This window comes from Pieris brassicae, chromosome 5 (assembly GCF_905147105.1).
Source record: "Pieris brassicae chromosome 5, ilPieBrab1.1, whole genome shotgun sequence".
In the NCBI taxonomy this organism is placed as follows: Eukaryota; Metazoa; Arthropoda; class Insecta; order Lepidoptera; family Pieridae; genus Pieris; species Pieris brassicae.
Genome location: NC_059669.1, coordinates 16,860,341 through 16,929,198, shown reverse-complemented (window position 1 = coordinate 16,929,198; position 68,858 = coordinate 16,860,341). Strand labels below are relative to the sequence as shown.

The window sequence follows — 68,858 nt, the reverse complement described above, 5'->3', positions numbered from 1 at the left end:
TTGATATGACATTTTAGAAGTCAGGCAGTTGTTGAAATGGCTTGTTTTTGGCAAAATATCTGACCTCTATACGCCTTTCAAAGTAATGTAGTACTTTTTTATGCGCATGGAGTGTCGAGACTAAATATTGACTTGTCTACTATTTTTATTTTTACAGCGACGCTGGCAAATATAGTAACTATAGCTTTTAAGAAATAATAAACTTATTCAAGTCCTCAACTCTTTAAAAATAAATCAAGCCTGAATCAAAAGCTTGCAAAATTTTAAGCCCTAGGGAGACTAAAGGGCTGAGGGCATCAACTATTATATTCACTATTTGGTTTATATCTACCACAAAAACATGTTATTGATGAGCAATTGTTTTTACTGTGTGCACTAATTAGAAATGCAAATGGCAAAAACAGCTATTTTTCACAGCGCAACGACTTTTTGACAGAAAGAGTTAATAGCCTCGACTTAATTAAGTAAACGATTGATTAGAGTAATTTAGTTTTTATAAGCATTATGTTTATAGCTTTAATAGAACAAGGGAACCCTAGTACTCTAAATCACAAAATGCCGGTAGTTATTTCTTATCTACTTTACTCTGTTTGTTTGGGGAACATAATGTTATTATTATTGATATTTCATTGAACCATTTAATTCGACAAGTAAAAGTAATTTCGTACAAATTTTTAGCGAGCAATTTCCTGGAACACTTTGGATTAATTAAATTTCCGCGAAGGATACAGGTTGTATAAAATAAGGATTGTTAAAGAACATTTTGAATTGTAATGTATATGAACTTTGCAACCTAATTCTTAATTTTACCAGTTTCTTGACGGTGTTATCTTTCAACGTACAAGCAAGTGTTACTTGTGCACATAGACAGGCAAATCTATTAGTGCACAGCCGTGTTTCTAACGCACGATCTCAAGATTGAGACGAACTAACTCAAGCCACTAGGCCAACAATGCTTGGCATTCAATTAACTTATTATGTGCAAATGGATACAGTGAAACAAACATGAATTAAAGCATCTCCATAAGAACACGCTTTACAGTCCGATACTTTATTGGGAGACAGAGAATCCTTGACCGCGTTTGTATGTTCGTTTAGAAACAATTACTTTTAGGAAAACATTGTCATGGCTTTTCATATTATTAAATCAACCTTACTTTTATAAATTTAAAAATCATCTTAATCTATTCAGAATTTTAATTATAAATAGATTAATATATATATATACAACTTTTTTATACTAAATATATTTCAATGATATTTTTACTATTTTAAATTGTATAATAGTATCTACGCTAACTTTCAAAACCAATTTAAAAGCATGAAACACCGAAAAAGTTAGATAACAATTATAAAAAATTGCGATAACTGCGATAAAATATAAACCAAATAAACATGACATACGTTTCATAGATATATATTGTATAACTTTACATAGCTAGCAAAGTAGTGTTGCTAGTATTACATACATTTTCTTAAGACAGTTTTTATATGTAGGTACATCTAACTTGCACACGCCGCTGCGTTTAAGAGCAATTTATCCCATCAGTGAGGCAATTTCCACAAACGAACCCATTACGCCACCGTTGTATATACATAGAAAAACAGTGGTAATATAAAATAATTATGTTTATATTGTGTTTAAATTCATTCAAGCTTAGCTAGGAGATTATAAAGATATTGCAATATAGGACGATCAAAACATTTTCAAGCGTGATTAGTCAAATATGTATCCAATCCGTGATACAATCTGCCTCTCTATTTAATCAATAACAATAAGACAACTCACAAGATTCTTTTCCGTCAAATATACTTCATAACACTTTTTTTGTAGTAATAAACAGAACTTGTTTGAATTCACGTTATACCGCAGTGGTTTTTGGCAAAAACTTATTTTGCGTGTCGTTAATTGAAATTTATTAAAACTGTCCTTATATTATGACAATTTCTTACGATGTCTTTTTCTCTATACAAATAATATTAATTGTTCACATATTAAATCTTCTTGTGTTCTTCTACAGTAGTCCTTAACTGGCCTCGATCCTTGGTGACGATCCCCCAGCTCTTTAACTTTCCCAAAATTCTTCTAAATCTGCTTCGACGCATTATTTCCACTTCTTAATTATTGTATAGGCCATACTTCTTACACGTGGGAAGTTTAATATAAATTATATAATTATTAAAACAAATAAATTTCACAACTATCATTTTCGTACTATGTAACAAATGAATGTTTGAAAGACCCTTTATACACAACGAAGCTATCTTTTAAAAACGACTATTGAATACTTAATAAGTGTTTGCTTCTATATTTAGAATATTATTGTAAATAAAGGGAAATCCATTTTTTGAACTACTTTTTTTCACATTATTTAAAATATTCGCCCATTGCGTGAACATCGTTAAATACTATTTCAAAGACGAAATCAACACAACTTTATTCATATAGGTAAACAAGTACACTTATGAACGTCAGAAAAGACGGTAAATTAATTCTAATTTACATTTACTTCCAGTTTGCAAGTCGTAGAGCGGGCAAGATGTATGTATGTGTGGACTCTGTTTCCGCAATTAGACGCTCAATAGGTCAATTGTGCGTAAAGTCCTGGCTAACTAAGCCAGCCTAACTCCTTCCAGAAGCACAGAAGTCTCCTGGGCACCTCGCAGGCTTCACGGAGCAACCTCACTGTTCCGAGGATTTCTACACGTTGCTTAGTCACAGCCTCGCATTCCAGGACTACGACTGATTCCTCTGCGCTGAAACAGCCTCTGCACAGGGGGCTGTCTGTCGCGCCTAGGACATAAAGATGTTTATTAAGGAGACAATGGCCCGTAATTGTCCCTATCATTGTTTTCAGATTTATTCTATTCAAGTTTAAAAGTTGTTTGGTAAGCTGTCGGTTGACTGCTGGCAGAGCCATTTTGGACTGTCTGCAGCCCGCACCTTGTGACCAACGTTGATGTTGGAGCTCTGTGGATCTCTGGCATACCCAGGCTCGCACCTGCGAGAAGGATAAGGGAAGGAGCGGATACGGACCTGCAGGCCTCATCTCCGAACCTCTTCTCGCAAGCTCATCGGCAGCATCGTTGCCAAGTGATCCACTATGTCCCGTGATCCACTGCAGGGTAACTCTGTTTGTCAGGGTTATTGCCTCCAGTGCATCGTGACACTCCAGTATCAGTCTACTGTTGGTCTTTTTGCTTACCAACGCCATCAGCACAGACGCACTGTCGGATACGAACTTAATACAAAAGTTATTAATTCCTAACCGCTGCACGGCTCTGGCTGCTTCAGTTATAGCGACACATTCGCACTGAAAGATCGAGCTGTATGTGCCCAAGGGCAGGTGTATGTTGATGTTGAGATCAAGAGAGAATATGCCAGCTCCAGAGCCACAGCCTGTTTTTGAGCCATCGGTGTATATGCGCAGCTCATTCAGGGGTGATCTATCACATTCCCTTGGCACTTCTGTTAAGTATGTTCTGATTTGCGATCCTATCACATGGAGCGGCTAATAGAGGTTGGTACTCTATCACCCTGTTAAGAATCGCTGTGTGTGTGCTGTAGTGATTTTTGCCCCATAGATCTAGCACCTTCAGCCTAATGGCAGCCAGTGCTGCCTCCTGCTGTATGTGCAGGTCCAGAGGCAAAACTTGTAGGGCTATCTCCAAAGCTGCAGTAGGCGTTGTTTTCATGCAGCCGCTTGCAGCGGACAACGCAAGCCTTTGGAAGCGTCCAAGTTTGATTACTGCCGTTTGGAGCTCTGTTCTCGGCCACCAAACCAAGGCTCCGTAAGCTAGCATTGGCCTGATTACGGCAGTGTATAGCCATAAGGTAATCTTAGGCGATAGACCCTATTTCACGCCAAGCATCTTTTTGCATTGGTAAAGCGCAATCGTTGCCTTGCTTAGCTTGTATTCCAGGTGTTTATTCCAGAGCAATTCTGTGTCGAAGAGTTTTGGTAGTCTCTGCGGTCCAAGGACTCTTCGGTTAGTAAAAAGGATCAGTTCTGTTTTTGATGGGTTGGAGCGGGCAAGAAGTTTTCCACTCTTTTTAGTCGCTAAGTTTTGAGTCATACAAATTGTTTGAATTGTGTCAACTAATCCCAAAGATTAGGATCATTTAAATAGCCATCAAATTTATAAAAAGCTTTATTGATTAATTTACGTTTGACGACCTAGTAAAATTACGAAATATATTGTAAATCTATTCCTTCGTGATGTAAAAAGCTGATACTATTGTATCGACGATACTTGAGTAATAAAAACCACATCACGACCATGAGGATCGTCCTGTCTTAAACAGATTTACTTACATAGTGCTATAGTTAATATCAAAAAGTTGAAAAGATTAATAAAATTGTGTTTTATACTTTTGTTTTATTAAGTATATATCTTTCAAAAAAAATGTCTATGTTAACTACGCTTTTAGTATTCCTTTTCAGTGTTATTTGTTTATTTATAAATAGACCACTGTAATATTCGCATTTGAGCAGCGTAAAAGGTTAGAAAAAATATTAGGTAGATAGGCTTTGTGTACAGAATTCCTTACAGACAATAAAATACCCATCCAATTTCGCTAGGACAAAGATGTCAATACATCTTCTCAATCCTATGTAAGGGACAATCCGATCAGATCCCATGACTTAAATACATGATTGGCCATTGAAGATAACTACCCTTGCACGAAACATAAATATATATTTAATGGTTTTAAAGAGTTAAAATGAATTAATAAAGCGGAATTTCTTTAAAAAGTTAGAACTAATCCATAATCGTAAAATGTATTTTTTGGTCAAATTATTTTGTGTGGAGATTCCGTGTTGTATAATTTCGTTGTTAAGACTAGCCTTGTATGCACGAAATATAGGACAAGTGTGTGCGCAGAGAAAAAAGCGTTCTTTAGTTTATAGCTTCTTATTTAAAAACGTACTAACCAAAAGGACATTTAATGGACACGTTCCTAAGCGATTCAACATCATCATCAATGGTTATACAGCCCCTTGTGGGCCTTAACTTTCTCAAGCACCTACACTTCGCCATCGCAATCTATCCAGGGCTTCCCGCTTCCAATTGCGATCCCTATTGTTTCAAGGTCTTTCACAACTCCATCCCACCAACGCAGCCTCAGTCTACCGGGTTTTCTATTACCATCGGGTTGTAAGTTCAGTAAGGACCTTAGGGTTCTGACGTTCGCCATTCGGTGCACATGTCCCAGCCACATGAGCTTGTTGCACTTTATGACTTTAACGATGTTGGCATCATCTAGGATGTTAATTAAGTTCTTCATTGTAGCGAATACGCCAAACACCGTCGTCGCAAACAGGACCAAAGATTCTTCGAAGAATCTTCCGCTCGAAAATAAGGAGATAAATCTCGTCTTTCTTGCTAAGGGGCCAGGTTTCAGAACTATAAGTGAGCACTGGTTGCAGTAGAGTTTTTGTACAGAACAAGCTTGGTATTCATTCTAAGAAGCTGTGATCGGAAATATCTACGAAGGCCAAATTAGCAACGATTTTCCATCATGATGGGTCCACTGATTTCTCGGCTGGGATTATAATCCTAAGAGATTAGTTAGGAAATCTAAGTACCAAATAGTTAACAACTGTTTCAGGCTTATATTAAGATATTAAAGAGGGTACTCCAAAATAAATTCACAATGATAATTCAAGATTATAGAACCTAAAATATTATTCAGTAAAGCTTTCAAGTCGGTAAAATCTTAAGTTTATAATATTTTCATTACTATATATATTTTGACGTTTTGGCCATAAAGTTAGGAACTATCTCGAAGCGGTAATTAATTTTCCATTTTGCAAAGTTTGAAGATGTTAAATAACAATTCGACACTTCAAATTGAATCGAAGTTTCGCACGTTTTATTGACATTTCTGAACTTAAAACATTCGGTTAACATTATGGTTATTATAGAAAAATTACTTATTTTTGGGATTACTCAATCACAAAATGCTTCATGTCTATAAATGTTAGAAAGACATATGATGGCGTCATACCCTGAAACGCGGTATTATAGTTATTCCGGCCACTAAGGATATATACAACTTTTCCACCACTTACATAAGACCAAACGATTAGACTAGTTGAACATCATCCCTATAGGATGGAGGAACGAGGAACAAGATCCTTTCTCCAGACATATTTTTGACAAAAAATAATATTATTAAAAAACCCTAAAAGCCCAAACACCCAAAACATAAAATAAGTGAAGCACAGTTTTCCGACTATTTTGTAATATTGGGATACAGATTTATTGCTGTGGGTGACTGGAATGCGAAGCATTCGCACTGGGGCTCTAGATTAATAACTACACGTGGAAGGGAGCAGAAGAACTGATTCTGAACAAAAGAAGACTGCGAAGAGTATGGCACACTAGCAGGGTTCCAGTAGATAAAAGAACTCTTAACAAAGTAGTCAAGTCAATCTTAATCTTGCCATAAAAAATGCAACGGACAAAACTATGGAATGTTATCTAGATTCCTTAACTGGAACAAATGCTACTAAATACTCTCTATGGCAAGCTTAAAGGACCTATAACGATAGATCTCAAATCGCCGTTAAGGTTGTAGAATAACACTTGGGCAAGGACAAGACAAGAAACATCTGTCGCCTTCGCTGTTCACTTAGCAAAAGTATTCACGCCCTAATGAAGCTGACCCAGACACTGATGATTCAAATTAACATTTACCCACTTTCTATATATAAATGTAAAAAAAACGGTAACTAACTGGCTGAAGACTGGGTTTTGCAGAAGATTTAACAATTTTTACTCTGGAACACACGCACACGCACACACACATGCAGAGACACGCACACGCGCGCGCGCACACACACCCACACACACATACATACACACACAAGCCCAATGATCATAGTCTAGCTGACTGATTGCAAGATAAAGACATAAAAAAACACCTAAATTAGTTCAAAGGATTTTATTTTTTAATCTTTTAAAAAACCTATAAAGGATTCATTCAATTACAATTAAATAAAACTAGCCTTGATTTAACAGAAAAAATGATCTAGAGAATTTAGGCTCCACTAGAAATATCGTTGCAATGTTTCATCGTAGGTAGACACACTTAGACAGCGAGCTATAAACACAAACAAAAACATTGCTAATAAATTATATGCGTGTATATTATTATAATTAAAAAAAAAGAAACTAGAGCAGAATGCATCTAATGCCCCGAAGTTTATTGTAGACATACAATTAAAGAATGAGAGCTAGACATATATAAAAACACATGTAAACATAACTTGTGAGAAACATAGTCTCGCAAAGCAGTTCTTCCGAGTCGGTCAATTTATTCAGACCCTACTTAAGGGATTTGCTTTCTTAAGTTATTACATAATTAACTAACCTCTTATCAACATCTTATATATACCATATTAATAAAACTCATATTATTTTACTACACGTACTATCTATACTCGTGTGTCCCTATTGGTGCCGGCCGTGTCCCTTTTTTGATCGACTTGCAGGGCGCAATGCCGTGCCTCGAGATGCACACAATGTTTTTATTAAGGACTACACACTAAACTAAACTAAACTTTAAAATATTTGTAAATACAGTTTTTGATTTCAAAAATAATTAAGATATTAAATAAATAAATAAATTAAAGTTAGAGTAGAGTAAGTTAACGTTTACAGAAATTAAAAATGCATAACGCAAAAGAGGTAAAAAAACTTAAAACGTATACAGATTTTGATGAAGCGGTAATAACATTATCTCATAAAAATCTGAATAATCTTTTACTTTGCGAGGATACAAATGTAGTCGTTGATAAATTAATAAATAAGAATAAAAAAGTTATATCAGTTTTTAAATTGTGAAAATAAAATGAATAATTATTAAAAAATTAATCAAATGTCTATCAAGGATGTTGTATCTGCGCGCTTTAATCCCTTTTACGATCCAATCAAATATTCAGTAATAAACTTAACGAGGCGTATTCATCCGTAACTAATTAGATAATTAATATAATTTGCTGAGCACACAGTAAAGGTTTTTATGATTTAAGCCATAATTGTTAATTAAAGTAAAAGTCATCAAAGGGAGTCCTAAAAGATAACGCTCAAAGTTCGTTTTAACAGTGAATCATCAGTTGAAAATCAGAAAAGAGTTTGCATAAAATAAATTCTTCATTTGATTGTGTTATTCTGTGCATAAAGTTCTTTCATTTGGACGGGTAGCAATGAGAAACAAAACGTTTAAAATTAATAAACACTTATGTAAATAAATTTGCAGACGATTCGCATGCGAGTGTTATCGCGATGTTATCTGCTGATTAAACATTTTTTTCATTTGAATGTATAAAAAATACCCTTTAAAACAAATAAAGAATTAGACTGTCTTGGAAATTGCTTTAATGGCTATAAAAATATAAGAGCGACAAAGGCGAGAAAAATGATGTCTGTGTGGGCATGGGTATCCGGAAGCTATATCCAGGATGCTCCCTCCCCTCGGTGACATAGCTGACGAACCTTTTATAATCAACTTTGTAGATAAAGTAGGCGCTTCACCCATTAAAATAAAAATTCCAACTTCGATCTATCAACCTTAGAAGTGGGTAAATAATCAGTAATACGTTTCGCGATTAAATAACTAATGGAATATTTAATATTTTTGTCAAAACGAGAGGATATAACTATATTAGTTGTCCCTATTATATCATTCGAACAGCCACCAAACCCGTTCACATACATAGGTTCGGAAAACGTATTGTAATTTAATAGTAACTTTGTACAACACTCAGTTGTTATAAAATAATCTTGAGAGCCGTTGTCTATAAAACAACGCAAAATATGTGGGTTACCATCCGTATCAAAAGTACATACGCGGGCAATACCAAGTAAAACCGTTGACGGTTGTGATATCAAAGTATTCGCTTCATTCTGCAATGAAGGTTCGTCTAAGGAGCCAGATGCGACACGCGGAGTACTATCAACTAGCAATGACTCACACTGCGACTCAATGGCTCGAGCGTTCGCAGTCTCTCGATAACAGGTTTGAACGGTTTCGCCTGTTTTTCAAATAAACTGGGATTTGACGAAAAATGCAGCAATTTATTGTGCGTATTGGAATTGCACGTTTTAGAACTTTTAACAGAATTTCAATTTGTGGTTTTATGTTTAACGCTTAAACATTTTACGCAATAATTCAGTTTTAGTGCATAGAAAACAATGGTGCCTACTTTGATTAATTAAATATTTTATATTTAAAAATATTCGACTTATATTCCCATACAAAATGCCAATTTTATATGTAAGGACCTAATATTTAGTGCGCACGCGACAGCGGTTAAAATTTAACTCTCTTGCGCCATTACACCGGGACACCACCTTCCATCTCCGGTTCGTGTGTCAAAGTCAAATCGACAATTGTTATTCTTCTTTGATTGACACCGATTTAACGCAACAATGTCCTAAGTGTTTCAAAGTTTCTCCGTAAATCACATTTTTCTAAGAAAAGTGAAATAACGTAACTCAGATATTACAATGATTATTTAAAATCAAATCAAAACTATCCAGTTGTTTGATTTTTGACATTCAACACTTTTTGTCTTCAGTCACCGTAACCACGCACGCTGTAAAGCACGTTAAACATCGGAAAATTTAAAAATTATGTAAATAATTTGAAGTTTATAATAATACAAATAGCTTTAATCCGTTTAAAAAATTGTTTCCTTCAATGTGTAAAAGCTATGTTAACCAAAGACAATACTATCCAGATGTGTTTTTTCAAAGTGTCAACCGAAGCCTTACGCAGGCTCTTAATTAATGCGCTTAAGCAATCACCTGTACAACTTAAAAATAATATGCACGTTAAAATAAAATGTGATACGATACGATATGAGCGTGTGGCCTTATTAATGACCTGTGTTCAGAGTTGGTGCAGATAATGGTGGGTTAGGTTAGGTTAGCAATCTGTCGCTTCCACTAATTATTCAAAGAATGGTGGAAGCTGACAATGACGGTCCTTAGAATGCCTTCAAGGCTTTTTGTGAGGCCGTCATGAGTCAGAAAGAGAATGCGGAGCGTCAGCGTGAAAATGATTTAGATGCTCCGCCAGTAAGGAAACGACGACCCGGGCAGCGACGCCGTGTTTTCGTACGTCTGCCCTAAGTTAAGATTTGGAAGATTTGTGTGTGAGAGGAGTCATGTGGCATTGTGGCATTCGCGTTTGGCGGGGGTAAGGATAGGGCTCAGCTGTTACCTGCCGTCGCCCTTTGGCGACCTGAAGTCATCCGTCAGGTTTTAGTGGGTAGGGTTTATTAAGTCTGAGTCCCACATAATCCCTGCTGGTGTAAAATACCGTGGGGATATGCGTAAAAGCATTTCCTGTAAAAAAAAAGATAATGGTGGGTCTACTCGTTACTTTCAGTACAACCCACCATACTAATAAAAAAAAATCAATCGCGCTACAACCTTTTTAGGTCTGGAACTCAGATTATTGTATCGGTTTCATGATGATTTGTTAATCTAATAGGCAAGTAGGTGATCAGCCTTATGTGCCTGACACACGCCCTCGACTCGACAAGGCAAGCCGGTTTCCTCACGATGTTTTCCTACACCGTTCGAGCGAATGTTAAATGCGCATATAGAAAGAAAGTACATTGGTGCACAGCCGGAAATCGAACCTACCACCTCAGGGATGAGAGACGCACGCTGAAGCCACTAGGCCAACACTGCTCGTAATAATTACCTTTTTGAATTACTCATTCAAGCTCAAGAATACACTAAAAATAGTCAGTGCGTGATATAGTAAGTAAAAAAATAGGACTTTTGCTAATCACATACAAACAATGCCTGAAAAACTGACTTAAAATGTGTAAATGTAAACCAGGCAATTTTTCGTAGCAATCAGGGGAGATGCCATATTATTTACATTTCAAAATACTGTTTAAACGACTAGGAACTTAAACAAAACAACCTGTACAATATTGCAAACTGGCAATTACCTCAAATTACCTTATGTAAGGAAATTACATGTCTCGCGCTAAATTTCATACCATTTAGTACAAATAACAAAAATTTATTATTCTAGTAAAAATATTGACATGTGCCCGCCCGACCCATTATAAGTAATTCTTAATCAATATCGAAAAATATAATGCGTGTAAAATACGTTTATCAACAAACATATTTAGAGAATATCTTCATTATGGCGCAACGTCTTAATTAAATAAAAAAATATGATTGTAAATCTACACCATTCTCGAATTCAACAAATCGATCCAGCTGTTTAAGAGTTGTACAAACACACAAAATGTATATATACTCGTATAAAGTATAAGTATTTTGAAAAAAAGTAACCAAGTACTCATAACTTAAACTATCATGGAACTATAATTATTTAAAAATTTAAATAATGTGTATAGGTAAAGACGCGACGAAAGTTATACTCTGTTCTTTTAAAATGCCTTGGCTAAAAATCGCTAAGCACATTTCTTTATACCTTCGCAGACAAAATACTCAACATGCTTACAAAGCTCGAAAATCCTTTATTAGGTCCAACAATTAAAGGTTTAAGGGCGTGGGGCATGTGGCAAGCAGAAAGAGGCATAAAACAAGTCTTCTACAATATTGTCCACATTCTTGCGACCCTTTTCGTAATTAGCCAATACGTTGAACTGTGGTTTATTCGGTCTAAATTAGATTTGGCTTTACGTAATTTATCTATATCGATGCTCAGTACCGTGTGCGTTGTTAAAGCAGGAACTTTCGTATATTGGCAGAATGATTGGAGAAATGTAATCAACTTCGTATCTTTGACGGAATTGAGTCAATCGAAAGACAAGTCAACGGAGCATATAAGCCGGGAATATAGGAAGTATTCGAGACTTGTGACGTATTTATACTGGTCTTTGGTTGCCGCTACCGTGTTTACTGTGATTTTAGCACCTTTAGTGAGCTTTCTGTCGTCTCCGATGCATAGAGAACGAATCATTAATGGAAGTGCGCCGTACCCAGAGATAATGAGCTCCTGGGCTCCATTTGATAAGTCAAGAGGACTTGGCTATGTGATAATGGTTATAGAGCACACATTGATCTGTTTCTATGGAGGCGGTATTGTGGCAACTTATGATTCTAATTCAGTTGTTTTGATGACGTTTTTTTCGGGTCAACTTGAGATTTTAAAAGTAAAATGTAGTATGTTGTTTGGAGACGGCAGTAGTGTTTTAAGCTACGAAGAAGCTGTGTCAAATATCAAGAAGTGTCATTATCATCATATCAATTTAGTCAAGTACTTATCGAATGATTTTTAATTAATTGCATATTACTTAAATGTGTATATCAAATATATTTAATACACTAAGTGAAAACTTAAATTCAAATAAATTATACTCCTAGACACCTAGTCGAGTGGTTTTTAAAAGGGGGCTATTGTTTATACTATTGACATAAACGTTGCTGCTACATTTGGTCACAGTTCTAAAATTGAACCATGGAACTATCATATTATTTATTTTAATAGTAACCTACGATTGTGTGTTACGACAGTATTAACAAATTTAAATAAAATTTTCACTGTTTTAATTGCAATTTACAGGTATTCAAAATTATTGGACTCCCTCCTATCTCCAGTAATGTTTCTATACATCATAATTTGTTCACTAATGATTTGTGCGAGTGCAGTTCAATTATCAACGGTTAGTTATTATTAAATATTATTATTATATTAATAAGCTTTCTGATTTTCAAAGGTCATGTAGGTTTTAGGAGCGGATGGAATTTACTTTGCAAGGAAGGCAAAGTACGGCAATCTAATTTTTTAATTTATTTGGATTTTTAAGTCCTAGTAACGAATTACTCTTCCTTAGGTCCCTATTAGCTAGATTAGACAATATTTATTATATTCATTTTCTCCCATATAATATTTACAACAATAAATAAGATTACAGTTGAGAAGGTATTGTGAGACTGGTTTCCAAACAAGGTAAGAAACTGTGATATGGATAACCAGGCTTCCATTCATAGCAAAGTCATATTGAGTGGTAACAAAAAGTACATAAATACGTACTAGGATTGCTCAAGATGGTGAGAAGTATTGAGCCACGAGAATTACCCAGTAATTAAGACGCAAGTAATAAATACATTTTGTTTTTCAGGAAGGCACCACAACTGTCCAAGGAATATGGATTGCGGAATATTTACTGGCATTAATTGCACAGCTGTTTCTGTATTGCTGGCATAGCAATACTGTTTTATACACGGTAAGTTCAAGAATTAAGTCGGGAGTGAAAATATTTATATATGGAAACATTTTCACATTTACAGATAAGCAATGTCCAATAAATTTTGGAAAGTTTTGAAGGCTAACTTGATTGTGGAGAGGCTGTTTTACGATCAGTTAAATCGAGAAAAAAATGTATCGTCCAAACTACGTGCTCCAATTATTTTTATAAATTGTGAGGTTGTTCACGGCATTTCTTAAAATTCAGAAGCTTAAAAGTCTAACAAAACTTTTGTTCCATTTAAATGAATATTAAAATACGCCTTTAATTATTGTATAATATAGGTAGTTTATTAATAAATAACTATTGAGTAACAAATATTTTAGTAGATTTCAGAGCCATCTAGTATTTACCTTAATGTTGAGAAGTATTAAACGCGCCTTTATTATGAGATGTTGTTTGTTTTAGAGTTTGAAATTAGATGACGGTGTTTACAAAAGTGCTTGGTGGTCTCATGGTGTGAAGATAAGACGCAGTGTGTTATTGCTTGGAGGGCAATTGAATAAAACAATCGTCTTTACTGCTGGTCCATTTACAAGACTAACACTTTCAACATTCGTCACGGTAAATTATGTAAAATATTGTTATATTTTTATCAAATATTTCGTAATATCTTATGGAGAGTTTATAATGTTTTATTACATCACATTTTTAGTATCCGTGGCTTCGATTTCCAGCGAAACAGCTTTATAGTAAATAGGTATCATAGGCTGATCGGTTTAACAAATATCATTTTACCAACGCAGTACTTTATTTTCTAAGTACCCGGTAATACTTTAGCTAAATGCGTCTCCTAAAATACATATACACTATTAAACATATAGATGCATATATAAAAATCTCAAAATACTTGTTACAGATACTGAAAGGCTCCTACAGCTACTATACTCTATTAAACTCCAAAGAAGATTAGATAATACGTTATCTAATACGATTAGATAACAAGATACTAAGTTTAAAATAAAAAAATACGTAGAACGCTTTACAGAATACTAAGCTTAATTTAGTTTTAGTAAAATAAAATTTCTATTTTAGCGCCACCTACATTTAGTTATTGAATTTATAATGACGTTTAGTTTTAAACAGACTAGTTTCTTGTAATATACCTAGATGGCTCTGTATCTATTAAAAACAGTAAATTGAATTGTATAATAAAACTCTTGTCATAGTTTTAGTGTCTTTTATTTCTTAACTTATATTAATTTATCATCGAAAATGGAAATAGTTCTTAGTCCTCTTCAAGTAGCAAGTAACTAGACAATTCAACAGAAGTTTGTTATAATTTATTTCAATAAAGTTTTATGTGACACGATAAGAAAACATCTGGATGAAGAGAGAGGTTGGTATCATATCCAAAATCATATAGGTACGAGGACTACCTAATACAGGTACGGGAATGCAAAGGACTTATGCTTTTGAGATGTGTTCTTGGAAGTTAATATAATATTAAAACTTAACCCAACTTCCATACCATGCGCAAAGGTGACGAACCTTAGTTGGTAAGACTGAAGGAATGTGAAAAAAGAAAGTGAAAGTTCGTCAGCCTTAAACTTTGCAAGGTAATAAGAAAGGCTCTGAACAGAAACCGAAGATGACATTTGCTCCCTGCTGTCCGCGATGATTTGATGTTTCCAACTTTAGCTCAACTAAAAGAGAGCGATATTTTCCAAGGTTTTGGTTTTCGATATAACCTTGTCCTATTTTAACCACCTGGAGAATATTCGACGTAAAAACTAAAAAAAACACGACGGTTAAAATACTTGTAGGGTAGTTCAGTTTGAGATAATTGCTATATCAGTTCTTGGAAATTGCACACCTAATGATTAATCTATATAGTGAGTGCGTTTTCGGTTAAAATTAAAATTTATTGCATTCATTAAAAGTGGAAATTATTGACTTCCATGGGCCATTTTTTAAATATTGCCGATTCGAAATTTTCACTCCGTAATGAAAATGGCTTCCAATTTCACAAAAGTGTTTACGTCGTAACTAAAAGAATTGTGTTACTAATATGACGAAAAATGCTTCACCACTATTGTTCAGTGATCAAAATAATTCAGAAGTATAACTTGACGTAATAGAATATCAATTTTATTCAAATATTATATTAATTGATTTTTTTTAACCTAAAAATTCCAGTCCGTACTGTGTATGAATGTAAACATGAGTTAGGCAGCTGAGATTTCTGCTCTCTGAGCGTCATCAATTTGATGATTATTTATTAATTTTAGTTCTGAAATTTTGATAAATTTATACATATCTATTTGAAATCGTTTAACTTACAAACAATAAATTATAAAAAATAAGATTTGAAACATTTAATGACTTGCTTTTAGCTTAAATAAACAGATAAACCTAAATCTGTTATGTCATGGTGATTAAATAAAGTAATCCCGTCGTTGACGACGAAACTTATTTAGTTTATTCACGGCTTTGGCACTAGGTGGTATGTATATTTGTGTTATATTTAACATAGAACATCTGTAACTATGTATATAAAAACAATTTTTATATCTAAAATATAATTTTCGTTCGCAGTTTAATACAATAATATTTATTAAAACATATAAATACTTTAAAAATACACAATACATAACATTGGTAACGTATTTTTTTTAACTTAAATGTTCGTTTCGTGTTTAATCGTGGTCGAGACTATCTAGCCATTTATGGAATAAAAGAGTTTCATTTAGATGATGTTCGTATTTTTATCAATCTCATGGAACGTCCCAGAGCACCAAGGCCTCGCCAGGCAATTAACAATTAAAATAAACAATTGCAGCTTGATGAGAAATTAATAATCTTATTGGAATATAAGAAATAAAATCTTGTCGGATTATTGTTTTATATACTTACGATAAAATACGTAATTGCTTAAAGTCAATCCAACTGTACACATTTAGAGAAATATTACTTTGTATATATACCTTATGAAGTGAAAGCTTATGAGCAGTAACCTGACTTTATTTGTCAAAGACGTGAAATCAAAGTTCGCGTCTCCTTGCCCTGATTGGACTAGAGATTTCCGTAACTTTTATGTTCCTAAAAATTCCGGAACGTTGATTATTTGGATTAAGCTAATTAAAACGTGCATTTTATACTCCAGTATTAGTATATTAGGTCAGCAACTTTAGATCTTATAAACTATAACCTGTTGCTGTTAAGTCGCTGGTTTGTGCTGAAATGGTAAAGAAAAGTAGTATTTATAATATTCTTTTTCTTTTAATTTCAACTGTTTATGGTAATATAGCAATTAAAAATTGCATAATGAGCTTCTTGTATTTCTTAGATAAAACAACCTAACATGGTCCTCACACTGTATAAAAACGACGTAAGCTCTCCTGCCAGGTCTGTCCTAATGGTAATCGAACACTTGAAGCTGCCAGTACAATTGGTTGACGTGAACTTCATGAAAGGAGAGCAGCTTACAGAGGAGTTTAAAAAAGTAATATTTTTAAATTATTTAAATAAGACATCACCGATTATAAAGAACAGAGGACTAAATATAGTCCCGCGTATACGTTACGATGTTTTCCAGAAAATGTTGGAATATCATATTTTTTTTTTAATTTTATGTCATTTTAAGATCTCAATAAGTTAAGACAATATTATCCACGCTACGGATTGCGATTGACAAATTATACCACATAATAAATGATGATATGTCGAAATGAGCCGAAGGTTTTTTGCAAAATTTGTTTTAACACCTACTTCTTATATTCAGATCAATCCACAACACACGCTGCCCACGTTGATAGATGACGACTTCGTACTTGGAGACAGGTAGAAAGACTTTTCTTTATTTACATTACGATTAAGTAGCTGATGTTTTTTTTTATATATACGAACATTAAATATAATCATCTGTATTATAAAATTCGATTATAGATAGTATATAGTCATGATTTTCTACAAATAATGGTCTCAAGAGCCTGGCTGCTCACAACACGAGGAATCCTAGTGTGGGGGCTAATGCACTATGTTACCTGAATATCCTGTATATTGTGTATAATAAAGTTTTTTCTTTTTTTCTTTCATTTTTATGCATAGAGGGATATTTTCAATGATAATATTTGTGCTTGAATTAAGAAGTTTTTAATTCTGTTACTGGTGATTGTAATATAGCTATTTTGATAATGTTATGTTATGATAATGTTCGATTAATAAAAACTTTTGGATTTAATTCAGAAGCTCTAGAACAATTACAGTAGTTAGGTAAAGTATGCGTTTATTTCTCATTTTGACAGTTGGAAAGTTACAATTTGCTACACGTATTCTATTGGGATGATGCGTTCGTTTAGGTCCAGCCCAGCGAATTATTAAGTTATCGACGTTCGATACTTATCTATTACGATATCTGTTTGATTTTACGTATTGTTTGGGTTAATGGCATAGCTGTGACTTTAAAATAAAAGAGGAAGAAATGGTCTGTATATAATTATCTTATATCATCTTTAGTTCAGGGACATGATTTGTGTTTCCGTTTGGACCACAAACAAACGCAACGCGCCCTCATGTCGTCGTTCCTCCGAAGAACATTGTTTCGCCAGAGATATTTTGGACCTATAGCTCATATAGTGCACGTTAACAGTAGTAGTAGTAGTCTAATTAATATAGTAACTTTCAGATAAATTTAACATGTCTTTCATTTCAGTCATGCTATTTCGGTGTATTTAATAAACAAATACGCGAAGGATGACTCTCTCTACCCCAGCGAACCTAAACTAAGAGCCATTGTTGATCAACGTCTGCACTTTGACAGCGGTATCTTGTTCCCTGCATTGAAATATGGTTTTGTAAGTAGACACTAATTTAGTCATCGTTATTTTATTGCGACAACCCCGGAAGGCTTAAAAAAGTTTACTCATATATGTATATGTAAACCTAAGGAAATTTTATATCGTTTTAGTAATTTAAAGTAAATACTTTTTACTTTTGTAACAATACTTATACCATATTTTAATTGTTTTGCATGCAGTGAAGAAATACAGTAGAATTTATAGTTCTTTAATACCAATGTTAATATCCTTATTTTTGGTCACTATTCACCGTAACGTTCACGTAATCACGTTCTTGATTTGTTCGATTTTTAAATTGTATATATGGGTAATGTGGTGTAACCTTTTAAATAAATAAATAACTAAATCACTCCAGAGTCAAGTTGTCTTGCAAGGAGGTAAAAAACAGACCGATGATGCCGTAGAAAAGATCATATCTGCGTACGAGTTCACAGAGCAATTTGCAACCAAAACCTGGTTGGCAGGAGAACAGTTCACAATCGCTGATATCTCCTGCGTGGCATGTATCAGTGGCTTGAACGAATTAATTCCTATTGATGCACAGAAGTAAGTCAACATGAAAGTTCATACTATGAAATAGAGAAGACAATATTTCAATTGTCTAACACACACACAAAAACCGATCAATTCCAATTTTAAAATATCTTCATTTATAAAAGATAAAAACTCCTTCGCGGCATAGTTCCTATTTCTATATTCAAAATCGTCAAACTCTCATAGTTGGCTTAGTACTCTGAACTGTGACTTCATTCAATAGTCATAAAAAAAACAATAAATAATTATTGACTTTGCTGTTTTTAATTTTGCTGACTGCTAAGACTTTAGACTTAACATAAAAAATGGAAATCAAGGTCAACTGAATCTGATGTGCAACTTACTTTTTTCAGGTATCCCCATTTGTATGCCTGGTTGAAACGTTGTTCAGAGTTGGATATTTACAAGAAAAAGAATGCTCCCGGAATCAAAGAATTGGGAGAAATATACCGAAGCAAATTAGCATAAGATATCTTATTTAATTAATTATTTTAAATAAATTGCATAATGTTTTACGTTTTTATTTTAAATTTTTATACCACAATTCTCTCACAAAACACATGTCTCCAGTATTTAGGTATGTTCTTATACGAAAAAAAACGAGATTAATTATATATTATAGTAAAACCAAGTAAGCTATGCAGACAATGATTAAAAACACTAAACTATTGATATTTCAATGAAGCATAAACATATTTAACAAAGATACATTTAAAACGCTCCATAAAGTATTATCGACCAAAATAAACAACAGCAATATTAATTTTTTTTATTTTTTCTTCTTTCTCTCTCTCTTTCTTTCATCGAGGTCATAAATTTATTACAAAATTCGTGATTACATTTCCCAATAATTAGTTGACCAATCGCAGCATTTCTGCTTCTCGTAAATATTAAAAATAAAGATTATGCACCGTCGGCGAACTGTATTAAAAGTTGACTTTTCGGACGATTTTTGCGACAGTATATCAATGTATTTTAATTCTAGATTCCTCTATTTTGTAAGGAATAAATTAGAACAAATTAATTTATTCAGGGCAGTTCATTAGCAAATACAAGAGCAATGCTAATGACAGACCGATAGGAGTAGAAGTAAACTGTATCTAGTCATTTACAAGTTAAAACGTCTCTCATTCCGTAACGAGGACTTGTAATGTGTTGCATGTACAGTTCAAATCCTGAAATACATTGCTAAGTGATTTGGCTTTTTTGATCTTAAATAAAAGCTGTTTACGTGTCTTTTGAAAAATAAGAAATTAACCTAATTGAGTCTTTAAGCCAGTTAATTGGGCCGGGCCAGTTGTGGGACAACGCCGGACCGGTAGACCGAAAACCGGATCCCACAAGAAAATCGGACACTCAAGGACCTCAGTTGAGTTTAGATCTGTGCGCACAATAGATGAAATTGCTCTATTATGGTAGTCTTAATCTAATTAGAAGACAAAATTAAAGAAAAAATTGGGTACATCAGAAAAAAATGCTTCTGTAAATGCGAGCCGAAAGACGTGAATGGAGCACGGGCGGTGTGAGAGGCGCACAGATACCATCACAAACTCGTTCACATTACTCCGGTCCGGTGGTTCTACCGGACTCGGGATACTGTGGATAGCTTTATATATATTTTACATCCCTTCGAACAGATCTGCCGGACCGGCGGCCTTAGTTACACCATATCAGTAAAACATTTAAGTAGCACTGCTTGATTGTGCATGCCTTTGACACATGTTTCGCTAATCATTCTTCTTTAGGCAAACAGGTGATCAGTCCGTATCCAAACCATCTGGTTCGATATGGATATTAAGATTATCATATCAGATAAGATTAACAATATAGTTGTGTTGGTAACAGTTTTGGTAATTATTATTGAAACACCATAAAATTGCTCTTGAATATCATTTAAATATTTTCTTCCATCCAGAAATCTCTCCATATATACTCGTAAAGTAATTTGTCAGATGTATTGTTGGATTGTTCTTAACTTATTACAAAATAATGGCGCTTAAGGATTAATACATAGGAAATAATAATATTCACTTTATGAATACTAAGCGTAACCCTAAAATAAAAACAGATTCTTATTAGAGGCGCTTAACTAATTCTAATGCAACCAAAATCCGATGCGACCGTGTCAATGAGTATCTATTTTAATTAATCTTTGACGTTGCCTTATCTTAACTTTTTCCTCCACGAAAAGCATTTGTAAGGAACAAACAGAACCTGCAGTTTGAGGTTCTACTTTGCATTGTCTATGGATTCTCACTAGTTCTCCGATTATGTTAATAAGGTGTGAAAATGCTTTAGAGAAACTTTATTTACATATAAAAATAAAACCCACTCGCTCTTTTGTTTAAAATGCAAATTAATGTTTAGAGAGTGAGCCCTTTACTTTTAGCACTGCGATGTTGAAGGTATTTTTAATTTCATTTCCGTAAGACTATATATTAGGCCCTTACATATGAAATTGACGTTTTGTCATACTGGTCACTTTGACCTCAAATATCTCCTCTTTGGTTAGGAATGCCAAATTAATTTTTTTACAGCTATACTCGTGCATTTGTTTTTCGAAAATCATGTTTTTTTATTTTTCTGCGTATTTATAAAATAGGAAACATGGGATATCGCGGTATTTACTCGTATCACCGTGGCACCAGTGCTGCAGAAGCGGCTCGAAGGATTAATGATGCGTATGGTGGTGATGTCGCAAACGAAAACACAGTGTGTTTTTGTTTTTGTTGCCAAAGTTGATATACGAAGAATTGAAGGCTATTGTGGAAGTGGACCCATCGCAGATAACGTCTGAGTTAGCGACTGCGGTGTTAAAGATAAACCTGTCATTAACACCGTACTAAGCACTTGAAGCAAATTGGGAAGGTGAAAAAGCTTGAAAGATGCTTTTGAGATGTGTTTTTGGAAGTTAATTCTAGAAGACAGTGATCTTAACCCAACTCCCATACAGATACCGGCAAACTTCTTGAGCAATAAACAAGGGAGTGGGGGAAAGTTTGCAAACGTCAACTGATTTACCAATCACGCGATCGACTCGTCACTCTCCCGCCGCCGCGCACTACCGCCCCAAGTGGTACCTAAAAATCGCTTCTGCGCAGGCCAGAACATTTGTTCAAGATGTTTGACGGTATCTAAACCATGTGACGAGAAATTGCAGAAGCTGACCTTAGTTGGTAAGTCTAACGGCAAAAGAATGTGGAAAATTAAGTAAAAGTTCGTCAGTCTTAAACTTTGCAAGGCAGTAAGAAAGTGGACAGAAACCGAAGAAGTCACCTACTAACTTAAGCTTAGATAGTTTTCGTTACTATTTTCGAACCTTGCCATATTTCAGTCATCTGATTAATAAATGAGGGACAATTCGACGTAAAAACAATAATACGACAGTTGATTGACCTGCAGGTTAGATAATTGCGATAAAAACAGTTCTTGGAAATTGCACACCTAATGATTAATCTATATAGTGAGTGCGTTTTCGATTAAAATTAAAATTTATTGCATTCATTAAAAGTGGAAATTATTGACTTCCATGGGCCATTTTTAAATATTGCCGATTCGAAATTTTCACTCCGAAAGGGAAATGCTTTCCAATTTCACAAAAATGTTTACGTCGTAAATAAAAGAATTGTATTGCTAACATGATGAATTACGTATACCTTATGAACCACAACTGTTCAGTTACCAAACTAGTTAAATTGAAGAGAGCTTGACCTAAGATAATTTTCGCATATATAATATTAATTGATATTTTTGTGATCCTAAATGTTTTAGTCCGTACTATTTATGAACGTGAATCTATTTTAAGCATCCGAGATTTATCTTTAACCCCGCCTATATGATGATTTTTTATTACTTATACTTTTTAAATTCTGACAATTGTACATATTTGATATCCTTTTAAAAATATGTAATAAAAAATTTAAAATACAAAACAATAAATGATAAAATGATGATGATTTAAAACATTACATCACCTATAATAGGTGACTTGCAATTAGCTTACATAACCAGTTAAATCAAAAATGTTCTAATCTACGTGCCCTTGGTTTATAGTATGTCATGATGATATAATCAAATAGTGTTATATGAGTGATCGTCGTTGATACAAGTTTAGTTTGTTCACGGCTTTTTGACTAAGTGGTATGTATATTTGAGTTATTTTTAACATAGAACATTTATTACTGATTGACGAAGTTAAAACTATTTAATTTAAAAATAACGTATTAGTTGTTGTGAATCACATCGAATCGTTATTTGTAAAATATGTACTTATACGCTGTTTTAGAAATACATGTTTAAAATCTTATCTTAGATAAATGTAGTGTAATAACAATAATTCTCTGATGAGATAGAAATGATTTCGTAATATAAGGTTATCTTAGTTTGTACTATTGTATGTTAACTACGTAGTTTCAATCCATTATTGTATCTATTATTACATTATTAATTACTTAAACTACTATTATTATATTGTTAATTTTGTGTACTACAATCGTGGTTAAGATTATCTAGTCATTTATGTAATAAATGAGTTTTATTGTCGCATTTATATCGATCTCATGGAACATTCCATTGCGCCAAGGCCACGCTAGGCATTCAATAATTGCAACAAAAACTACGATATTCAACTAATGGTATATAAGAAATAAAATCTTGTGGGATTACCTTATAAACTTACAAAAATACTCAATACCTTTAAGTGTAGCCGATTCTATGTAGGGACACATTTAGAAAAATATTATTATAGTAGCGAAAGCTTAAGACCACTAAGACATTTGTTACGAATGTTGGTTATTAAGATTAAAGGTATTAAAAAAAATATTATGGTACACTTTATAATCATTCTCTTAATTATAAGTCTCGTCAGCAAAAATACGTATATAACCATGTACATAGGTCAATATTAGTAATTAGGTCAGCAACTTTAAGATCTAATACAATGGAACAATGTTAGCGAAAACCTGTTGCTTATTTCAAATAAGTCGCTGGTTTTCTTATAATCAACTCTGTTTATTAGATTATTTAATTCGAGTGTTTATAGTAATGCAACTAACAATTTATAGTGGGCTTTTTGTATTTCATAGATAAAACTACCAAACATGGTCCTCACACTGTATAAATGCGACGCGAGCCCTCCTGTTAGGTCTGTCCTAATGGTGATCGAACACTTGAAGCTGCCAGTACAATTTGTTGACGTGAACTTCATGACGGGAGAGCAACTTACAGAAGAGTATAAGAAAGTAATGCTAAAAATATTTAAATACATAAGGTAGACTTCCACGGATAATAAAGAAAAAAAAAATAAAATAGACTGTCATAAAAATTACAATTTATATTGAATTCCAACTTTTGTTAAAAAAATTATTTTTTGGTAATTTTTCATTTATAACCATAAAAAATTATCTAGTTTAAGGTTAACTGGCCAATTTAAGTTAGATACATTGCATTGTCTTTAAATTTTAAGATCACAAGTCCAGGCGACAACATTCACGCTACGAATTGTGATTGATAAATAAAAACAAATAATTAAAAAACATGTGAATGGTTCTTTTGTAAAATTTGTTTTAACACCTACTTCTAACATTCAGATCAATCCACAACACACGGTGCCAACACTGAAAGATGACGACTTTATCCTTGGAGACAGGTAGATTGATTAAATATTATCGTTCGTGTTATAAAATGCCGACTGTATATAGTAGCATAGTTACAATGTTATAAAACGAATGATAACCATGAAAACAAACGCAGTAGTAGATAGTATCTCTAGCTTTTAAATAAGGCCAAATCACTTGTGATATTTTTTTTTTCATTTGAAACTTACAATATAATATTAAGAGCCCTATTAACGGAGGAAGGCTGATATTTGCAAATAATTAAAAAAAACTTAGCTTACTAAACGTATCCTTATTTTTAACGAATTCTGCAATTTTGCAGTTCTGTGAAAACGTCCGGACATCATAAAAAGCAATTACGATAAATTAGTTAACAAAAATATTTTGCATAAAGCTAAAACGTTTAATGTTTATGCATAGAGGGCTTTTATGCCAGTTTCAATGAATAAATATTCGTGAACAGTATGTTTGAATTACAAACTTTTATCTTAGTTTTATTTTTTTTCTTTTCTCTTGCTCATTTTTCTATTATCTTGAATAAAAGTAAAAGTCAAATCGTTTATTGCAATTAGGACCAATAAAAAGGCACATTTGAAAGTAAAAAACACGTTAAAAATAAAAAAAAGACTAGTTGACACGAGAGAAGACACGGAGAAGAATGTGCAAAAAACTCCAATCTTACTGTTTTAAAATAGTTTTTACTATATTTTAATTTGATAATTATAAGTGAAAACCATACACAATATACAAAAATAAAATATTCGCATAATATTACAAAAACCAATGCAGAATATAACTTATTTATTATTCATAACTATGGTTTGGTCAAGTATTCGAATATGTCAATCCGTTACATTCAGATTTTAACAGTTCCAAAGTATCAATTTCCTACTACTGTAATAACTACAAGTTGTAGTAAGTAGTTACTACACAAATTTATTCGGAATAAATGATCGATCGTTTAGATCTAAGAAAGCCTGACGTACGTCTATACATTACTGTATGGAAATCGATACATTTCGATTACGATAGCGGCTCGATTCGAACGTATTGTTCGTCCTAAACCCTCAGCTGTTGACTGACTGTGAAATGACGAAGGAATGGTCTTCGTTCGATTATGTTATATCATAGTACAATCACAGTCCAATCTAAAGCGTTATGATTTGTCCTTGAAACAAATGAAACGAGCCATTATATCGTCGTTTGTATTATTCTTCCACCAAACATCATTATTGCGCCAGTGATAATTAGGACCTGTGGGTCGTACAATAGCTTATTAATGCAGTCTGTATGATTTAGTTAAATTCAACGTATCTTTTTCTGTAATTTCAGTCATGCTATTTCATTGTATTTAATAAACAAATACGCGAAGGATGACTCTCTCTACCCCACTGAACCTAAACTAAGAGCCATTGTTGACCAACGTCTGCACTTTGACAGCGGTATCTTGTTTCCAGTAGCCAAAAATGGTTTCGTAAGTAAAAAATAACGTCATCATTAGTTGTACCATACGTATGTGACAAATATTTTGTAGGTTTGTTGCTTACAGTGCCCCAGTAATTACTTAAAATGTTCATACAAATGTATTACCACTACTTCCTGTAGTACTACTTCACTTCACAGGTGGCATATATTCTATTAGGGCTCCTGCCCTCCTACTCATGTTGAGTGATAGTGCCGCCCATGGACAGTCACATTGCAAGAAGGCTCGCTAGTGCGTTGCCGGCCTTTTAAGAGCTGATACGCTCTTTTCTTGAAGGACACTATAGTCGAAATGTTTTGGAAGTTTAACTATTTCTTGTCCAAGATCTTTTACTTTTTGAATGATCTTTATTCCATTGATATTCTTATTCTCCCTCACTCTCTAATTATTTATTGTAAATTACTATTTTTCATATTTTATGATTTTTATCCCTTTCGTTAAAAAAGCTAACTCAAGTAATTGCATAAACCTAAGGAAATTTTATAACGTAAATCTTTACTTTACAATAAAGGTACAGTATTTATTTTACACTTTTGCATCAATACATAGACTGCACTTTAGTTGTTTTGCATGCATAGTAAAACTGTATTGTTTATAGATCTTTAATACCATTACATTAATATTCTTATTTTTGTTCACCGTAACTTTTTCACGTTCTTGAACAATTTTTAGCTATTTAAATTGTATATATATATATGGGTAATGTGGTGTAACCTTTTACGTAAATAAATAATTAAATCACTCCAGGGTCAAGTTGTCTTCCAAGGAAGAAAGAAAATGACCGATGATGCCGTAGAAAAGATCATATCTGCGTACGAGTTCACAGACCAATTTGCAACCAAAACCTGGTTGGCAGGAGAACAGTTCACAATCGCTGACATCTGCTGCGTGGCAACTATCAGTAGCTTGAACGAATTAGTTCCTATTGATGCTCAGAAGTAAGTCAACATGAAAATTCATACTATAAAATAGAGAAGACAATCTTTTAATTGTCAAATACACAAAAACCGAGCAATTCCAATTTTAAAATATCTTCACTTATACAAGATAAATAAGACAGGATATACTCCTTCGCGGCCAGTCCCTATTTTTATATTCAAAATAGGCGTCAAACTGTTATAGTTTGCGTAGAACTCAGAACTGTGATTACATTAAATAGTCATAAAAATTAAAAAATTAAATGAATGCAACATTTAGGATACTAAATCAATAATTGACTTTGATGTAAATTATGCTGACTGCTAAGACTACGTACGTAAATAAAAAAATGGTAATCAAGGTTTAACTGAATCTAATACATGTATAACTTACTTAATTTTTTTCAGATATCCTCACCTGTATGCTTGGTTGAAACGTTGTTCAGAGTTGGATATTTACAAGAAAAAGAATGCTCCCGGAAGCAAAGAAATCGGAGAAATATTCAGAAGCAAATTAGCATAAGAAATCTTAATTGAAATATTTTTATATATAATACATTTCACTGTTAAAATTGTTATACATTCCACGTTATATTATATTTTACGTTTTTATTTAAAATAACAACCACCTTTATTATACCACAATTCTCTCACAAACAACGTAGACACGAACCTACTCCTTTCCCAAAACAATTATTTAGATAATTTTGTCAGCTCTGTACTTTCAATTTAAATTAACTGTTTAAATTTGGGCTTATAATATTTTGTTAACTGTACTTGTAATATAATTAAATGACAGTGTAATGAAGTACAAGGAAATGTTTGAAAAAAGTAGCGTAGATAGTAAATTTTACATCTACAACAAAACCTTATTCTTTATTAAATATACATCTTTTTTTTTAATAACACTCCTACTAAATAATCCAAAAATATCACGTTAGATGTTAAACAAGCATACAATAAAATAACCTGGGCCTTGATCCTCTTATAAGTCGAATAATAAGTAAATTAAGAGAACGGAAACCAAAAAAAATCTACTTAAACGGGCCTGAGAACATCCGCCCCCAATTGTGTTGAGTACTTGTGCTCCCGAATTGACTCCGGTAGTACTCCGAAGTGTACGTAGTGCTGGAATACCTCTTCAATATAATCCTAAAAAAAGCGATTGCTCTGATCGCAACTATAACCCAATAGCTATAAACCCCCTGTTTTAAAAAACAATGGATACCATTATTAACTTGAGATGAGACAGCTATTGAGATATATAGAAAGACACCTGCTGATAAGCATTGCTCAGTGCGGCTTTCGTCGTGGTCACACAGATTCCACAGAAAATCACAATTAGTAAGAAAATCACAGAAATTGTTACTAATATTGTCTTTGAACACACTCTCCCTGAAAGGAGACGGGCCAATTCAGTCAATACTCTCGGTAAGTTCAGCCCCATTTGGAGTACTGTCCTTACCTCTCGACGAAAGCTTCCCAGTACCAGCTCGAACGACAACTCTGCATCTTCTATCTCACTTAACAGGTTGAGTGTTCAGAGGAGTTGTTTGGATGAATATCTGCAGTTAAGTTTCATCATCGCACGTCAAGGCAGAATGCAAAATCGACATCGACGTCCGTCGTTCCACAAATTAGCGTTTTAGGGCAATTTTTGCTGCGCTACCACTATGTCGATCCTGCTGCCCACTAAAGTACTTCAAGAAAAGAGCGTACCGATAAAAAGGCCGGTACCGCATGAGCTCGCGCATTCTTTGGCGTTAAGATTGGCCATGGGCGGCAGAATCACTCAATATAAGATAAAACTTATGCCTATTGATAATTCTATGTAGCATCAGCATTATCAACAAAGATACATTTATAATATATAAAACTTTATCGACCAAAATAAACAACCGCAATATCAATTCATATTTTTTTTCATTACGCTTTCATAAGGTCATAAATTTATTACAAGATTGCTCGTTTTATATCTCACAATAATTAATGGACCAATCGCTGCATTTTTGCTTCCCGTAAATATTTTTAATGACCTAATTAATATGCACTGTTGGCGAATTAGATTAAAGATTGGCTTTTTGGAAGGTTTTTGCGACAGTATATCATCAGTACTTCAATTCTAGATTACTGTAGTTTTCAAGGAATAATTTAGAATAAAAGTACTTTGTAATATAGATTGTTTTATATTTCCTACAACTTGTACTTAATAAGCCACTTATATAATTGTACAAGCCGAGTAATATTACTAATTGAATATCACACAAAATTAAACCTTTGCTAGACCAAAATATGAAATCGAATAGTTCTCGTTACGCCACGTGGCCGTATTAAGAGTAGTGCAGTGCAGTGCAGTGTTAGTGATATATACATAAGAAAAAATATATATTGTAAAATACTATTTAGTATGGTCTTCTATAAAAAAACACTTTATGAATCTTAAGCGTATTCTAAATTTAGAAGCTTCTTATTAGTGGCATAGCTATAGGATCGTGTCATTAAGGATTAAGGTTAATTAATCTTTGACGTTGGCCGATCTGAACGTCCTCCACAGAAATGCATTTGGAACAAACAGATCGCGCGGTTTGAGGTTCTACTTAGCATTGTCTATGGATTCTGTCAAGTTCCCAGATTATGTTAATAAGGTGTGAAATTACCATAGAAAAGTTATTTACATAGAAAAATAAAACCGACTCGCTCTTTTGTTTAAAATGTAAATTAATGTTTAGAGAGTGAGCCATTTAATTCAGGAACTGCGAAGTTGAAAGTATTTTTCATTTTATTTCCGTAAAATTATAAATAAAACACTCACTCGTGCTGTAAAGAAAAACGACGTGAAGATACTGGTATGCCTTAGATATAAAAAATTACGGGATCACCTATTTGCCTATTAAAAAAAAATCAAAAACAGAACAGATACATAAACCTGAGGCCTATACTTTATAGCTTGTTGTGCCCCTGATTTCTTTTAAATATATTTGAGCACAGGTATCAGTTTGATATAATGTATAGTATTATATTGTATTGTATTTAATGATTATATTGCCCGTTTGAACCACTAAATACAAGATGATACCCGTTAGGCAATAGGTTATTAAAATGAAGAGAAGTAGGTGGTTTGCTATTATATATTTTGGAAGGAATAGCAATTACTGTTGCATAATTACATTTTAAAGATATACATACCAAATGTTACCCTGTTGTATCGTACCGTATACTATTTTATTATATATTTATTGTAGATTGTTAGTGTATATTATTTTAAGTTGTTAAATATATTTTTTACTACCTTCTAAATATACAAGAAATGATAACCGGCCAAGTGCGATTCAAGCCATACCAGGAAAAAAATGAAAGAATATATTTATTTATTAATAATGCACCCCAGCCTATATATGTCCCAATACTGGGCACAAATCTTCTCTCAGAACAAGAGGGCTTGAGCCACAGTTCCCACGCGGGCCCAGTGCGGAACGGGAACGGTTGGTGCGGGTTTCCTCACGATGTTTTCCTTCGTAATAAATTTTAAATTTTATTAATAAAGATTTCGGAAAAGATATATAAAAAAATCATCACCACCTGAACAAGATATTCCTCCTATTAGGCAAAGATTGAATATATGGAGAAGGATTTCAGTGAGTTCTGCCCATAATCTGTAAAGATATACGGAGGTATATTATCAAGCCCATCTTGGGTTTAATCGTTGTAAACATTCTGTACCTCCTTTAATTGCAACTTCTCTAACTACCACAATCCGCCTGCAATGGCTTTCTCAATGTCAAGCTTCGGCTTACGAGTGACAGACTGAGTTGAAATATTTGGCAAATTCCTCTAAACTCTTATCAATATTTAACACTTTGCTATTAATAGCAATAACCCTCGCGTGTGTAGCTCTTTAAAAAATACCAAAATGACTTAGGATTGCCTACGACATTCGTTTCAATGAGTTAACTAAAATAACGCCCAGTAGTCGAATATCACAGTCCATGGTTATAATTAAGATTAGCCGTCGTGACCGAGTGCCTGTTTAATTATATACAAATATTTATCATAGCATGTTGAATCCGTTGGTTAAAGCGTGGCTAATTTATTGAGAGAAGCGGTCCATGATTACATTTGTTGTAGTGTAGTAACTGTGGCGGTTTTACAAATTGGAAATTTGGTATTGGCTGTGAAATTTTTTATTTTTAAAATTCAACAATTTCTTTGAAATTTCACGTAAAACCATCCAGTTCGGAGCCTCCAACCAGGAGTAGGATTGACATATATAGGTTAAACGTAGGCATAGGGAACGAGGGAATACATTTTCTGCAATGTCGCACTTTTCACTCATAGTGTGAGCTGAGGTGCAGAGGTCTTTTAATGGTTGATGGGCGGCTAACTAGGTGTTTTACTCTAGAATATGGGAGTTTGTTACACGTACAGATGAGAGGAGAAAGTCATCAGAAAACTGAGTTGCAGACTATCTGTAGAACATCAGAAACACGTCATGCAGCAATCTTTTTGATTTCTAGGAGGTAGCAACAAAAATTAAATTTGCTTCCCACATTTGCCGCCCCAAAAAACTGCCACCCTATGCTCCAGCCTACTCAGTCTGCTGGTAAATCCGCCACTTTGTTCTAAGGATTTAAAAGTTGCCTCCTGGGTAATTATAGAATATAAATAAAACGTGTAAACGAGCTGCTTCAATTAATCATACATATCAAAGACTGTAGATATATGTCTTGGTTAAAGAATCGGCATTTGTTGGTTTGGCAAGCCATTGTTCAGAAGCGCTGAAATCATAATCAAAGAAGACATGATGATCGCCATCAGAGGGAATGTCTTGCGAGCCTTCTGACTATGTGAGTGTCCATGGCCGGCGGTATCAATTAACATCGTATGAGCTTCCTGATTGCCTTCTATTCTATAAAAGAAGTACTTTTTTAAACAATAAAGTCAAAATAAAGAGAATTACAAAATTATAATTTTTAAAATTTAGTTAATTTATTTAGTGTCGAAAGAATTTTAAAGTTTTATTTGTGAAATGTGTTAAACATTTCAGTGTTGACTTTCACAATTATCTGTATTTTTAATTATTGTCCATTTGGTGGCGCTAGATTAGCTAAAGAGCTTCGTCTCTCTCATGTCGCGGATTTCCGTCAGTTGGCGTAAACTTAGCCCAGGTTATAAAACAACACCTGAAGCTCGGTGCTTATCGTCGATATATAATACATGCCCTGAATCAATCTTTACTATTAAAGTGGTCAAAAGCCTTCTGTCGCAATACGCAGGTGAAAAGCACAAAAATATCCTCTAAGAACACTAAATAGTGAGCAAAATGATAAAGTGTACGATCACAGTTCTAAAGAAGCTGATGGAATGGTCGGAAAGGTACAACGCGGTCATCATCCCGCGTCAGTGATGGTTTGGTGGTGCGTATCTTATCAAGGGGTTTGTGAGTCCGTAACTACATTATTCTGAAAAAGCAGTGAAAACTTCAGACAAAGAGTATCAAGATATAGTTTTGGATCATGTTGTGAAACTCCTTAACAATACAACTTTTGAAAATATACCGTGTACTTTCCAACAGGATTCTGCACCTGGTCACAGGGCACGAACTCTCCAAGCCTATCTTGAAACCAACGTTCCGGACTTTATAAGAGCTGAAGACTGTCCCTAATCTAGCCTAGATATCAACCCTTTAGACTTATTTGAAGTGGTCAGTTTTAAAGGATATGGCCCGGTCGAAACTACACAGCGACATTGAGTCTCTTAAAAAATGTTTTGGAGCATGCAGTGACAAAATTTCCCTTGGAAACTTTTCTTAAACCGTGGCTAAACAGATTAAAGACCTGTATAAAAGCCAAAGGTGGATTCCAGTAGAATCTTTTTTTATTTTTTGCTGAGTCTTTAATAAATATCTTGGTATAAATTTTAATAATATTATACGTACATTACTTAATTAAAAAAAATCATTTTCATGTATAACAAGTCTGTTACAAATGAATATATTTTCCTATTTCGCTATTTTAAACTTGAATTTCTTGTTAATTTAAGTTGCTGATAATTAATAATTTTGTCATTATTTTTTCGCAAATAAATTAGTAACTACACAGTTTTTTATTCTTTTTCTTATAATATCTTATTTAGTACCTGTACTTTATATTTATATATGGGAAAGATCCAGTTAGATTTAGTTTATATTTCCTACGTTACATCGAATTGCATTGGAAATATTATTTGACTATATTATTTGTTAAAAAAAGCTGAGAGTGATTAGGATTTGTTCATTTCTCGCCAATCGTGTTCTTTTGTTTGGCGCGTGTCGTATAATATCGGTTTATGCGCGGTGCAATCATACTTTTATATTTTACTGCATTAATTCAACGTTGATAATTTAATCGCTAAAACAGTTTTTCTAAAACATTGTTGTCTACATAGAAAAACTTGTGGAGTATAGACAATTGACGATTATATAGTATAATAATATATCATTTGATATTTAGAAATTATTCAATAGAAAATATCAATTGGTTGATTAACAAGTGCGTTTTCGATTGAAGTAAAATTTAGTGCATTGACTAATAATGAAAATTATTCACTTAAATGGGTCATTTTTAAATATTGTATTGTATTGTACTAACACGATGAATAACGTATACTTTATTAACCACTACTCAGTGATCAAAATTTGTTAAATTTAAGAGGGCTTGGCGTAATAGAATTATTTATTTGTTGGCATATTAATTGACATTGAGCAGTGTTGGCCAAGTGGCTACAGCGTGTGACTCTCATCGCCGGCTGTACACTAATTGTTTTCTTTCTATGTGCGCATTTAACATTAGCTCAAACGGTGGAGGAAAACATCGTGAGGAAACCGGCTTGCCTTAGACAGAAAAAAGTCGACTGCGTGTGTCAGGCACAGAAGGCTGATCACCTACTTGCCTATTCGATTTTCAAATTATCATGAAACAGATACAGAAATCTGAGGCCCAGACCTAAAAAGGTTGTAGCACCATTGGTTTATTTATTTTTATTAATTGTTATTATTGAGAACCTAAAAGTTTCAGTCCTATTGATGAATATAAACATCTGTTAAAATCTGTTTTCCACTAAAAAAAATCCCTTTGTCGCTACTCCCCTCTTTGAAGGCACTCTCCTTAAAGCCTCGGCTAACATCGGAATATTGGGCGTTGATATATCTTATAACGTCCAGTTTCGCGGTCATTTGGAAGGGAAGGCAAATTTAGCCTCCAAAAAGCTTGGTGTGCTCAGCAAGGCGAGACGGTACTTCACTCCGGGCCACCGCTTGCAACTCTATAAAGCGCAAATTCGGCCCCGCATGGAATACTGTTCTCACCTCTCGGCGGGAGCTCCCTAGTACCAGCTCCTTCCACTTGACCGTATTCAACGAAGAGCGTTTCGAATCGTCGACGACCAATCACTTTCCGTGCGGCTTGATCCCTTAGCGTTGCGTAGAGATGTTGGGTCTCTCTGCATCTTCTACCGCATTTACCATGGGGAGTGTTCAGAAGAGTTGTTTGGTCTAATATCCGCAGCTGAGTTTCATTATCGGACGTCAAGGCAAAATACAAAATACTATCTGTATCACCACGACGTCCGTCGTTCCACAAGTGAGCGTTTTCTAAGGCAGTTTTTGCCGCGCACCACCACTATGTGGAACCAGCTGCCCACTAAAGTATTTCCGAACCAATTCGACTTAGGGTCCTTCAAGAAAAGAGCGTACCAATTCTTGAAAGGCTGGCAACGCACTTGCGAGCCTTCTGGCAATGTGAATGTCCATGGGCGGCGGTATCGCTTCACATCAGATGAGCCTCTTGCCCGTTTGCCTGCTATTACATAAAAAAATCTGTTAAGCGGCCGTTATTTCTGCTTAACCCCATATGACACTATTTTATTTTTAAGATTCTGACAAATTTATATATCTTTGAAATCGTTTTAAATTTTTTAAATAATAAACTAAAATACAATAAATCATAAATTATTGCAATTTGAAACAGTAAATCATCTCTGATAGATGACTTGCTTAACATCTGACAGATAAATCTAAATCTGGTAATCTACATGCCCTTGGTTTATTTTGTCATGGTGATATGAATGGCCATATTGCTGGCCATGTTATATGAATTTGCCGTCGCCCACGCAGGTTTAGTTTGTTCACGGGTATTCGAATACGTCAATGCGTTACTTTAAGATTTTGACATTAAAATATGGTATTTCCATAAAATTGGTATACGGATTCTTACTACACGAATTTATTCGGAAAATGCATGATCGTTCGTTCAGTTCCAATAAAGCCTGACGGATTTTTAAATGTATCGATTGCGGTTTGAGTCGAATGTATTGTTGGTGCTAAAGCCTCAGCTGTTGACTGAGACTATGAAAAGGCAACGTTCGATTATCTTATATCATATTTAGTCCAATCACAGTGGGAGACGATTTGTCGTCCCGTTTGGCCAATCACGAACAAACGAAACGTTTCATTGTATTATCATTTGCTTTACGTTCATCCTCCAAGCATCATTGTTTCGCCAGAGATAATTAGGACCTATGTGTCGTACAATGGCTAATTAATGCAGTCTATATATTTTAGTTAAATTTAACGTATTTTTTTCTTACATTTCAGTCATGCTATTTCGATGTATTTAATAAACAAATACGCGAAGGATGACTCTCTCTACCCCAGTGAACCTAAACTAAGAGCCATTGTTGATCAACGTCTGCACTTTGACAGTTAAGTTTAGGTTTAAAAAATAACGAGTGTTTTTTTCTATTTGCTGCTTACTATGTGATAAATATTGAATTTCTTGACGTCCTGTCTTGTCTCGATTTCTTCTCAAAGATATTTACTTTTGGAATTAATTTTATTTTCTTCTATTTAGCTGTATATTTTACAATATAAAGTATCTTTTTTTTGTTGTTTTGCATGCACTGTGACACGGTAGAATGTGTTCACCGTAATTTTTTCACATTCTTAGATTTTCACATAATTTAAATTGCATAGATAGGTAATGTGGTATAACCTTTGAAAGAAATAAACAACTAAATCACTCCAGGGTCAAGTTGTCTTCCAAGGAAGTAAGAAAATGACCGATGATGCCGTAGAAAAGATCAAATCTGCGTACGAGTTCACAGAGCAATTTGCAACCAAAAGCTGGTTTGCAGGAGAACAGTTCACAATTGCTGATATCTGCTGCGTAGCAACTATCAGTAGCTTGAACGAAATATATCCTATTTATGCTCAGAAGTAAGTCAACATGAAAATTCGTACTATGAAATACATAAGACAATCTTTCAATTGTAAGTAAACACACACAAAAAACCGAGCAATTCCAATTTTAAAAAAAATCTTTGTTTATACAGGATGATAACACTTCGAGGACTCTTTCGTAGAGTTTATATTTCTACATTCCAAATATTCATCTACGTACTAAATTAAAGTCAAGCAAAATAAACATATTTTTATAATGGATCATTGAATGTAATAATTAAATAAACAATCATTAGTTTTGCTGTAAATTATCTGACTGCTCAGAGTACAGACCTAACGTGAAAAGCATAGAGAATAAAGGTCAAACTTAATTGGATAAATATGCAAATTTCTATTTTTTCAGGTATCCTCACTTGTATGCCTGGTTGAAACGTTGCTCAGAGTTGGATATTTACAAGAAAAAGAATGCTTCCGGTAACAAAGAATTGGGAGAAATATTTAGCAGCAAATTAGCATAAGAAATCTTATTTTAGATAATATTACTTATTCATGCAATTAATTTAATTGTAAAAAAACGTAATAGATTTCACATTATATTATGTTTTAGTTTTGATTTAATATACTGTCTTTAATTTATCACAATCCTCTCAAAAACAACTTATACGCGAACCTACTTCTTTCTCTAAAAAATTAAGACAATTTTGTCTCAATACTTTCAATTAAAATACTTCTCTACAGAGGCAAAGGAATACATAAGTTTGCGTGTTTTCCGTTAAAAAAACCTTTTGTCACTTATCCTCTCATCGAAGACTCTCTCCTCAACGCCTCAGCTAGTATCGGCCATAGTTTACTCTGGGCTTGCAACTTATATACTCCACATGGAGTTCTATTCTCACCTCTCGGCGGGAGCTTTCCATTACTAGCTCCTTCCACTATACTGTATTCAGTCGACGACCAGTCACTTTCCTAGCGGCTTGATCCACGTCTTCTACCGCATTTACCATCAAGAGTGGGAGTTAAGCTGGCTTAGTTAGCCAGGACTTTACGCACAATGGACCTATTGAGAGTCTAAGTGCGGAACCTGAGTCCTCAAATATACATACCGTCAAGAGTGTTCAGAGGAGTTGTTAGGATCATGACATGCAGATTCATCATCGGAAGTTGTTCATCCTCGTTGCATAAAATATTTGCTGCGCACTACCACTAAGTTTAACCAATTCTTAAAATGCCGGTAACGCACTCGCGAGTCGTCTGACATTTCCAGTGTCCATGGGCTGCAGTATCTCTAAACATCAAGTGAGCCTTCTGCCCGTTTTCTAACTATGTCTCCGAATACAATTATGTCAACTATAATTTAATTTTAGTTTGACTCGGCTTGGTGTCGGCCGACATCGACCTTTTTACATCTCTCGTCTTTGAATCTCATTCTATCTATTTATTTACTAGCGCTTAATCACTGACAGCCAAAAGGTCTAACAATTTTCATTTTGTTTTTGATATGCACGAGCGCCATTACCTCCAAAGGATAGTGTTAGATTAGTCGGTATTCGCATTCTTTTCATTCACAGGCAAAATTTAGACCCGCACGGTATTGTTCCTATACATATATATTTATTTCTGAATATTAATTTAGATAGATAACCGTAACCGTTTTGCAAATAAATTAGTTACTATACAGGTTTTTATTCCGTTTCCTAGTTTGTCGTATTCAGTTCTTTCACAATATACGACCTGTTTTAAACGTAATAGCATTTCTTTTTCTCTTTAAAAGTTCAAGGAGAATGTAAATAATTATGTAACCCATTTTTCCAAACAAATTGTTATAAAATGGTTCAGTAAATTGAATATTCCCTTGCAAATTCATTCATACTAGACATTGGTGAAAAACGGAAACCCCGCACCACTGGCGTAGTTTAAAGTACCTACAACGGGGGCGTTAATATTATCGTTAAGTTCACATATGTCGAAATCATAACAAATTAAGATTAATAAGATACAGTTGCTTACCGCGTAGCCTATTCTAAATATATCTTTGTAATAAATTCAATAGGTCCACGTTTAATTAAGTTGGTTTAACTCATACCCATAACCCATACGTAGCATCATGATTTTGTGACGAAGCGGCGCGCGACAACTTATGAACTATAGCTGTCGACGACATCAAAGAATTCTCTCCATTGTCCAAAATTTGTTATAATAGTATACCTATCATAACAAATGAGTTGATCTACATTATGTTGTTTGTACGACGATTATTTTGTGTAAGGAAATAATTATTTTATTACGTACGAGTACTTGTTACATACGTCTTTAGAATAAAATAAAATACAATATTAAGGCAACGTACTGCTGTTTCCGAGATTTTTACTTTTTTGCGGGAGTTCACTTTAACGGTTAACTTATAGTGATGTCTAAGAAAATTATATTTGTTTTAATTTAATTAATTTACATGTATTTATACCTATAGTTAATGTTGTAATTCTTGTTAGGGCACGGAAATTATACACACACAGTATCCGTAATAAAGAAATATATTCACTGTTTAACTTGGAAGTGATATGTCTGCTTCCTACCACGATACAAATTGGAATGAATCAGAAATGACCTGGAGCAGAGTGAGGTAAAGACAATTTGGCGCCTCGACAAGATGGCGGCTCGATCGCTCATTCAAATGACAGGAAATAGTCAATACAATTATTAATTTTTGCAATCTTACTCAAATAAATCAACACGCCCCCTCAAAAATTAATTCTTGTACAAATCAAATGCCTAAACAGAACTATATAACTTCCAAGCGAGTCTGGGAAAATACAAAAATAATGATCCAACATTTGTTTGCTCGGATAAGGGAAAACCCAGAAAAACCTTATCAGATCATTTCATCATCTTAAATTCGATACATTATATACATTAGATATAATTATTAGAACACAATGAGTATAACAGAATAATTAAATTAATAACAAATAGTAGCCAACTCTTATATCTAAGCACTCTTTTGAGGCATTGCCACAATTCTTTATTATTTTTATTTGTGTACCTACTTAATATATTAACGCTAGTGCTTAAGTCAGGTCGAGTAGATAACATTATATACATTAGACAACCAATTAAATTGCGACATGGAGTAGTGTAATTTTCTTCTGAGTTTAGTGCTTCATAATTGAGTTTACTATCCATAGGAGTAGTTGCAGGTTTGCAATCCTGCATGCAAAATTTATTTAAAACTGTTTTAATATAAGCACTTTGATCTAGCATTATCATATCATCGCAACGAGTTATTTTAATTCCAAAAAATAATTTAATTTCATGTAAATCTGTCATTTTAAATTTACTCATTAAATATATTTTAAAACTGTTTATTGTATTTACATTAGCACTCACTATTACCAAATCATCAACATAAAGTACCACATATATATTTTTCTGTATATCTCCTTTATTTAGTATATAAATACATCTATCTACTGATGAATTCTGAAAACCCTCCCGCCTAAGAGACTGTTCAAAAATTTCAAACCAGCATCTAGCGGCTTGCTTTAGCCCATATAATGCTTTATTTAATTTACACACATAACCATTTTTGCAAGACACCCCTTCTGGAACTTTCATATATATTTCTTCCTGTAGTACCCCATTAAGAAATGCAGTTTTTACGTCCATGTGATGTACAAGTAAATTATATTGATTAGCAAAAGCAATAATAAATCTAAAACTAGCTATTCTTGCAACAGGTGCAAAAGTCTCATTATAGTCTATGAGATATTTCTGGCTAAAACCCCTAGCAACGAGTCTAGCTTTATAGCGTAAAGGCTTTCCGAATTCATCATTTTTTATATTAAAAATCCATTTGCAATCTATAATATTTTTGTTATCTGGCCGTGGTACTAAAGTCCATGTTTTATTTAAAAATAGAGAATTTCATTCTTCTTTAATTGCACCTTACCAATGAGCTCTATCGTCTCGTGTTTTAATCTCTTGAAACGAATTTGGTATTTTACACAAAATTGAACTAGCACACATAAGGTTATCATCGATTTCTTTATAAGAAATAGGGGGACGACTTTTAAGCCTATCACTCCTACGTGGTTCAATACAATTTGTTGTGTCCTCATTATTTACGACCACTGAAATATCATCAGAATGTGCATTTGGTTGTTCAAATTCGACGATGTCATGGTTAGTTTTGCGAATTTTCTGAGGAACTTCATAATCATCAGATTTACAGGTATCTGATTTATATCTGTCAGTATTTTGAGACTTCATTGACTTTGAAATGTTGTCAATGTTAACATTATCATGAGAATTTACTATATTCTCTTCAGGTCGCAACGCAGGCCTGGATTGAAGAAAATTTGTCTCATCTACTATGACATCTCTGACAGTAATAAATTTTTCGCATTCAGGATTCCAAACTTTATAACCGTTTGGTTCGTATCCCACAAGAATACCTTTCCATGACTTAACATCGAATTTTGTCTTATGTAACTTATCATGCACATAAACTGTTGAACCAAAAACTTTTAAATATTTTATTTGTGGTTTTTTGTTATGCCACATTTCAAATGGTGTTTTGGATAATTTTAAAGCATTTGTCGGGGTTAAATTAATTAAATACACAGCAGTTAAAACAGCTTCACCCCAAAATAATTTTGAAAGATTTGCACTATTTATCATACAACGAGCTTTCTCAGTTATAGTTCTTACCATTCGCTCCGAAACACCATTTAATTGTGGCATTCTTGGAATAGTTAAATGATAAGTTATTCCTTTTTCAACACAATATTTTTTCATTTCAGTAGATAAATATTCTCCACCGTTATCGCAATATAAATAAACTAGTTTTAAATTGAACCTCGCTTCGCATTTTGACACAAAATCTTTGAAAACAGAGAACACATCTGATTTATGTGTTAATAGATACACAACACAGTAGTGAGTATATTGGTCAACAAACAAAACAAAATAGTTTTTGTTATTTATTGTTGAAGGAGTGATAGGACCACAAACGTCGGTGTGGACAATATATAACGGTCGTTCAATATAACTTTTGTCCTTGCTGTGATTAAATGGTAGCCTACTCTGTTTCCCATAAATACAATATTCGCATAAATTATCATTTGTTATCACTTTGTCAATTAAATTAATGTCAAAAATCATTTTATTATTTTTTAATTGCAAAAACTTATTTTTACTTATGTGCCCTAGGCGCTGATGCCATAAATCGTAATTATTACATGTAACATTACATGCCTGGGAAACAGGGCAGCTCACATTTAAATATACTTCAAAATCTAAAGTAATTAAATTATTAACTGACTTACCTCTCATAATTGTTTTACCTTGCTTACATATGCGGGTACCTCTGTGATCAAATATGACAGTAGCTCCAGCCTGTTGCAACTTCGAAACAGATAGCAAGTTGTAGGGCGCCTCGGGGCAGAAAAGAACGTCTTCTAGTGTTCCTCGAACACCCATATTGCTGCTGACATGTAGTGTTCCTTTTTTCTTAGCTAAAATATATTCACCGCTTTTAGCAACTGAAATTTTTATAGGAATAGGCAAATCAATCAAATAACTAAACAAATCTTCCCTGTTTATAATATGGTCAGATGCTCCTGAGTCCAATAAAAATGTTATTTGGCTTGCGGTTGCACCCGAATTGTAGTCACCAGCCATGAAAGCAAAACCAGACGCGTCAGCTGATGATGTGGATGGCTGATTAATATCAACTTCAACTGTCTGCACTGTTCTCGGCCTATCCGTAGTTTTTTTATGATTTATTCGCTTAACAACATATATAACAGTCATTTTTCACATGTCCTTTCCGGCCACAATGAAAACATTTTATAAAATTTGACTTCCTTTTTGCTTTATGATCCCTTTGAAAATAGTTATTGGGTGTATGATTTTCAAATTTTCTTTTTCTAAACTGACCCTTATTTTCAGTAGAAACTTGCAGTACTTTAACACTTGTGTCATTATATTCGTTCTTTAATTTGACCTCATGGTCAAGGAGTCTTGTTTTAACAAATGCTAAAGTCAAATTATCTTCCGATAAAGTTTCAATGGCAGTTATAACACCGTCATATGTTGCGGGTAGGGTTAAAAGTAAGTGGGCGACTTTGTCGGTTTCTTCGAGTTTAGCGCCAGCCGCGAGTAATTCCGTGATTAAATCATCAAACAGAGAAAAATGTTTTATCAAACTAACATCACTTTGTAATTTCAAGACCAACAACTTTTTCCTTAAGGCTAATTGGGTAGCAATACTTTTACGTTCATATAAGGCGTCCAAACTATGTATAATATCTTTCGCCGTAATGTCTTCTTTTGCAAATCCAAGGTATGAATCGGATAAATATTCAACGATTATACTTTTTGCGATTCGGTTACTTTTTTCCCATGAGCTATCTCTGATAATTGGGTCACTCTCAATCACTTTCAACACATTTATTTCACTCAATAAGGCTCGTATTCTAAATTTCCAAACGCTGTATTTCTCGCCGTCAAACGGTTTTATATTACGTTTTAATTTTAAATCCATTTTTACAATCACACTGGCGACGGGTATTATTTAATTTCAGAATATATTTCATAATGATATTTTTGCGCACACTGGGCCCATAACCTGTTGTAATTCTTGTTAGGGCACGGAAATTATACACACACAGTATCCGTAATAAATAAATATATTCACTGTTTAACTTGGAAGTGATATGTCTGCTTCCTACCACGATACAAATTGGAATGAATCAGAAATGACCTGGAGCAGAGTGAGGTAAAGACAATTTGGCGCCTCGACAAGATGGCGGCTCGATCGCTCATTCAAATGACAGGAAATAGTCAATACAATTATTAATTTTTGCAATCTTACTCAAATAAATCAACAGTTAATTGGTGTTTCTACCCCAAAGTTCTTAAGCTACTACCACTATTAATTCATATTGGGGTTTTACAATCACAACTTTTAGATACAGTACAAACTCTTCTATTTCTCTCTTTGATTTCTAAAAACCCAATACGAATTAATAAGTGATGTGATAATAGTGGTAGTAGCTTAAAAACCTAGGGTACACCAATAAACTATAGACGTACAAGTAAATGTGAATTGATAGGAACATTTTCTAACAGAAAATAGAACTTTACTAGACTTCTTAGACTTAAGGTCAGGTTCCGCAAAATCATAAAAAGGAGTAAACCCTTCTGGGAACTATGACTATATAATTATATATCTATACGATACGATGATTATTGCAACATGCAACATAAATTAGAACGACTGATATAGGTTATCTTATAATAACAAATTTATAACAATGCACAAAATTCTTTGATGTCCTCGACCGGTATAGTTCATAGCTAAACGCGCTAATTAATTTTAGAAACGCCAAAAGCACTTCGCAGCAACTTTCTTGCTGAAGACATGTTTTGTGATTATATTCATTACCTAAAGGAACTTTACGATGAAATATGGATTGCTATAATAGCAGTAATATCTTTTTATATCAATTAAATAAAAACAAAATTTATTAAAGCATGGCTACGATATTTGTCTAGTTTTGAAATTAAACATTAGATCGATTCGTTTTGGTAGTCCACACGGCACATAACGTATACCATATAGTAATTAAATATTCATACGACACTTCTGAATATCTAAAAAGTAACCAATCGTATCCTATTAATCTCAATTTGTTATGACTTCTACACAAGTGAACATAACGGTAGTATTTAATATTATTTTGAACCTACCGTCTATGCGCGACGTTGCCGTTTTTCATCGATGTCTTGTATGAATGAATTTGTTGAATTTATCGACAATTTCTTTCTCAATTTGTTTTTAGTTAATTACATTTTCCTTATACTGTTACAAAAATATGCATATGACAAGGTTATACCCTTGCACTAATAAAAAAATTATATTCTAGTTTGACCTAATAGTATTTTTGTTTACATATAGTAAGTAATTGATATTTTTGTTAACCTAAAAGTTCCAGTCCTATTTATTAACGTGAACGTGAGTTAAGCGGTCGCGATTTATGATTACTTAACCCCACCCATTTAATGATAATTTATTAATTTAAATTCTAAAATTCTGACAAATTTATAATAGTTAAAAAAATCTAATCAAATAATCACACATCACAGGGCTTCATACTAGATATAGATAGACCAGACACACATTTTTTAGACCCTCCCACAAATGTCCAGGCCTGCCTCAAAATCAGTTTACGGAATAAATTTTAAACGCTATAAATTTATTAAAAGCAGGTTCATCTGCAGGCTTGGATGGGCTGTCACCCCAACATCTATACGTAAAAGATTTAACATCATTCAATGTTAGTGAAACTGCTCGTCTTTTAGAAGAACTAATAAAATGATTGCATTTTATATGGAGCAAATATGGTGGCTATTACCAAAAAAGATGGTTGGATGAGGCTATTACTGTGGGATGCACTTTACGTAGATTAACCTCGTAAATTGCAGTAAAACATAATTAGTGAATTGAACAAAATTTTCGAACAAATACAATTTGGTTTCGGTACTAAAGGCGGCTGTGAAGCCGCTACTATACACGCTTTGCGCACTCTTATTTCTAACGAAACATTTGATATGTTGTTGAAAGTTGATGTTAAAAATGCATTCAATTATTGAATTTAATGCATTATTATTTATATATTGAATTAAAAGCAGGGACACCGTGTTGACAAAGGCTTCTGAAAACATTCCAGAAAGACCCAAAAAATTAATATACAGGAGTTACAAACTCTCTTCACAAGTTGGTTGTCAACAAGGGAATCCTCGCGCAAGGCAAGCAAGGGCAAGGGCGCCGACTATTTCGCCGAAATACATTCTTGTTTTTAACATTTAAAATCAAATCTTAACGACTGGTGTCTGGTCGATAGTACTCTAGGAGGCACCGTAGATGTACATATCAAATTTTAGTTCATTAGATCTAACTTAAAATTTTGATAAATGTGAAATTTATCTTCAAGGTGATAATTTGCACACCGTCGACACAATAGAAAAAAATGATACCTTAGCCACTAATATAAAAATAAAGAAAATCTCTGTACCTCTTAGAGGCACTGAGCCTGAAGCTTTTGAACAATACATTAACATGACAATACCAAAGTTATTTCTCACCGTATTCTGGATATTACTGCAAACTTAGCACACTTCATTTTTAAATTATGTCTTATTACCAACGTAACTTATGTACTTCGCTGTAGCTCTCAATATAATCATTCACTTCTATTATGTGATTTGGATAATCTTTTAAAAACTTTTAAAACTTTTTCTTATCTTGTGTGGACACGATTGCCCCGTCTCATCTCCCTAGGACAAGCAAGAAAGCTGCAGCGGCCGCTGAGCAGGTGGAAAATAATAAATGGCTCAAATATAATAGTCTTTTCTCGTTCAACGAATAAGTATCGGAATACAGCGAGGAAATCCTACTGGTGTTAAAGGTACACTGCCACAGAGACCAAACTTTTTAAATTTATTTTTATTATTACTATGTAGGTTAAGAAAATTTAAAATATTTGATATTTGTGATGACTTATGAACATCACATTATAAACGTACAGTATATTACCAATTATTGGATTTTCAAACATTTAATGACCTTAGATAGATGACTTGCAATTTGCTTACATAAACAGTCAAATCTATGTGACATGACCTCATTTTATCATTTGTCATCGTGATTAAATGAAATATTGTTATATGAATAGTCGTCGCCAACACAGGTTTAGTTTGTTCTCGGCTTTTTTACGAGGCGGTAAGTATTTTTGTATTTTTGAAGTTCGTAGAACATTTATAACTCATACCATGATGATAAATGAAGTTAAAATGATTAAATTTAAATAAAATGTTTGAATAATTGTAAAATGGAATTGTTATTTGTAAAATATATATAATTTTAATACAATAATATTTAATATTCCTTATTATTTTGAATTTAATTTAAAAAAAAAATTAAAAAAAAATTAATTAAAAAAACATGTATCATTAGACATTTATTTTCAAAATGTTATTAGAGTATTATAGTTATATTACATAAACAATCAGAAATTAAATCGTAATACATAATAAGTTTTTTAATTTGTACATTGGTAATTTCATTCCATTTTTTAATATTTCTTATTATTTTAAATATTATTACATTATTTACTTACATTTTCAACATCCGTGGCTGTCATTTATGTAATAAATGAAATTTTACTCAAATAATATTAGTATTTTTATTGATCTCATGGAATGCCCTATCGTGCCACTGCCACGCCAGGCATTCAACAATTGCAACAATAAATGTAACTTTTTGAGAGAAAGTGAACTTTTTGAATTAGTATATAAGAAATCTGAACTTGTGGAACTGTTCTCTTATATACGTACGGTAAAATAAGTTATGCATTAACATTTAAGTGAAGCTGACTGTACGTAGGTACATATTTATAGATATATATAAACCATATAATAAGTAGTGAAAGCTTAAGAAAAAAAACTTTATCTCGAATGTCATTTTACTAAGACGTGAAATCGGAAGTTCGTCTCGCCTGTCTCTAAATGGATATTCGTAAATTTCATTTCAAGCTAATTAAAAAAATACATAGAATGTTACAGGTTATTAATTATAAATGCAAATGTGTATATGTAATACTACTATGTAAATTATTATATTAAAGCAGTCGGGCAAGCAACGTTTAGATCTAATAAACTATAACCTGTTGCTTATTTCGAATAAGTCGCTGGTTTGTGCGCAAATGCTAAAGAAAAGTAGTATTTATAATATTCTTAAAAAAACTGTATTTATTAGATTATTTAATTAATTTAAATCTGAACTGTTTATACTAATATTGTAATTTACAAATTTTTATGAGGTTATTGTATTTTATAGCAAAAAGTATCAAACATGGTCCTCACACTGTACAAATTGGACTTAAGCCCTCCTGTCAGGTCTGTCCTAATGGTGATTGAACACTTGAATCTGCCAGTACAATTTGTTGATGTGAACTTCATGAAGGGAGAACAACTGACAAATGAGTTTAAGAAAGTAATATTTTTTTTTGAATAACTTAGTTAATAATAATAAAAAAAGGACTAAAGATAGTCTTGTGTTTGTAATTTTTTTTAAATGTATAATTGATTTTAAGATACTCAAGTGAAGGAGACATCATTGACGCTAGAGCTTGTGATTGATAAATACAACTAACTAATTTAAAAAAAAATGGTGGTTAATAAATTCTTAAAACATTATTTTGTAAAATTTTAACACATACTACTTATATTCAGATCAATCCACAACACACGGTGCCTACGTTGACAGATGATGACTTCATCCTTGGAGACAGGTAGGCTTTTCTTTGAATTACGATTAATATAATCGTCCGTATTATGAAAACCACCATAGTTACGATGTTTTAAAACTATAAGCATGAAAACAAACGCGATAGTAGATGGTATCTGCAGTTTTTAAATAAGGCCAATTCAGTTTGATATATTTTGCATTAAAAACTTAGGCTATAATATTTAGAGCCTTATTTATTGCTATGATATGTTTTAAATTGTGTGTGATATGAAACACCTGGATGTCACAAAATTTAATTACTATAAAGTACTTTACAAAAATAAGTTGCATTAAGCAAAAACGTCTCATGCATATAAGCATGAAGGACTTCTATGCCCGCGTCAATTAATATATATTCGTGAACAGTTTTTGGATTATATAACTGTGATTGATACACTTATTGTGTATCTTGACTTCTCTGATCTTATACGAATGCGTCAATGGGTTACTTTAAGGTTTTGACAATTCAAAAGTATAGTCTTCCCATACAATTGGTACACGGATTCTTAGTAGTAGAATTCATTAGGAAAAAGCATGATCGTTCGTTCAGTTCCAAAAAAGCTTCACGGATTTTTAAGTGTCCATACATTTCTGTATGGAATTTGATACATTTCGATTACGATAACGGCTCGAGTCGAACGTATTGTTCGTTGCCTAGCTATTGACTGAGACTGTGAAATAAAAGACGAAGCAAACGTCTTCGTCCGATTATCTTATATCATATTTATAAAGACAGGCCAATCACAGTGCGACATCATTTATTGTTCCGTCAGGCCAATCACAAACAAACGAAACTAGCCATCGAGTCCGCATTAATTTTACGTTCTTTTTTCAAACATCATTGTTTCGCCAGAGATGTCTAATTAATGCAGTCTACATCTTGTAGTTAAATTAAACATATATATTTACTATAATTTCAGTCATGCTATTTCGGTGTATTTAATAAACAAATACGGGAAGGATGACTCTCTCTACCCCAGTGAACCTAAACTAAGAGCCATTGTTGACCAACGTCTGCACTTTGACAGCGGTATCTTGTTTCCAGCAATCAAATATGGTTTCGTAAGTAAAAAATAACTTCATCACTACTCCTACCATACGTCTGTGTGAAATATTTTGTTTGATAATGACTACAGTTGTTACGCAAATTACTAAAAAAAATTATAGAAATGTTTCAACCACGACAAATTTCCTTTATTACCAGATGACAGTAGTTTGAAAAATATTTATTTTCTTGACTTCAATATTCCTGTATTCATTGCTTCTCAAAGATCTTTTACTTTTGAATGACATTTATTATCGTAAAAAAACTTACTAAGCTTAGCTAAAGAAGTCTTATAATGTAAACCTTTACAGTAGATATAGCTGTAGATTTTACAATGTACAGTATATATATTTTTTAGTTTGTGTCAAAACTTATACTGAATTTTAATTGTTTTGTATGCAGTGAAGCAATACAGCAGAGTTTATAGTTCTCTATTTATAAATATTTTATATGGTCACTATTTTTCTCCGTAATTATTTCACGTTCTTTAACATTTTTTACGTGTGTAATATTTTAAATAAATAAATCACTAAATCACTCCAGGCTCAAATTGTCTTCAAAGGGGGTAAGAAATTGACCGATGATGCCATAGAAAAGATCACATCTGCGTACGAGTTCACAGAGCAATTTGCAACAAAAACCTGGTTGGCAGGAGAACAGTTCACAATTGCTGACATCTGCTGCGTGACCACTATCAGTAGCTTGAACGAAATATATCCAATTGATGTTCAGAAGTAAGTCAACATGAAATTCGTATTATGAAATAGAGAACGCAATCTTTCAATTGTACAACACACACACAAAAACCTAGCAATTCCAATTTTAAAATATCTTCATTCATGCAAGATAAAAACTCCTTATTTTATATTTCTATATTCAAAATAGTCGTCTTACTGTCATAGTTCGCTTAGTACTCTGAACTGTGACTAAATTAAATAGTCATGCAAAATATACATATTTATATTAGGTACATATGAAATTGGCGTATTTCGTACTGGCCACTTTAATCACGATGTTCTCCTCTTTGGTAAGGAATTCCAAATTCAAATTTGTACAGCTATTTACTCATGTATTTCTGCTTCGATGACCGTCATTCATTTTTTTTCTGTTTGCGTCACTCATTTTACAAAATGGAAAACTTAAAGTATCGCATTATTTACGAGTACGAGTTCCGACGTGGCACTAGTGCTGCGGAAACGACTCGAAGGGTGAATGATGTGTATGGCGGTCATGTTGCAAAAGAAATTTCGACCTGCAGAACAAGCCCCGTGGACGGCCTGAGACCCAAGTTGATAATGAAGTATTGAAGGCTAATGTGGAAGCGCGTCAACTGCTGCGTTACTTTAATGAACCGGCACAATAATGAAGGTATTTTAAACCGAATCATTACCTGTGATGAAAAATGGATTCTTTACGATAATCGGAAGTGCTCAAATTTGGACAACTTCTTGCAAGGGAAACTCTGATGGGGCAGTCCAAATCGCCTTCACAGATTTTATTGATTCCCGTCCGACTGTTTTTTTTTAGTAAAGGGATCAATGAACTACCTATGAGATGGCAAAAGTGCATAGAAAACAATGGTTCATACTTTGATTAATTAAATATATTATATTTAAAAATATTCGAATTTTTGTTCCTCCCATACAAAACGCCAATTTCATATGTAAGGACTTAATATAATGCAACATTGACTACAGGCGTAAAAATTATTAAAAATCAAGGTCAAACTGAATCTTATAGATATGCAACTTACTTTTTTTTAAGGTATCCTCACCTGTATGCCTGGTTGAAACGTTGCTCAGAGTTGGATCTTTACAAGAAATGTAATGATCCCGGAAACAAAGAATTGGGAGAAACATTCAGAAGCAAATTAGGATAAAAAATCTTATTTTAATTCTTTTTTTATAAAATTTATTTAACTGTAAAAAAACAGAATAGATTCCACATTATAGTTTTAGTTATTATTTTAAATAAAAGCCAACTTTAATTTACCACAATTTTGTCTAAGCAATGTACACAAGAAAACCGACACAACTTCGTCAACACAGTACTTTAAATTTAAATATAATTATATTTTGCGTATAATATTTTGTTATATATAATTAAATGAAAGTTTAATGATGTACAAGGAAATGCCTTGTTTGATCACTCATGAGGATCAAACAATATCTAATAGGTTGGAAAAAGATGTATGATAAGGAACGGTACGTCCTTATTTGAAATATTTCACCTGATGAAGTGATGTTATTATATCGCAAATGCATATATTTTACACTAATTAAAATTTATAGTTTCCTTTCAATATATCTAAAATGATATGACAAGCTTAGAGATATTTTTTTTGTTTTATTTAATTTGAGCAGATTATTTAACTAATGAAAATAATGTAAATCGCAATTTTTTTTTCAACAAAACCTTAATCTTCATATATATAAGTCTTTTGCTTTTTAAATTTCACTCCTCCTAAACAGTTAAATAATATCTCGTTATATGTTAACTAAGTATACAACAAAAGTACCTGAGCCTTAATTCTATTATAAGTCGAATAATAACATAATAAATGTATACATAAATTAAGTGAACAGAAACCAATAGACTAATTTCCAAGACCAACCAAGTCTATCATAAATTTAAACAATATACTTTTGTTGTCGTATCTATTGCAAATCATCTTCCACGCTTCAGTATAATTGGTGGTTGACACCTCCAAATTTGAAATAATCCTGGCCGCGTCGTCTTGCAATATGATATGGAATATAATGATACGAGGTAATGGAATTTATGGATGTCTGATATGCGATCATTCTTATGTATCAGATTTTCAAAAGTATCCCGAAACTCAAACCAACGGAAATATGCGCACTTTTTTCGCATTCAAATTTTTTGGAGAATTTTTCACTAAAGTTTTGCCCTTTGCTAAATTTATAATTATTATACTTGTTCAATTTTATTGCGTTCCTCAATTTCAGGCAAAATATTGAAAACCTCTATTTCACTCAATCATCAAACTTCATAGACAAAGCTTCAAATTCAGTGAGTTTTAAATCTAACTCCGTTAATTGAACGTTGTTTAGTTCCATTAAACAGGCAATGCTATTTAAAAAAATTGTTATTTGTCCCTTGACGGACGTTCTTCTAGTGATTAAATCACGTAAACTTTGTTTATTAATTCTGTCATTAAATATAACACTTACGAACAAACAACAACAAAACAATATAATTTAAACTTTTCTTTTTTGGTAGTCAGTTAACTAATTATTGATTCTCTTTATTTAAATAGCAATGCAATTTCTGCGTAACCGCGCTAGCCGGTGTCTCGTCGTATTTACGTCTTAATTGTTATTATTTCGCGGATTCTTCTTTGTTCCCCTCATGGGCCACCATGATCTTTAGCATATAGATGGTGCAAATTAAATGCCCAAATACTTAATAATTCAAAAAAGGATTTGAATTGTACAATGATCGTAGGTCAAGTGACATGAGTAGACAGATTTGTATAAAGAATCTTCAAGCGCCTGATGCATGTGAAGGCAATGTTCCCATGATGGTATTTTAGCGTAATATTTGTGCAGACGTTAAATCTGAACATTTATATTTTAATTTTTTTAATATTTAATTTAACATTAATAATTTAATTGAAAATTCTAATTTCTCCAGTTCTTTCTTCCTATTGCAGAGAAAAACTACATTAAAGATGTATTATAGTAATCATATAAGCTAGGAAGATTTTAAGTAAAAACACTAAACTATTGATGATAGACAATGAAGCATGAGCATAGATAACATAGATATATTTATAGATGCACCATAAAACTTTATCGACCAAAATAAACAACATCAATATTACCTTCGTTACGTTTTTCATTACGCTTGCATATGGTCATAAATTTATTACAAGATTGCTCTTTATTACATTTACCAATAATTAATGGACCAATCGAAGCATTTTTGCTTTCCGTAAATATTTTTAATGAAGATTATTAATATGCACCGTCAGCGAATTGGATTAAAAATGGGCTTTTCAGAAGGTTTTTCCGACAGTATATTATTATCATTTTCAAATCTTACAACGTGTACCTAATAGATCCATATGTAATTATCAAAAAGCGGATCAGTGTTACAAATATTACTTATTGAATGTCACATAAAATAAAGCCTTTTATACGAACAATATGAAACATATGAAATCGAACAGTTCTCATAATATCTAGTAACAAAAAAAAATTAAACCTGGGGCAGCGCCAGGCGGGCTTATTTGAAACTCAAAATAAAAGCTTTTGAATATTTTTCTCTTTTAGATAATTCCCACGTCTGTGTTGCGAGAAATGTTCATTATAACGACAAAGATACTACCTTCTTTTTGGACTTGTCGGGAGGTAGATAACAGATGTTGATCAAGTCACGTATAGAAATAGACGTAAGCTACATAAATTGACATAGTTAACAAACCTAGCATATATTATATTGGTACAAATCCAGCTGATCTCAGTGCAGTTCATTAGCAAATACGAGAGCAAAGCTAATGACAGACCGACAGATGGGAGTAGGAGTAAACAGTATCTAGTCATTTACATGTTAAAACGTATATCATCCCGTAACGAGGATTTGCATTTGGCTTTTGTGATTTTTAAATAATAGCTGTTTACGATTCTAACCTTGATAGATAAAAATTGGACCTAAATTTAATTGAAGTAGGCTTAAGAGTAGACGTGTTACATAGTTTACATTAAAAGAAGATGTGATGCTAAATGTTTATAATATTTCATGCACTAAAGAGATAAATATGTCTGGAATTTTTTCTCTTGTTTATTTTATAATTTCAGTAAATAGGTAATCGGTATGGCTACGTACTGAATCATCTTGTCAATTTTTTTAATTAAGACGATTTTCTCAAAATATTGTCATTTACCCAGTTGGTTTATGCTACACCCTCCCTCGCGAGGGGGATGTTTTATTCTGTTCGGGGCGTATGCCCCCTTCAGGTGGTGTTTTTATTCGCGCCCTGCTGATACAGGGTGGTACGGGGGCGGGCATATAGCCCTTGGTGAGGGCTGCAGGCGCGCGGTGAGATTCGGTCTCTACCCGCTGCGCGCAGCCGATGGGGTCATGTCCGGGGTGTCAAATCCGGTGGTGATGAGGGGGCCAAGGAGTAGTCTCGACTTGGCCCTGGTGTCGTGATAGGTGGTGGTATCGGGCAGCTAGCGCGGCTCGCGGTGAAGCTCCGCCGGGTGAGACCCCCGGTGGCCCCGGGGGAGGCCCAGCGAGGCGACCAGCGGCGAAGCCGCGGCTGCTGCCCTGGTGTCGTCGGGACCCGCGGAGAAGAGCTCACGCGGGTACTTGTATCGGTCGGGCGGCCTGGAGTGCCACGGCGCGATGTTTATGAGGTGAGGGTGTTGAGAGGCGTCCGCTCGATCAAACATCCTCATCGCGAGCCGTGCGACGAACTCGTCGATCGACTCCATCCGCAAGTCTCGCGCTATGGTGGCGTTCCTCACGTAGCGTGGTGCCTTTACTGCGCGCCGTAAGACGGTGTTTTGCACGGTGTGCAGTCTTCGGCGGTTGGTCTCCCTGGCGTAGGAGAACCACGCCGGTGCCGCGTACGTGAGGTGAGGGCGCACATACAGTTTGTGTAGCGCGAGCTTGGTGCGGAGAGGTAGGTTGCCTGTGATCAGTGGGCGAAGCGTGTGCGCCGCCCCTTGGCGCTCCTTACAGCCCTGGAGATGTGGTGCTTCATGGTAAGACTCCGGTCTATGGTGACCCCTTAGTAGGTGACCGGCGTCTTCCACGGCACGTCTCGATCCAGGAAGCGTAGGGGTGGTGGCAACCTACCCCAGCCGAAGGCAATTGCCTGTGTCTTGTCCGGGTTGGCGGCGAGTCTCCACTTGTCCAGCCACTCTGGCAGGAGATCCAGAGCGAGTTGGAGTTTTTGGGCAGCGTGCGAGGTCCGATGCGAGCGATGTCGCCACGTACGCCGTGTCGTCGGTGTAGAGGGCGAGTGTGCACCCCTTTGGGCATGGAACGTCGTCGGTGTAGGTGGTGTAGAGCAGGGGCGATAACACGCTGCCTTGCGGGACGCCCGCCGTGATGGGTCGCGGTCTCGACGCAGCCTCTCCCGTCGCAACGAAAAACGTGCGCTTGGTGAGAAAGGCGCGGAGCACGGCGACCATTCGGCGGGGCAGTGGAGATTCGATGAGCTTCAGCACGAGGCCGTCGTGCCAGACACGATCAAAGGCCTTCGCCATGTCCAGCATAACGGCGGCGGCCCCCTCCTTTTTGTTGAGGGCCGAGGCTGCAGTGAAGAGCACCTTCGTCAGCTGCAGCGTCGTGCTGTGCTCGCCGCGGAAGCCGAACTGTTCGGGCCTCGGCTGCAGGTACTGTTCGATCCTCTGCAGCAACAGCCACTCGAACAGTTTCGACTGCGTCGAGAGCAAGGGGATGGGTCGATAGCTCTCGGGTCGGGTAGAGTCCTTCCCGGGCTTCGATATTAAGATCACCTTGCCGCGGTGCGGTATACGCACTTCTCCAGATCATGGAAAGAGGCGCCCGTGAAGAGGCGCGACAGCGCGACTATCCACCTCATGGGCAGATAGCGCAGCGCCTCGTGGGTGATGCCGTCCGGTCCCGGCGCCTTCCTGGGTCGCAGTCGTGAGATTCTCTTCCGCACTTATGACGGCGAGAAGAAGATCTGGGCTTCGTCGGTAGAGATCGGGCACGTCAGCCACGCCTCGACAGCGTTCATCACCTCTGCCACGCGCGTAGGGGACGTCGCGGGGTTCGGCGAGAACTGACGCTGGAGGTGTTCGGTGAATATTTCGGCCCGATCGGCGTGATGGCGCCGTTGCTGTCGCGCAGGGGACGCTTCGGCTCTGGAGTCCTGTAGAGACGGCGGCAAAGTTGGTAGAGGCGAGTAGGCTCTGTGGTGGCCTCTCCCAGTGTGCGCCGTTCGTGTGAGGCCAGCTCGGCCTTGACACGTTCGGCGAGGCGATTCAGTTGCGTTTTGAGCGCGGGGCAGCGGTTGCGCTGCCATTGCCTTCTGAGCGCGCGCTTGCCCTGAATCAGCCTTTGCACATAGGGTGCAAGGTCCTGGCAGGTGATCTCCGACGTGCGCGTTGAGGTCACTGCCGCCAGAGCTGCCTGGAGTTGCCGCGTCATGGACTCCGCCATGTCGTCAACGGCGCCTGTCGAATCCGCCATGTGGGCCGGGCGCAGGGGTGTCTTCCATGATGGACTCGAAGGTGTTCCAGTTGGTGACCTTCCGGGTGCGTGCGGGCGGGGATGGAGCTCCCGCGATGAGGCACAGCACCGGCTGGTGGTCCGACTGGTATTCGTCCATCAGGACCTCCTGCGCTAGGTAGAGGTCAGGCCGGTTGTGCACCACCAGATCGATGGTGTCGGGCCTGTGGGCGGCTATCCTAGGGAAGTGGGTGGCGGAGTCAGGTCCGCACACCAGGTAGCCTCTTCGGCGTGGTGCAGAAGGCGACGACCTCGCGCGTTCATGACTTGGGAATGCCAGTTGATGTATTTGGCATTCCAGTCACCCGCGATGATCGTCGGCTTCGCGCTGAGAGCTGCCTCCAGCTCGGCTTCAATGAAGTTTGCGCCGGGGGGAGCGTAGGCGGCCAACACGTGTGTGGGCTGACCGCCCAGTTCCAGCTCTACCCCCAGCGTCAGGATGCCAGTCAGGTTGACGGCCTGGATAGCGCGGTGAGGAATACTCCTTCTAACCAGCAGTCGGGGCAGGCGGAGTCGGGTAGAGGGCGCTCAACAATGAGTTAAACGCCCTGTCGACCGCCTCAGCAATCGCCGTCTCGCTGAGGAACATCTGGCCCCTCAGAGGGCCCCCGCTGCGGGGGCGTGCGGCGCGCTGTCCGGCGGTCCTGGAGGCTCCAACGGCTGGAGCGGAGTTCGGAGCGGCCCTACTGGGGCCCTCTGCGAAGTGCGTGGAATTTACCACGCGCGGGGGGCGGGGGGTTGTAACCCCCCCCCGGCCTCTTCTTCCTCGGGGGCGCCTGCGTTGGCCTCTAGGAGGCTCCGCAGGGTACGAAATTAATTCCGCATCCTGCGGGTGCGCGGCGCGCTGCTCATGGGCGTGTCATTTACCATCAACTTCCATCCTGTATAAGGAGACGCACGAATACATACTGGATAATTAAAAATCCTTTAGAAATTGACAATCTAAGGAAATTAATCTATAGTAAAAAAGGTAAGTACAGTAAGCGAAGATGATTTATCTTTCTTTATCTTTTGAAGATAGCATTAAGAAAAAAGCTGTTCCAAGATTAATTATTGCTTTCTCTGCTCTGTTAATTTATAGGTTTCAATATTCATATTTTGTTAATTAAAAAGATTGATTAAATTTAATCATATTAAAAAAGGCGTTGTGCTATGAATATTATGCTTTTTTGGTAATAATGATTGAAAATGTCATTCATTCATTATTTGTACAATGACTTAAAAGAATGTTATAAAGAGGAAATATCGTTATGAGGAGAAATAATATGTTTACCCTGCAAGAAGTTTTTTTTCGAAATTTTGATTAAATTTTTATGTTCTAGCAGTAGCGCTGTAGTGATGCAGCAGTACCCTAGAGCGATTTACCAGTCTTGGTTGTTTACCAGCTAGCTTTTCCATCATGGTTTGCAGATGCTGGCAATAGATATCTGTCGTAATCTGGCCACATTTAAGAAACTTATAGTGAACGACCCAGGCACCAAAACGCATAAGTACGTTTTTCACGGTAAATTTTCGCTTGGGGCACGATTTGGCTGGTTCGGCTGGGTTCAGCCATTGCTATAACCGTTACCGGTTATCGTACAGGAATATCGTCATAGGTTGATTTAAAATCCCTTCATTATTGTGCCGTTTCAGTAATTTAACTTAGCAGTCGACAGATGTTTGTCGATTTGCTTTTTTTATAGAACAGGGGGCAAACGGGCAGGAGGCTCACCTGATCTTAAGTGATAACGCAGCCCATGGACACTCTCAATGCCAGAGGGTTCGCGAATGCGTTGCTGGCCTTTTAAGAATTGGTACGCTCTTTTCTTGCTTCACTCATTTCGTGAAGTTTTAAGCTTTCAAGCTTTCACCTTCTCAATATACTTCAAGTCGTTTAATACAGTTTTATCACTAACAGTTTGCAGCTAACTATGATCTAGTTTGCGATGGAACCGCCTCCACAATAGCCTTCAATTCCTTCTTAATTCTTGATAGGGCAACTTTGGTCTCTTACCTTTAACGGGGCTTGTTCTGCAGTTCGAAATTTTCAGACGAAAACTTTGGACCCAAAAACGCACCGTGTTTTGTTTTGCGACACCGCCGCCATACGCATGATTAATCCGTTAAACCGTACCGTTGGTTAAACCATTTCTGCAGCACTGGTACCACGGTGGATCTCGTACTCGTAAATAACGCGATATATGTAACATTTCATTTCATAAATAGACTAACGCAAAGAAAAAAAATTGAACGGAAAAATGAAATTAAATATGGTTTTCAAAAACCAAGAACCGAACATACAGTAAAGCTGTACAAAATTGTATTTAAAAATTCCTAAACAAAGAGGAGATATTTGAGGTCAAAGTGGCCAACACGACAATCAATTTCATATGTAAGGGCCTAATGTATATAAAAAAAATATATAACGTAAAAAGCTATTTAGTATGGACCTCTATAATATTAACTTTACGAATCTTAAGCGTAATCCTTAATATAGAAGCTTCTTCTTAGTGGCATAGCAGATTCTAATATACAACGGAAATCCGATGGGATCGTTTCATTGAGTATCTACGTTAATTAATCTTTGACGTTTCCTGATCTTAACGTCGTCCACAGAAATGCATTTGTGAGGAACAAACATAGCCTGCAGTTTTAGGTACTACATTGCATTGTCTATGGATTCTCAATAGTTCCGAGATTATGGTAATAAGGTGTAAAATGCTATAGATAAACTTTATTTACGTATAAAAATAAAACCGACTCGCTCTTTTGTTTACAATGCAAATTAATGTTTATAGAGTGAGCTGTTTACTTTGCGAACTGAGAAATAGATTTTTTTTTCGTTTTATTCCGTAGGACTATATATATATAATATAATACTTAGACCGTATGACGAAGAAAACCGTCACGAAAAACCATGTGTACCTCAGACACAAAGATTATTACTAAATATTTTGGAAGAAAAATCAATTTTTGGGCTAAAACAGGTCAATGTTCATAGACATATTCTTCAATTTGGTAGAGTAACGCTAAGGCCACTAGACCGTGATTCACCTACCAACAATGCCTCTTTTTGGTAATTATTTTTACTTTCAAAATATCAATTTGGTATTTTTTTTTAAATATGGTCTCTTGGTAAATCTTTATTTTTCATATACGAATTACGTCTGTACGGTATAAAAGTTGATGTGAGTTTACTGTTGCTAACACCAATAGACAAAGGACAAGGAACGTATATAATGTTATATTTCCATAATGTGAAACAAAATTGCTTCCTGCTGTTATTGCGGTTACATATTTTAAACGGCATTTTCTTCTCTCCATGGCAACGAAATCGCGCGGAATAGTGTGATTTCTTTAGCTGAATGCTAAAGAAAAGCTAGCCATGCTAGTTTCAATATGGACTATACTGTCTTTAGATACTTGCTACTAAATGTAAAAGCATTTTTTTCGCACCTCGTAATATCTGGCTCATATAATGGGCAGAGCTAAATTTCATATTTTTAGACTGACGCATCGATTCTCTTATAATCTCATGTTTACTGACTAACATTAGTCTATTAATATATAAGTATTAGACTGTCAACAAAACAGCGTATTATCAACCTCATTAATATTAATGCCGTTTTCAACGCTGTATTTTATTCAAACGGAATTTACTTTATCTGTAGCGTCGTTTGTAACGCGTATCTGAAGAGTATTTCCGACGGCTGTTTGTCTTCTTATATTGTTATTTATTATATCTGAAGCCCTGTCTTCATCTGCGTTTAATAAATCTATGTTCGTTCCTTTCCACCTATTAATACTAAAACTTGACGGGCTTATTGGCTTGGTGGTTGGTTTGATATAGGGTTTCTGAAACAATAAAATATGATTAAAATAGATTTAGATTTCAACTTACTTGATAGCAATACATGTAATAAGCTTTGCTAACTAAAATAAAAGCCTTTAAGCGCTTCTTCAACATAATTGCCTAACATTTCGAGTCAAATATACTACAGTCAAGTCCGTCATCGCATACATAGTAAATAAAAATAGCACATGTGGAGTAGACTTCTGCGTATGTCTCAATACATGCATGTACAACAAATTCAACATTTTAAGAACTGTATGGTTAAACTCTAAAAAGGTCGAAATATATAAAAACTTAATTTGAATACCGTCTGAGTGTCTCGTTAACTCCACGTTTAGCCGATTCACACTTCACAGCTTAATGAAAGTAAATGAAAATGTCAGCACAATCTGTCGGCTGGTTCGTTTAAAAACCGCAAGGTTTTGCGGCTTTAATTTCTAGTTGTAATCTATTTTCGGTTTTTTTCGAGTCGAAATTATGTATTGAAGTAATTGGCTCGTAGCAAGGAGCTATCTGATTCTTCAGCAACTTACGCATACATCTTGTAAAAATTACTTGTTATATTATATTTGTGCTGACCAGACATTGTAATGATTTTTACGTCTCCTATAAAATACTTAAGTGATAAATATGTACTATTCATCAGGTGAGGTTTATACAGTACAGGAGGTACTGTAAAGAAAAATCTTATTTAAAAGACACAAAGTACACAACTCGCATTGTAAATATTATTTAAGAGAATGCAGAAACTACTTCAATATTCTACCGTGCTCACTGAACATCACAAAATTATATTTTATAATATCGTGACATCTGATTTTGCAAAGTAAATAGGGTTGAAATATAACTGCGTTGTTATACATATATTACAAAATTAAAGGTTGTATGTGGGTAACACTGAAAATGTTTAGAACTGGCCAGTTAGAAACATTGCTAATGAAAATCTTTTTTGAATTTTTGAAAACTCTTTGGTAACCTTATGTAGTTTATTGCATTCATTTGTCATTTGTTTTTGTGAAACAAAATAATTAAAAAGTTGAAAAAAGAAAAGTTTTATATAGCAGTATTTATGGTCAGACTAGTTAGAACTAGCGGCCAATCCAGGTATCACGCGGTTGGTAAATTTTGAAATGTTTTTTGGAAATAATTATAGTTTATGTTTTAGCTTACTTTGAATTTAACGGCGTAAATAAAACGCAGAAAGCGGGAGTAGCCATAGAGAAGTACAATAATAATTTGCTTAGAAGATAAAACTAGAGAAAGTATACGCCTTCTAGAAAGAAACAGTAATGGAAACTGTTAAAATTAACGTGTTCATCTATATAGTAATGAATAATTTAATATGTTAATATGGGCAGTTTCAATGATTTGATTTCTAATGAGGTTCGTAATGTTAAGTGTGTAACATATTAAGAAACAAAATTACATAAAATTTATTTTACTGTCAACCCTAATAACAACTAAAATCCAACTTCATATAACAGGGTGTCTGTAGCCACTTCTCGCTTTGCCGCGTTCTAACAATATTGAATTGCTAAACGTTTGAGGGTGCCTCATAATAACGTATTTGTTTTTAACCGTAATAGCTAGGCAGCTTAAAAATTGTTACCGAAAATTTAAACACTTGACATTTTTGCGTTCTTTGTCAGAGACAAATGACAAACGGCATTCTAGAAGGAGCACCAGTTTTAATAAAAGTACTAAAGTCTGATCGCAGTTCAGATAAGTTTTTTAAATAAACTAAATTATATTTAGTCAAATAGTGAAGAACAAAATTTAAACATAAACTTAAAATAAAACGTATAATAATAATGACACTTATAGGCCAACAAGGCACACATCATAAAAAGGATAGAAGTTATAAATTTTGCAACCAATGTGCCGACACAAAGAAAATGCATAAAACATACCAATTTTTACAATCAATAAGTCTACACAGACAAACATTACTATAGGATCACAAAACAAAAGACCTAAAATTACAAAACATAGCTCAAAGACCTGACATTGACAGAAGCAGAACAGTTCTTTTTCTCTATTAATACAATTATTATATATAATATTAACTGTTCACTGATTATTTTATATACATAAATTCGATATTTATCGCCCTTAAATTATCTCCAGGAATGTAATTTACAATACATCAAAATTTGTCATATTCACTTATTTCGACGTCGATTCGTAATTTAAAATGCCTACACTATTTTTTTTAGTCTGTTTTCTTTTAACTTCATTTAGATAACATTTATGTATCATAAACAAACTTTTTGAAATAAAAACAAAATTTTCATGAGCGAACTGCCGTTCGTGTCGGAATTCCCATTTACAAAAATCTGAATATGGGGTTAAGGTAGACATCATTTTAACAATTACGTTAACTGATCGCGTTTACCAGTGTACATCTTAAATTTTTAGTTTGTACTGTGTATACTGTAATGATAATATTGTATTTATTTCAAGTGCATCATACTTCAATATACACTTAGCTTTCATAACGCCCGCAAAGGTCTGCGAATCAATTACTGTGATTGGAACCTTGATTAAAGACGTTATTAACGTCTCTTACTTGCCAGTTCATCACTTGAGTGATTCCTGTTACTATGTTCGAATTTATATTTGTTAAATTATTGTAATAACAATTACACGACAATTTACACAGTACGGACTCCATATGTTATATTGAATGTTCCATTGTTAATTTTATTTAAGTTTTACTCGAAGTTCCCTCTTAAATAGATACATATGTTTTTGTCATAGTAAAAGTACAAATTCGAAATGATGAGAGTATTAAGATTTGGATCAGGTACCCTAGACCCACATTTGATTGCTATGGGAGTTAATTATTACTTGAATCAAAGTTAAAACGTCTTTAAACTTATCCTCAAGTAATTTATCTGGTATAAGTTATTCGATTACTCTATTATCCAATGTAGAGTTAGGTCTTAAAACAATCGACCTTGAGTAAACATGAGGATTAATCATGTCATGGATACGATGTAATTTCCATATAAAAAAATGGTAATCAACAAAATGTATTTCCCGTTATATTAATATCTATCTGATGTGGTAGATATATTTTGTTTAAGCATATTCTTATGCAGTTCTGTTCATAACGTTAAAAGCCGTTTAATAAAAGTAAATATTCAGAGTAACGATGTTTTTTTAACGAAAAGTGCTGTGACATACAACTATAATAACGTATCAAAAACTCTAGAACCTATAAAAACACTGCAGGTTAAAGTGTCTCTCTTCATATTATAATGTAATATAGAATATTTTCTACGGTATTTTAAATAGAAAAAGTCAAATGTAATTGTCGTAGTTGTGACAATGAACATTATGTCATTGGTTATATAAACAGACTAGCATAGCCGACAGACGTTGTCCTGTCTTGACTATGAATATTGATTTCGAGATGGTATAATTAACTAAAAATGCTTTATGATATACAATCTTTGTTTGTTTTTCTGGGGCGTATATAAATAGTTTTGTTGGTATTCCGACATGGGAACAGGCCATGAGAAAAACAAGGATTTTCAAGCCACAAACAATTGGCGACTGTAATTATTTTATATGTTTTTCATCAAGATTATAACTTCGATCGAAGCATTTGCTTTAAGCGATATTCAATTTTCTTACATCCTCTTTGATGATATTTGCAACACGCATTCTGTTAATGTTATGTCAAACGCCATAAGGCTACATGAAAAAAGTTTTTGTAAAAGCGCTATGCACTGAATTGCTATCGTAACAAAAGTCACGATTACTTATTATGGTGGTTAAGAATTCTTAATTTTTTCATATTTCCACGCTATTTTCTTAAGTTTTACTTTAATAAGAACCTTCTCCTGACAATAACAAACACAACAAAAAAACGAATTAGCGAATCGGTCCAGCTGTTCACGCGTGATGCCGTGACCAAGGGAAATAGGGATTCATTTATATCTATAAAGATTATACAAAACGTCTTATAAATTAAACTCAAAAAAGTTCTTAATTGGCTAAGCATTTTGCTTAACACTTGCATAAACTTAACTACAGAATTTTGAATATTTCACGCTAACAAGTAGTATAGTGTCAAGTTAAAGTGAATCTGAGCCAAGTCGCATGAGGTGCATCATTCAAGTACATCACAGGATAGCATTAAACAGTTTCTAAGGCACTCTTTGTTACTAAATAAAGCCTTGGACTTTCAAATAAAATGGGTGTTTAAATTGAATATTTCGGTTCAACGATACTTTATTTCTCAAAGAATTATATTTGCTTAGTAAGAAAAAATTTCGTAGGTTAGTTACCCGTATGTACATCGTGTTATGAAACTAATTGAAAAAAAGCTATATAGTATAAAAATATTAGTTGCTAACAATATGTAGGTACTATATTTTTTACGAAAAAGTAGGTCGTATCGATGCTACAACAGCCATTGTGTGACCAATAATGCCAATTTCTTAGACGCTCGTTCAAATATATTAATAAATTCTAGAAATGATTTATTCCACTTTTTGTAAATATATATTTATTATATTAAGTTATATTGAACTTTTCTCTCTTTGTTATTCAATAGGTATGTTGTTAATTATATGTTCTTTTGAAAGTTGTTTAAATTTGTTTACAGGTTTAATTTCTTTTAATGGATGGAAATGTATTAAATATTTATCATTAAATTAAGTTTTACGTAATTAGTCCTTGGTTGTATTAAACATAATTGATTTATATTTCTTAATAAATATTTGGTATCTGATTTTTGTTTATATGAATATAAATTTATCCTTTAGTATCTTTCTTTATTTCGTTCAATAGTCTATATCTGGCTTTATTATATACTAGTGACAAGTTCCAGTTTCGCACAGGTAGACTTATATTAAGAAAGAAGATTTTTGCCAATCGCGCTTGGGTAATATTTTGAGATAGCTGCGACTTTCTTTTTCTAGTAATAAGCACTGAGTAGTACTGGAAAGAATGAAAAACGGGCTAAAAAAATATTTTTCAAAATTACCCAACATCCGCCGTGTAGGGAGCCGACCGCGCGAATGAACCTATTTCATAGATGTGGCCCTGTAGCGACAAACTAATTTTATTTCAATTTTAGTAATCTCGAATGTCCGATTTTAATAAACTAAAAAGTAATTTACAGGTTTTTAAACAGACTTACTTCAGAAATATATAATTTACTTAGGTAAGGATTAAGCAGACGTATATAACTTGGTATGATATTAGTCGGATTTTCTATTAAATTTTAAAATGTAAAAAGTAGTTATAGTGACATAACTATAATAGTTAGACACATGCTAACGCGACATTTTTTGTAGATATTGATATGGTCTGTCCAGTCCAGTACAAAATACTAACATACAAATATTTTCTTTTTATATAATATATAATGAGTCGGAATGATTTTGGGAAGAAACGCACGCTGCCACGCAGCACTCCAAGTATTGAAGATTGTTTAGACTTAATGAGCGGCGTCCACGTTTAAGTACTATACAATTCTACAACTATATTATTATATTTACCTATTTGTTTTAATGATATTGCATCCATTAATACTCAGAGAAACAAAATCAAATATTTTCTTATTTTTGGCCTCAAGAGACAGGGACGAATTGTTGACACAGTAACAAACTATAACCTGAACGCGCCATTGCTCCGACATATATATTTCTAGCTGACACGGCAAACGTCGTTTTGCCATGTATATTATTTCCAAGAAACATAACATAAAAATAATTTTAAAAAATGTTGATCGTTGAGGCGTTACAATTAAGGGTTGTATGTATTTTTGTATGCTGTATCATAAAATAATAAAAATAATAAAAACAAAAAAAATGTAAAATATAAAATACATTTTATTTTATTTTTTGTAGTGGACACCCCTTATCACTTAGGGGTTTGAAAGATAGATAGTAGCCGATTCTCTGACTTACTGAATATGTATTAAAAAATTCATAAGCATCGGTCGAGCAGTTTCGGAGGAGTATGGGAACAAACATTGTGACATGAGAATTTTATATATGTATATATATAGATAGATGAGACAGTAGCCTCAGTATTATTAACAATTTTATACTGTTGAATAAAGGCTTTATTATAAATTCTATATAAACATTTTAGTTCTCTACTATATTCTTAGTGTCTAAGGAAATTATGAAGCCTAACCAAATAGACGTTGCTTAAAAAAGTTGATAGTTATAAATAATACTTATGTATATGTATATGGTATAATAAAGACATTAAAAAAATATTGTAAAGTTCCAAAGGAAAGTAATTAAAATTACTGTAAGCTCTTGGTAACAAGGGCCTAAATCTTCGGTAAAATGAAATTTTAAATGCTAAGGGCACAAAATGAAATTCTTCAGCGGTTAGCGAGAAAGAAAGAAAAGGACAACAATAACTCGATAATCATATTTTTGCCTCTCTCACACCCCTGCCGCCTAACCCTCGATCTTAAGAGTTATTAATTAGTAATGTGTCCATAATTAAAGAAGTTATACTGTTAGAAAGTTGCGCAATTCGGGTTTCATTACAACCGTTTAGAATTTTAGAGAACACTTAGTGTTTGATTCCACATATTATTCAAGATGCATAAATTTGTAGGTCCTTTGTAAATAAAAAAGAATATATTATACATCGCTTATATGCTAATTAAAGAAAAAATCAATTGCTATTTATTTTAATATTACTTTTAAAATTTATTAAAATTGAAATTTATTTTAAAAGCTTCCTATAACTAGTTAATATTACTATATTATAATTAATAGACAAAAATCAGACAAACTCAAGATTATGAAACATAATAACGGCTTTAATAAAAAACATTATATTAAAAACAGAATATCAAAATATTTAAACGCGATTCCCCAAAATTATTCTTATATTTCTGTACCCATCCCATGCATGCATCAAGGCCTTACCGCTTCAAAATAAAAATATCTTGTATATTTAAAATAAAAAGACTTTCTTCCTATTTGTCTGTAAAATAGTACTAAATAATCTTATATTTACTTGTGCAATGTGAAAAAATAAAATTAATTAATTTATGCATAAGAGAGTTCTGTAAAAAATAAGAAAATGTATAACGCGAGGGAAAATCTACAGACTATACAATTACGCACTATTTGCCGAATATGGCGCATGCAATTCCATTGTGATTACAGTGTTCAATCGATGTTTGTTCAAATAAACAGACTCGATGGGCGAGCGGTTCTAGCCCCTATATAAAAGGCATTTATGTGATTTCGCTCTGTGACAATTGACTGAAATCATTGATGTTTGTTAGACGCAGATTACTATGCATAATTCATTGTTCTAATTCGGGGCTATTTTTTACTAAGCTACAAATCTGTCAGTAAGATTCATATACAGTATAGATCAATTAATATTCTTTAAATAAAACTTTAATATCAAATTCCAATGCGAATGTATATTATTGATATAACTCGGGTTATATATATACGTACGCCTAAACTATAATATCCGTGGTTCATTATGAGAGTTAACAAAATATACCATATTCTTTTATATGATTTTAAAGCATCTTCGAGTCAGATGAAATATACAAAGGTTAAATTTATGGTGTATATCTAGAGTTCCAATTCCGAAAAGAAAATTTATTTTGGATTGTAGCTGAATGATAAATTCTGAGTTCTATGTTAAGAAGAATATAAAAATAAACAGAATGTGTCTATCATATATAGTGGAGGCTACAAGTATATGCTATACATCTATTTTTATTATAATATATAAAATAAATTACTTTTATAAATATAGCTAAATAAAAAATATTTAATTATAAACAACTTCGAAACGCCTTTTGAAGGCTTAAAATTAAATTTCGTGTTCTAAAAAATTCTAGCTCTCCGCGAACAAAATAGTGTTCAGAACTTTTCCCAAAATTACATTTTTAAATTTTGCTTCCATTGATTTATTTGGACATTAAACGTCACTAGCAGGCGCCTAACTTGGTAACTCAGCAAATAAAGGATTTCGCTAATTGGTTTGTTAAACGCGGTTGAATCTTTACAATCCAATTGTGAAAAGTTCGTGCGATATCAGGCTTCGGTTGGATTTAGAGCAAGCTTATGAAGTCTATTTACCCTTTTTTTCAATCTCTTAACCAAGATTAAACTTTCAGTTAAAAGGATGATTTAATAATATAGATAATACTTTTTTCATACATAAATACTGCATTTAGTTATTATAAGTATGAGTCTTATCTGACGTTAACAACGTTAACTTAAAAATTTAGTTGAAGGTAAAAGAAAATGTTTACATACTTATAATTGTATTATCTTTATCTAAGAAACAATTGAACGCCGGGTTTCCCACTGTTGTTCTTTCCTGTCCGAGTAAATGCCCAATTCTGTACTGGACAGTAAAATCATTTACATACTATATATAGCAGTTCCATCTTCATTATAACGTCCAAGGCCATCTGATAAAGTGCTAGGGCAGTATTTATGTAAAACAAGGGCAACCTTTACCCTCGTAAACAATTTGAATGGAGTATGGAAATAGATCTTTGATTTATAGGCAATGTTTATAATAATAATAATAATATGGCCTTTTATTTAGATCAACTTAGGTACACACATAATCATAGATCATTATATGATATCAAACTAGCTATTAGAAGGTTGAAAAACTATTCTAATATTTGGATCTTGCTTTTTTCTGCAGATCTGTTAGCCAGTCAGCAAAGGTTGGAGGAGGACCTTTTCCATTCATATCTTTCTTGGGCCACTCTTTTCCACATCACTCCTACCACTTGTCTGGTGTCGTCTTCCCATCTTTTTTGCGGTCGTTCTCTACTCCTTTTGACTTCCCTAGGGTACCATTGTGTCATGCCCATTGCCATTTAAGTGTTCTTATTTTGTAGATAATGTCTAATGTCTATGACTTTTGTTTTGTCTCAAGTCCCAGTTTTTCAATCTGCCATGTCTGTAGGGAATGTATATAGCATACCTATTGATATTTAAATGTGCTGACATGTGGGAAAATATTTATATTTCAGCATGATAATATCTTTTGATTATAGTAATATACAATAATACACATTTCTTTAATTTTATTTGTGTAAGAGCACCAACCAACCTTCTTGTTTCCTACACGAACTCCGATATCATGTCGGTGCAGGTCTTCAAAATAAATCGATTGAATTAAGAGATATTTAATTTATAACTGAGATTTCACCTAACCTACTCAATTCCAAACTGACTGCATTTATACTTGAGACTGAGGTAGACTTGAGAGAGTAAATATTAAATAATAATAATTGTTGTAATATGTATTTAAAAGTGTAATAATTTTAAATTATTAAAAGGCTACAAAATATAAGCTAGTCTTCAATTCACATTCTGACAATCATGTTAAATGAAACCTATTACAATGAAAGCCTTTAAGTCACTAAAGCATGTATTTTCCAGGCAAAGTTGTCCTTACGCTATCTGCATATACATTGCGTTATTTTCATTACTTCACTTTCAATTGGCCTAACTAAACCATCTTTGTATGCGAATGGATAAATAACTACCTATGTTATTGTGAAAAGTCACATATACAGCCATCTCAGTAC

General features: G+C 34.2%; 4 protein-coding genes across 4 annotated transcripts; all 4 read left to right on the top strand.

The window, feature by feature from the left end:
- Positions 1-8,933: 8,933 nt before the first annotated feature.
- LOC123710238 (glutathione S-transferase 1-like) lies at positions 8,934-19,107 on the top strand. Its single transcript, XM_045662017.1, has 9 exons — positions 8,934-9,028; positions 12,575-12,674; positions 13,134-13,238; positions 13,668-13,823; positions 16,549-16,704; positions 16,984-17,042; positions 17,914-18,055; positions 18,414-18,604; positions 18,946-19,107. Exons 1-9 carry the CDS (start codon positions 8,946-8,948, stop codon positions 19,058-19,060), a joined length of 1,107 nt encoding a protein of 368 aa, XP_045517973.1. The 5' UTR covers positions 8,934-8,945; the 3' UTR covers positions 19,061-19,107.
- A 3,502-nt stretch (positions 19,108-22,609) lies between these two features.
- LOC123710239 (glutathione S-transferase 1-like) lies at positions 22,610-27,206 on the top strand. The gene is made up of 6 exons (XM_045662018.1): positions 22,610-22,732; positions 23,677-23,832; positions 24,181-24,239; positions 25,540-25,681; positions 26,438-26,628; positions 27,016-27,206. The coding sequence occupies exons 2-6, from the start codon at positions 23,692-23,694 to the stop codon at positions 27,128-27,130; spliced, it is 648 nt and encodes a 215-aa protein (XP_045517974.1). The 5' UTR covers positions 22,610-22,732; positions 23,677-23,691; the 3' UTR covers positions 27,131-27,206.
- Positions 27,207-35,225: 8,019 nt separating this feature from the next.
- Positions 35,226-36,339, top strand: LOC123709548 (glutathione S-transferase 1-like; the record flags this gene model as incomplete). Its single annotated transcript, XM_045660953.1, has 3 exons — positions 35,226-35,343; positions 35,674-35,857; positions 36,225-36,339. Coding segments are annotated over 3 exons (417 nt in total), but the record flags the coding sequence as incomplete, so codon positions are not given.
- A 9,165-nt stretch (positions 36,340-45,504) lies between these two features.
- On the top strand, positions 45,505-50,213 carry LOC123710240 (glutathione S-transferase 1-like). The gene is made up of 6 exons (XM_045662019.1): positions 45,505-45,605; positions 46,722-46,877; positions 47,117-47,175; positions 48,092-48,233; positions 48,760-48,950; positions 49,981-50,213. Exons 2-6 carry the CDS (start codon positions 46,737-46,739, stop codon positions 50,093-50,095), a joined length of 648 nt encoding a protein of 215 aa, XP_045517975.1. The 5' UTR covers positions 45,505-45,605; positions 46,722-46,736; the 3' UTR covers positions 50,096-50,213.
- The last annotated feature ends 18,645 nt before the right edge of the window (positions 50,214-68,858 follow it).

What these genes read in the sequence shown, in the direction of transcription:
- LOC123710238 (XM_045662017.1), top strand. Translation starts at nt 8,946, where the DNA reads ATGCGACACGCGGAGTACTATCAACTAGCAATGACTCACACTGCGACT. An exon ending in GTGCAGTTCAATTATCAACG is followed by an intron (nt 12,675 to 13,133) that starts GTTAGTTATTAT and finishes TTTGTTTTTCAG; the next exon opens with GAAGGCACCACAACTGTCCA. An exon ending in GCAATACTGTTTTATACACG is followed by an intron (nt 13,239 to 13,667) that starts GTAAGTTCAAGA and finishes TGTTTGTTTTAG; the next exon opens with AGTTTGAAATTAGATGACGG.
- LOC123710239 (XM_045662018.1), top strand. Translation starts at nt 23,692, where the DNA reads ATGGTCCTCACACTGTATAAATGCGACGCGAGCCCTCCTGTTAGGTCT. An exon ending in TTACAGAAGAGTATAAGAAA is followed by an intron (nt 23,833 to 24,180) that starts GTAATGCTAAAA and finishes TCTAACATTCAG; the next exon opens with ATCAATCCACAACACACGGT. An exon ending in GTTCCTATTGATGCTCAGAA is followed by an intron (nt 26,629 to 27,015) that starts GTAAGTCAACAT and finishes AATTTTTTTCAG; the next exon opens with ATATCCTCACCTGTATGCTT.
- LOC123710240 (XM_045662019.1), top strand. Translation starts at nt 46,737, where the DNA reads ATGGTCCTCACACTGTACAAATTGGACTTAAGCCCTCCTGTCAGGTCT. An exon ending in TGACAAATGAGTTTAAGAAA is followed by an intron (nt 46,878 to 47,116) that starts GTAATATTTTTT and finishes ACTTATATTCAG; the next exon opens with ATCAATCCACAACACACGGT. An exon ending in GACTTCATCCTTGGAGACAG is followed by an intron (nt 47,176 to 48,091) that starts GTAGGCTTTTCT and finishes CTATAATTTCAG; the next exon opens with TCATGCTATTTCGGTGTATT.